This window comes from Nicotiana tabacum, chromosome 4 (assembly GCF_000715075.1).
Source record: "Nicotiana tabacum cultivar K326 chromosome 4, ASM71507v2, whole genome shotgun sequence".
Lineage (NCBI taxonomy): Eukaryota > Viridiplantae > Streptophyta > Magnoliopsida > Solanales > Solanaceae > Nicotiana > Nicotiana tabacum.
In genome coordinates, this window is record NC_134083.1 from 10,438,323 (window position 1) to 10,510,411 (window position 72,089).

The window sequence follows — 72,089 nt, forward strand, 5'->3', positions numbered from 1 at the left end:
ATCAACTGGCTGGTTGAATCAACATGTGATATCATAAAATATTGAATGCGGAAGATAAACTAACACATGCTGATATACTGAAAGTCTAAATGATATAAATCAAATGCGAAATCACTAATATAAGTCTGAAACATATATGTAGCAACATTGCTTAACCTTAAATGCATGTGACTCTGTCTAACTGTTACTCTAGTCTATGAAGCCTCTAATGAAGCACTGAAAACACTGACTATCTGAAAATACTGAAGACTGTAAGGTAATGATAATGCCCCGAGAGAACTGGGGATCACCAAATAGCTGGTACGAGAATCTTAGCGCTGTGAATCGTCTACTTGTAAATCATTACCTGCATCGTGAGATGCATGCCCCGGGCAAAAAGGGATGTCAGTATATTTGAATTGCACTGGTATGTAAAGCAACTGAAAGAAAGAATTATAAATACTAAAACTGAAACTAAGCTGATGACTGAGAATTGATAATTGATAACTGAAATGATAACTATTGAAATTGAAACTAAAATGATAGCTGATAGCTGATAGCTGATAACTGATAACTGAAATGATAATGATAATTAATAACTGATAACTAAAATGATAATGATAACTAGTAACTGATAACTGAACTGATAACTGATAACTAGTAACTGATAACTCAACTGATAACTGATAACTGAACTTAACAAAGGAAGTAAGGATATGAATACTCCCTCTTCTGAATGATGAACTACATGTTTATCTGAATAAATAAACTGCAGCCTCAAACCCAATATATATGTACACAAACTGCGGCCTCGGGCCCAAGTATACGTATACATAACTACAGCCTCAGGTCCAAAGATGCATAAAACATAAACTACGGCCTCAGGCCCAAAGATGCATAAAGTATTAACTGCGGCCTCAGGCCCAAATACAGGGGTTCAACATTTAGGGATTTAAAATCTGGAACTGAGAATCATACTGCAATACATGATACTGAAATACTAAATCATATTGAGTTACATGATACTCGAATGTTGAATAGAACTAGACTGAGACATGTATTCATGAACTATTTATGAAAACTGAAACTTCAACTGTTTATGACATGCAGAGTAATCTAGACTGAGACTCATAGGCATCAAACCCAAGTCTATATTGATTCTGCACTGATTTCACAACGTACAGAATGAAAGTCATGAACGAGTTACGAAGCTAGAGAATAGACGTTCTGCAACTAATCAAGGAACTAGGCTTAACTATATTTTTGAGGCAATTAGTAACGTGGTAAAAGAAACATAGTGTAGGGAGAATCATTAACATTCCCAAACATAGAGAGTTAGCCTCACATACCTTAACTTCCTGCTCTTGAGCATAATACAACATTCGCCAACCCTTTCAACTTTAATCTATATCAATACAAGTCAAAGGGATTCCAAATTAGCAACAATAGTCATGTTTTGGTCACTTAGGCATTTTATCAAACACTTGGTGGCATAAAGCTTCATAGCCCTTATTAATGGTGTTTCTACACCCAACAAGCCATTCTCTTGCTCCTAGATAAATTCTATAATCTCAAACTTCTTATAATCAAAATCATTCTTCTTCACCAAAGATAAACAACACCCTTAACCAATAATCAACAATCAACAAACCAAACCTATAACTTTTCATGCTTTTCTATCAAACCCATCAACTCATATCTCATGAACATAGAGTCTATAATCATAAATCAATGGTATAATCAATTAGAGGGTGAAGACATTACCTTTTTGAAATTCAATCCTCTTGAATTCGAGTTTTAGGATTTCTTCTCTCAACAATGATGCCCCAATCGAATAACTAATGATTTGGAGGGTTTACCCATGTTAATAAGGTGTTGGGGAATTGAAATTAACTTAGAATCACCATTAGAACTTACCTTAGATGGTAGAGGGACCTTTGAGGAGTTAGGTTCTTGAGAGCTTCCCTTTCTGGAGCAAGTTTTTGTGTTTTGGGGGTGTGAGGGACGAAGTAGGGCTTTAAAATGACCCCCAGGTGCGCCCCCCGCGCACCTGACCACGCAAAATGGCAGTAGCACTGCCTCAAGTGCGCGGCCGCGCACGTGACTCACCGGGCGCGCACCTGGGCGTGCATATTGCATACTTCTCTGTAAAATGCACATAACATTTTACACAAAGATCTGTTCAGGCTTCACAATATGTCGTTGGAAAGATATTTCAAAGGTCTACAACTTTCATCTTTTGAATTTTCCCAAATTCCTTACACACTTTCACTAAATCCTGCTAGAAGACGGACATTTTATAAACTTAGTCGATTTTTTCGAATCTTATGCACCTCACTCTCCATCTTGATTCCGAAACAACTATTTTCACCCATACTCATCCCGCTAGGACTTCATATGTCTAAAATATTAAATTAATACCCATTTAACATATCCACACCTAGTCCGAATGTACGGTGTGTTACATTATCTCCCCATTGGGATCATTCGTCCTCGAATGATTGTCCAGATTGTAACTTCTGCTAACTCCGGACCTTAAACGTGTCTGGTGGAAACATGAACTTTTATTAACACTTGCATACTAAAATGAATGAATACATGACTACTGAATTATTGAGATACTAAACTGAGTGACTACTGCATTGACTGAATATTGGTCTGCCATGGATACGTGAATACTGAACTAACATAGATATATGAATATTGAACTGGCATGAATATTTGAGTAATTTGAGTACTAAGATGGTATGAATATCTGAGTATTGAACTAACATGAGTATCTGAGTACTGAACTGACATGAGTAACTAAGTACTAAAAACTTGAATGCTATAGCATGATACGTGAAATAGTGGCTGTATAGCCGCAAATTCTGAAGGTAGCTCTAACTCATAAGCTAATTGACTGATCCTTCGCGAGATTCTATATGGCCCAGTATAGCAGGGACTAAGCTTCCCCTTCTTCCTAAATCTCATAACGCCTTTCATAGGCGAAACTTTCTGAAATACCCAATCATCAACTTGAAACTCTAGGTCTCTATGCCGCACGTTCGAATAGGACTTTTGGTGGCTTTGAGCCGTCTTCAAACGCTCTTGAATCAACTTAACTTTATCCATAGTTTGATAGACAAAATTTGGTCCCAACAACTCCTCTTCACCAACTTTGAACCAACTAATTGGCGATCTACACCTTCGCCCATACAGAGTCTCGCACGATGCCATCTTGATACTAGAATGATAGGTGTTATTTTTAGAAAACTCAATGAGAGGTATGTGATCATCCCATACTTAATTATCTTTTTAAGATACTTCCTGAAAACACTTATAGAATTATTGTGAGCTAAGTCTATATTCCGAAGATTAGAGTCTCATGCGATGGCACTACCCTCGTGATGCATAACTGGGCTAAGTGAATCAAATTGTACCTCTACTAGCTTTGCTAAAATTGCTAATTCAATGTATCTACTCAAAACTTACTTACTATTCTTTTACTAACCACATGCTAGCATCATATTTTCTTGTTCTTCTTTGAATAACTAAAGTGAAGCATAAGGTTATTCCTAACTTTCCTTACCATCCAACCCTATTCTACGATCACATACTATCCCTTTTTTTTTCTAAACTATGTACATGGATCACACTTAGGGAATTCTCATCTGTCTTAAATGAAATTGGAATATCTAACCCCCAAACTTTCTATACACTTCAAAATCACTTCAGACTATAAACCTCCGGCCTAAACACATAGTCACATCATTTGAAGGGAAATCTGTCATATCTTTTATCTCACAATAATAGCCACTTCTTATACAAATTCACTAACATAGTACTTTCTAGTTCTGATTTGAATAAATCTAAACAACTTAAAATCATTTCTTGAAAATCAATATCGGTTGCTCTTGGTTCTCATTTCGTATATCATGTCTTCTTAGTCATATACATGAGTCGTACGAAAAATACAACTCTGATAATAACAATCGTTCCTGACTCCTAGGTATTTTTCCCTTAGGCTCTTTTCTGTCCAAAACTATAGTGACCAATGTTAGGGTCTGACATCTGAACTATCATCATCCAACTTGTGGCTCCATTTCAAAGAATTAAATGAAGTTTTCCTAGGAGGTAAAACACATACGAATACACTACCATGCACAAACGTATCCTTCAAAGTATACCGTCATCTGATAAATCACTTCTTGCACCATCCGGTGACTATTGGTCTTAATCCAGACCTAAAATATGCGAAGCGTTTGCTATAATCACTGCTACTTACATTTCTTTTAGTACCCATAGGCATCACTGTATACTCACCAGTCACCAGAATTTTAATACACTGAAAATTGGAGATCTGGTAACTGAATAATTGATAACTGGCATACTGAATAACCATAAACTTGCTAATTGAAAGACTGTATAACTGGTAACTGAGGTAAACTGATGACCATAAAACGTAATAACTGCTTTCGTACTTTCTAGTAAGGTTATGCTCTGATATGTACTACTATCTATTGCGTCCCACTTCCAACATCCTCTCAAGTCTCATTTGTTACTTACGTGTACTCCATAATTATACCCTAATAGGAAATCGTCCTCTCTAGAACCTTGGATTTTTCTTGCCCGTTGCTTAGGTATTCGATACGTTTGGAATTCGATAGGAAGAGAAGGTTACCTATTGCTCTACGCTTCATGGCACGATCTAGAGTAGAAAGAAATGAGACAATCCTGGATGTCTTGGTAGTTAACCGTTTATATGAGTGGCCGGCACACATATATAAAGGAAACTCCATTGGACACAGCTTCATAGACTCCCTAGGACTCTTGAACCTAGTGCTATGATACCAAGCTTTGTCACGTCCCGAACCTGGGCCTCGATGTAGCACGGTACCCGGTGCCTGACTACATGTGATCGAGCAAACCAACTGGCTGGCTGAATCAACATGTAATATCATAACATACTGAATACAGAAGATAAACTAACACATGCTGATATACTGAAAGTCTAAATGATATAAATCAAATGCGGAATCACTAATATAAGTTTGAAACATATATGTAGCAACATTGCTTAACCTTAAATACATGTGACTATGTCTAACTGTTACTCTAGTCTATGAAGCCTCTAATGAAGCACTGAAAACACTGATTGTCTGAAAATACTGAAGACTGTAAGGTAATGATAATGCCTCGAAAGAATTGGGGATCACCAAATAGCTGGTACGAGAATCCTAGTGCTCTGAATCGTCAACCTCTAAATCATTACCTGCATTGTGAGATGCAGGTCTCGGGCAAAAGGGGACGTCAGTACATTTGAATTGCACTGGTATGTAAAGCACTGAAAGAAAGAATTATAAATACTAAAACTGAAACTAAGCTGATGACTAAGAAATGACAATTGATAACTGAAATGATAACTATTGAAACTGAAACTATAATGATAACTGATAGCTCATAACTGATAACTGATAACTGATAACTGAAATGATAATGATAACTAATAACTGATAACTAAATTGATAATGATAACTAGTAACTGATAACTGAACTGATAACTGATAACTGAACTTAACAAATGAAGTAAGGATATGAATACTCCCTATTCTAAATAATGAACCACCTATTTATCTGAATAAATAAACTGCGGTCTCAAGCCCAATATATATGTGCACAAACTGCGGTCTCGGGCTCAAGTATACATATACATAACTGCGACCTCAGGCCCAAAGATGCATAAAGCATTAACTGCGGCCTCAGGCCCAAATACAGGGGTTCAACATTCAGGGATTTAAAATCAGGAACTGAGAATCATACTGCAATACATGATACTGAAATACTGAATCATATTGAGTTACATGATACTCGAATGCTTAATAGAATTAGACTGATACATGTATTCATGAACTGCTTATGAAAACTGAAACTTCAACTGTTTATGACATGCTGAGTAATATAGACTGAGACTCATGGGCATCAAACCCAAGTCTATATTGATTACGCACTGATTTCACAACGTTCAAAATGAAAGTCATGAATGAGTTACGAAGCTAGAGAATAGAAATTCTGCAACTATTCAAGGAACTAGGCTTAACTATATTTCTGAGGCAATTAGTAACGTGGTAAAAGAAACATAGTGTAGGGAGAATCATTAACATTCCCAAACATAGAGAGTTAGCCTCACATACCTTAACTTCCTGCTCTTGAGCATAATACAACATTCGCCAACCCTTTCAACTTTAATCTATATCAATACAAGTCAAAGGGATTCCAAATTAGCAACAATAGTCATGTTTTGGTCACTTAGGCATTTTATCAAATACTTGGTGGCATAAAACTTCATAGCCCTTATTAATGGTGTTTCTACACCCAACAAGCCATTATCTTACTCCTAGATAAATTCTATAATCTCAAATTTCTTATAATCAAAATCATTCTTCTTCACTAAAGATAAACAACACCCTTAACCAATAATCAACAATCAACAAACCAAACCTATAACTTTTCATGCTTTTCTATCAAACCCATCAACTCATATCTCATGAACATATAGTCTATAATCATTAATCCAATGGTATAATCAATTAGAGGGTGAAGACATTACCTTTTTGAAGTTCAATCCTCTTGAATTCGAGTTTTAGGGTTTCTTCTCTCAACAATGATGCCCCAATCGAATAACTAAAGATTTGAAGGGATTACCCATGTTAATAAGGTATTGGGAAATAGAAATTAACTTAGAATCACCATTAGAACTTACCTTAGATGGTGGAGGGACCTTTGAGGAGTTAGGTTCTTGAGAGCTTCACTTTCTGGAGCAAGTATTCGTGTTTTGGGGGTGTGAGGGATGAAGTAGGGCTTTAAAATGACCCCCTAGGTGCGCCCCCCACGCACCTGAAGGCCTACCGCGCACCTGACCGCGCAAAATGGCAGTAGCACTGCTTCAAGTGCATGGCCGCGCATGTGACCCTCACATATATCCGTTCAGACCACACAATATATCGTTGGAAAGCTATTTCAAAGGGCTATAATTTTCATCTTTTGAGTTTTCCTAAATTCCTTACAAATTGTCACTAAATCCTGCTGGAAGGCGGACCTTTTGTAAACTTAATCCATTTTGTCGAATCTTATGCACCTCACTCTCCATCTTGATTCTGAAACAACTATTTTCACCCATACTCATCCCGCTAGGACTTCATATGTCTAAAATATCAAATTAATACCCATTTAACATATCCACACCTAGTCTGAATGTACGGGGTGTTACAAAAACTAACAAGTTCAATTAAACATCACAATTCAGAACCAATCAAAAACTAAGTAATTACAACAAGTTCAAAAATGTTGATTCTAATTCAAAACAAGTTCTATTAGTCTAGTTCAAGTATATCAAAGTATTGGTCAAGGGGTATTTTCTACAACATCACCATCATCTGATGAACTTTCATTTACAAGACGGTAAGAACGATTTTATGGAGGACAGGAAGAACGATCATGTGGAGGACGGACAAAACGATCACGGGGAGGACAGGAGGAACGCTTACGTAGATATCGAGCCTTTGGCGATGACTCACGAGAACAGGGATCTCCCTATTAAGTGTCTCGCCATGTGAGAAAGTCCCTATTCCTTGCATTCTATACATGTAGCGATGGAATTTTTTCTCATGAAGCCCGTATACCTTGCCCTTTTTTGGACCGCCAACAACCTCCAACTATATTCTTTTAGCATCCTCGTCCGAAGGCTGGGTTGGCTCGCCCGATTCACCACCTGGATGATTACGAATAAAGTCCTCTACATTATTTTAGTAGCGACCCTACGTTATTGTAAATTAAATTAGTATATAAAATATCTTATAAAAGTAAAGTATAACACTTAAGGAAAATTGAAAGCTTACATATGTAGTCTCTGCTTGGTCCTCGTCCCGCCTATCTGCATCCCTCTCTTTCTTCTTCTTTAAAATATGCGTCTCCTTGAATAGCTCATCATGGTGTATTGGACCCCCGCCCATACTTCTTTTCCTGAAAATAAATTAATTTAATTAATAAATAGAATTGATATACCTATAAAAGTAAAGACGTAATAATTTAAGCAATTACCAATCTTCTTCTTATTGTCCCGATGCTGATAGCACCCCTAGTGTGCAAGGAGCCTCCCTTCTCAGATGAGCGAGCTTTCTTCCCTAGTTCGCTCTTATGTAAGAATTGCTCAGTCTGCCATTGCCTTAACAAATCATCCCATAAATACTGCAGACACTAGTCATGCCTCTTGTTCTTCTTTCTACCATCCGAGAAATGATCTGCCAATCTCTTGCAGGCTTTAAGATAAAATTTTGCAGTCACTTCCTCGCTATAGCGGTCTTCCCATACACACTTACTCTGTATTTCAAAAGTTAAATATTAGATGAAAATATCATAAATATAAATTATTAAATTGCTTAAAAGAATATTTATACCTTAAACTAATCAAAAATTTGCTCCTTCAGCGAGTAGGGGAAATCACTCTAAGTCGCACAGGGGCCATCATAAAGCTTTTTGATCTCATTGGTGATTATTTCGTAGTCTGCTTACTCGGCCTGAACCTGCAATTTAACAATAAAAACACATAAAAAAATTAGTAAAAACAGTATAAAACAATAAACGCAAAAATATCAAATAACTCTTATCTGTTACCCTCAGGGACTATGATGATCCTGCTATAGCGATCATAATTCACTACCTCTGGATCATCATCTTCAGCCTATGTATCAGAGGCATCTGTAGACGGTGTAGACGGGGGCTCAGAGTTACGGTCTGGCAGGCGAAGTCCTGAAATGGATGAAGTCGATGATGAAGATGGATGCGATCCCTGTGACTGCGACATAGCTGGATGCGATCCATATGGCTGTGGTATGTAGGGATGCGATCCACATGGATGTGATGCAGATGGTTGCGATCCACGTGGTTGTGAGGCAGCTGGACTGATTGTCGGACGTATAGTCCTATGGCCCTATTGTGGAAGACCCGGTGTCTGGATGAAGGTATAGGCCTCGTGATGTTGTGGCAGTTCAGTATAGACGTATGGTGGAGGATAAGACATAGGCATCTATGAAAAGGGTGAAAATGAGGGAGTAGTAATATTCCCAAATTCTACCCTCATCTTTCCCTTCCTAGTCTTTTCTCGACCCCGAGAACTAGTAAGGTCATTGTTACCTTGACCCTTGCCTACCATCTACATAATATAATACATATTTAGATTGAAACTTATAAGAAACTAGTTATAACACGAGAGTGCTTTAAAAATCAACTTTTTAATCCACGTCGACGTATTGTTCCTCATCCTCACTTGTTTCAATTTCATCAGTTGATTGTTCGTCCTTATTTTATATAATTGTTACTTCATTTATATCAATTTCTTCGAATATGCGTTCAGGATGTTCTAAATCATTTTTGAACTGATCATCCACTATTTGGTGAACACTGGGGATATCGTTTTGATACGCAACATCTAACACATTCTCAACTTTCACCCTACCTATAGGCTTAGTTTTGATTAAAATCCACCAATCAGACTTATTCCGCCGCAATAGATAAGGAGCATAATACACTTGCCTAACATTATGTGCAATTATGAAAGGATCATAGCGATCATACTCCCTCGTATGATTAACCTCAATTATGTTGTATTTAGAAGTACATTATCAGGATAAACTTAGAAACTGTTTGAACCACGTATCAAAACTCGTATATACAACATCATGGATAAATTGACCCACGAAGTGATTGTGACACATCAAAAAACTTTAGTAGTTTCATCTATATGTAATCACTGTAAATTTTACATTTTGATTACTAATAAATCAATACTTACTTAAGATATGGTTGAATTTCAGAACAATTTAACAACACATGCATTGTAGCTGACTTGTACTCTATATCACTCAAACTTCTCTTTCTAACGTCATTAGAACATCGCCCTGGTTGATTGAAGATGAACATTGGTGGATATAATGGATCATTCACACATTCGACAATGTGCCTATTGGGCCTATTCCTAGAACGTGGCACGTTACACTCAAAATAATAAGAACAAAAATGTGCAGTTTCCATTGCAAGATAGGCTTCGCATATAGATTCTTCAATCCTATTCCTCTGCTTAACAAATTATTTGCATTTGCCAATTGTCCTACATAATGTCATGTTATCCAAGAACATTCAAATAAAATAGAATATTATATCAAACTTATTGTCACGACCCAAAACTCAACATGTCGTGATAGCGCATATCATGATAATAGGCAAACCGACAACTCACATATACCAACACTTTCAAATTCAAAATATACTAAAACAAGTTTAAATAAATGAAAATTTCATAAAACCGGATGAAACGACACAACTCGATACAAAAATTCCCAAAACCTGGGTGTCACTGAGTACATGAGTATCTATATAAATACATAATCTGATACACTGTCTAAGAAAAGTAGAACTGAATAAGTAAAATTGAGGGATAGGAGAGGAGATTCAAGGCCGGCAGACGCCAAGGCAGCTACCTCGGTAATCTCCGAATGGCTGAAAACTCTAAGATCAACAATCATTGTGCCCCAAAACACCTGGATCTGCACACGAAGTGCAGGGTGTAGCGTGAGTACAACTAACTCAGTAAGTAACAAGTCTAACTTTTGGGCTGAAAGCAGTGACAGGCTTCATAGGTACAGTCCAGTGACTGAAATGAGAAATAATATATATCGATATCTACATGTCAGTTATGTATGCCAACTGTAATACAAAACAGTGATGAAATCATATGCATCCTCTCAGAGTATCAATCACTCAGACCTCCCATTCGCTCCATCCTCACAGTCACTCCATCAACACATCCACTCAATCCTCCCAATCACTCAACACTCGCTCTCGACACTCGTATCGCACTCAATAGGTACATGCGCTCACTGCAAGTGTGCAGACTCCGGAGGGGCAGATCCAGCCCAAGCGCTATAACAAGCCAATCATGGCATGAATCAATAAAGCATGTTGCGACGTGCAGCCCAATCTCATGAATATCCTCACAATTAGGCCCTCGCCCTCACTCAGTCATCAATCTCTCCAGTCTCTCGGGCTTACAAGAATCATGATAATCAACCCAAACAATGATGATATGATGTATCAATAAAAGGCAACAGAGACTGAGATATAATATACAAATAATAGTTGTGACTGAGTACGTAATTGCAAATTAAGCAAATAATTCAACACGCAACACGACCTCTGTAGGTCCAAACAATACCAACTTGTAGCCTAAGCATGATTTCTAACATGACTCGCAGCTCAATTTCTTTAACACGTGGAGAATATACGGATAACAACAAGATTATTCAACTATACAGTTCCACAGAATCGACCAAGTCACAATTTCGTCACCTAGCGTGTGCGTCACCTCAATACCAATCACATAACATATAATTCGGGGTTTCATACCTTCAGAACTAAGATTAAAAGTGTTACTTACCTCAAACCGTGCAAATCTCTACTCCAACAAGCCCTTGCCTCGCGAACCGGCCTCCGAATGCCTCCAATATAGCCACAAATAATTCGATACAACCAACTCAAGCTATATGAATCAATTCTATATGAAAATGCTAAATTATTAATCAAAAGTCAAAAAGTCAACCCCCAGGGCCACGTCTCGGAATCCGATAAAAGTTAAAAAAATTCGGAAGCCCATTCCACCACAAGTCCAACCATACCAAATTTATCAAATTCCAACACCAAACCGTCACTCAAATCCCCAAATTTAACTCTCCAAATCCATAGCCTAAAACTCCCAAAATTCCACCTCAAAAGCACACAAACTAGGTGGGAAATTCAATAGGGAAAAATATTATTGAATAAAAATGATCACAAGTGACTTACCTCAAGAAACCCCTTGAAATCCCTCCCAAAAATCGCCTTAGCCCGAGCTTGAAATGTCCAAAATGACAGAAAATCACGAAACTCTCGATTTAATATTATGTCCAGAGGTCTTCGCTTCTGCGGAGAACTTACCCGCACCTACGGTCTCGCAAGTGTGAAAAACCTTCGCTTCTGCGATGACCACTTGAACCCCGACCATGCACACCTAAGGCCAATCCCCCGCATCTGCGGGTGCGCTTATGCGAGGCCTCGTCCCTTTTTTCGGAGATTGCTGCCACATGCCCCTTCGCACCCGCGACCTTATTCCGCATCTGCAATCGTGCAGGTGCGGCCCAAATCATCGCACCTGCGATCACTGCCCAGCTCCCTAGCAGGCCGATTCTGCGCTCACCATGTCGCTTTTGTGGTCGCGCACCTGCGACCAAATTCCTTGTAGGTGTGATTGCACCAGACCTGGTGCACTTCAACAATCCTTCAATTCCAAACTTCGATTCGTTAATCATCTGAACTCCACCCGAGGCCCCGGTACCTCAACAAAACATATTAACAAGTCCTAAAATATGATACGAACTTAGTCGATGCCTCAAATTATATCAACCAATATCAAAAACACGAATCGCACCTCAATTCAAGCCTAACGAAAACTAAGAAATTCCAACTTCTACAATTGATGCTGAAACATATCAAATCACGTCCAATTGACCTCAAATTTTTCACACAACTCATAAATGACACAACGGATCTATTCCAAATCCCCGAACCAAAATCCGAGCCCGGTAACCACAAAGTTAAATCTCGCTCAAACTTCTCAATTTTCAAAATTTTTAATTTTCCAACTTTCGCCATTTCTAGATTAAATCAACTATGGACCTCCAAATCACTATCCGGACACATTCCTAAGTCCAAAATCACCCAACGGAGCTATCAGAACAATCAAAAATCTATTTCGGGGCCATTTACACATAAGTCAACATCTAGTCAATATTTTCAACTTAAGCTTCTAATCTTGAGACTAAGTGTCTCATCTCATTCCGAAACATCTCCGGAACCGAACCAACTATCCCGACAAGTCACGTAACAATAATTTAGCATAAAATTAGTAGTAAATGGATGAACGGGGTTACAACACTAAAAAATGATCGGCCGGGTCATTACATCCTCCCCCTCTTAAACAAACATTCGTCCTCGAACGGGTCTAGAAACATACCTGTAGTCTCAAATAGGCGTGGATATCTGCTTCGCATCTGTCGCTCGGTCTCCCAAGTAGCCTCCTCAACTGGCTGACCTTTCCACTGCACCTTAACTGAAGCTATATTCTTTGACCTCAACTTTCGAATCTGCTGATCCAAAATGGCCACCGGCTCAACATCATAAGTCAAATCACCATCCAACAGAACCGTGCTGAATTCCAAAACATGAGGCGGATTGCCGATATACTTTCAGAGCATGGAAACATGAAACACTTGGTGTACACTCGACAGACTAGGCGGCAATGCAAGCTTGTAAGCCACATCTCCAATCCTCTAAAGCACCTCGAACGGCCTAATATACCGAGGGCTCAGCTTGCCCTTCTTTTCGAACCTCATAACACCCTTCATGGGTGAAACCTTGAGCAGTACCTTCTCCGTAACCATGTAAGCAACATTGCGAACCTTCCGATCGGCATAACTCTTCTGCCTAGACTGTGCCGTGCGAAGACGATCCTAAATTAACTTAACCTTGTCCAAAAAGAAGTAAAAAAATTTTAATCTCTTTTTCTTCTCTCACTAATTAGACAACAGATCTAAAGAGAATTACAATTCTTATTTGGAGTAGAACAAAAAAAGTGATAGTGGTTCGTCAAAGTATGTTCTCCTCTCTTGACATACTTTGTTTTATACTTGAGCTTATTAGCTTTGGCGAATCTTTGGCAGACCGTTGAAGAGATTTGCAGTCCCAAGGGAATTGATTCTCAGAATTGGATCTGTTGCGATTCATTCCAAGATTAGATATAGGGCTTCCATAGACGATGCTGACTACCGGTCATTTGTTTATTCGAGAAGAGTTTTATCATAAATTCTCCTTAAGTTGATTCTTGATTTATGGGATTGATGGCCTTCCCTTATTGACGCATATCCTCAGCAATCAGGGCAGCGAGAGATCTTGATTCTTCCTTTATTGACGCATATCTTCATCAATCAGGGCAACGGAAAATCTTAGACCTTCAATCATTATCGCTTCAATCATTAGCTTTCCTTACTTGCCTCTATTGATAGATCTTTGCCTTGATTCTTTTGCTTCTTCCTTTCTCGACTTTTTCCATACTTGAATAATAGATTTTCATGAGTCCTTCGTTTTATCTCTCGTGATCCTGCACCATAGCAATATGTTATTTTTTATCATTGAAACTTATATTTAACAATCTCTTCCTTTTTGATGATGACAAAATAATATATAAAAGCAGTTTACTTTCCTGTTATAGTTGATGCTTCTTTTGCTATAGTCGACTTCTTAGTTGACTTCCATGACATAGTAGTCGACTCCCCCTCAAAAAGTGCCAATGTTTGTCGTGCACTTTTAACCTCATATACTGCAGTCGACTCCCCCTTAAAAAATGCTGCTATTTGTCCTACACTATAATTTAACCGTTTCTCCCTTTTTTTGGCATCAGCAAAGAGGGGAAATACACATATATAACAATAAAATAATGAAGACAAAGGCAAGAAATTTAGGCAAATATAGGCAGTTATAGACATGCAGAGTTAACAAAAAAATCCAACGACTAGTTAACCAGTCCAAAGCAACAAAAAGAATATTGTTTGAAACATCCATAACTAACGACACAAGAAGTAAGTGATAGTGTTGCAAATCGCCTCCTTCAGACGATCAAAGTTGGAATTTGCTAAAATGACACCCCATCAATCCTGTCATGTACTTCCTTGAAGGCTTTGACTGCATTTTGTGCTAACTTGAGAATTTTGACCCTTATCTTTGAAACATCGGACCCTGTCTCTTTGGAGATGGCATGAATGTCTCCAACAGGTGATTGAGTTGCATCAAGAAGATCCTTGATGAAGGTCAGCTAGTTGTTAATGGCAGTGAATTTTTCTACAAGATCAGGATCACTTACACTATGGTGGGAACCAAAGGCTTTGACCTTTGAATCAGGCTGAACATTCTTGATTTCTCCCTCATGTTTCGTCACCGAGGAACCCTTAACACACACATACACCATATTGGCAAAGGCTCTATAGTTTTAGGACTTGGTGACAGAGACAAGGGGTATTCTTAGATAGAGATGTTGTGGGCATCCAAAAGATGGGTGATAACCACACCATATGATAGACTGGTGGGGTCATCAGCACTTTCAACCACAAAATTTATAACCCAAGAGGACAGTTTGATTTTAAGCTTGGTTACTTGACAGTAGACAACAAAAGTGTCTTGTTGAGAGAAAGTGGAGAATGAACCAGTGCGAGGAAGAGGAGTCGTTACAACAATGTGGGCCAGAACTTGGGTTTCAAAGCTAACACCACTGGGACCTAACTGGTTAGGGAGGGAATCAGAGGGACACTCAGCTATACAACGCTTGGCTTGATCAAAAGTAATTTCAAAGTCTTCAAGTGAGGTATTTTTGAAAAATATGGGGAAATCAAAATACTTACACTAAAAAAATTGAGTCAAACATGGCACAATCAATAACAATGTGTTTTCCTAGAACCGGGGATTCTAACTTATCAGGCTTGCTAAAGTGGAGATTGACATAAAACATCCTCATTAGAGGTTCATAGACTTAGGAGGGGGTAAAGAGAGGAAATTTTGACCATCCTTGAGAATCGAACAGATCTTTTACCTTACAATTGAGGGCCTCCATGTCGTCAAGATCGATTACTCTGCCATGGGAAATGGGCTTCTCTTTGAGGGCAATGAAGAAATCTCTATTTGGGGTATCCCAGAAATTGAGGTCTGACTCGAGATAACTCGAGAGGTCTACCTTGGATTTCTTGGGGGTAAAAGATTCAAGGGGTCTTCCATGGGTCTTTTATATTTAAAAAATATATTTATATTTTTTTTAAATTACACACTGACCGAAATCGGTAGGTATATTGGTCAAACATTTCACTACAATGGTCAGACTTGCTTATCACTTTTTTTTTAATTACCGACCGATTTAGGTCGGTATATAATTTTAAAAAAATATAAAATATTTTTTTGGTAGTTTTCGTCCGCTTTAGACGGTATTTTGGTCGCTTTTATTGACCGACCAATGTTGGTCGGTATGCTTCAGTCGAATTTTCCTGAATTTCTAGTAGTGCCACTCCACCACAACCCTTGTTGGCATGAGTTTTTTTTCTTTGATCACCTTGGTAGGAAACACAAAATTTTAATTCTTGAACAATTCTTTAAGGACCCGTTTGTCCATGATTTTATTTTCCCTTTTTTCGATTTTATTTTTAAAAAAAATGTATTTGTTCATGAAGATTTGTAAGATTTTGGAAAATTTTCAAAAATCAAATGGTGATTTTGACCATTTTTTTATTTTTTCGGGAAAAAAAATTCACCACTCATAATACTGCTATATTTTTTAAAAATAAAATACATGTCTAAACATAATTTCAAATTTAAAATAAATACTATTTTTCAACTTAACTTCAAAAACTATTTTTTCCAAAAGTTACCATTTTATGTCGAAATGCATACTATACTAGATCCATTTCCCTCCATTCTACATTGTTATTTTAAAAAACAATCATTAGTACTACTATCAATTAATGAATTGATTACGGGAGTGAACTTACAAGGTGATGCATGTGGTTAAAATCATGGTACCGTTTGAATATTTGCTTTGCGTGTGATTCGATTTTCAGACAAATGATATTCACCTTTTAAGTTACAGCAGTAGAATCAATATTGCAAATTTCAATAGCTAGACAAGATCAGGAGAACAATTGTCTCCTTGTAAGGTCTTGATTTAGCAAATACCAAAAAAGACCAAATAGCTATAGTTTTCACATGTTTGATGGACTAACCACTTCTGTGCCCAAAGGCGACATCTCCAAATGCTTCTTTCTTTGTTTGAAAAAGCACGTGCCATCACATTCAAAACCTCCCTTTGGACGGTCCAAATTTTGATCAGCCTCAGCTTGCATGAGGAAATTTTCAGGTCTATACCAACATAGGAGGAGTTGCTACTTATTGCGCTGTCTACAACTCCCTATCATGTATTATATTATATGCATTGCTTAATTTTAGACTTCCATTATTGTTTCCTTATGTCGAGTGACATTGCAGTTAAGCCGGCCTCTAATATTAGGTTTCAAAACAACAATTAGGAAGTGCAACTTAAAAATATTTGGTCATTTATTGTGACTATCTTTTCTACAAATTTAAATAATCCCCAAAAAATTACGTTATCATCAATTAATTACGTAATGTATCAACACATCCCCTTATGTGAGGGCTGATCTTTTCTTTTTTTATTTTTTTTATATCACCAAACTCGTGAAATATAGAAACCTACATTACAAAGGGCAAAAGGTAATCCGATACATTAAACTCTCGCTAGGCGCGGGATTCGAAAATAGGCCGGATCATAATAAGAATCTATTGTACGCAATCTTACCCTTCATTCTGCAAGAGACTATTTTTACGGCTCAAACCTGTGACCTCCTAATCACATGTCAGTAACATTACCAGATACGGCAAGGCTCTCCTTCAAACATACATTATATCTCAAATTCCATGTACGGTACCAAAGATGGAGAAAAAGGGAGAACGAATCTTTTATCTTTTGCTGCAAAAAGGGATTGTGTATACTCTTATCTTAGTTGAAAGGATATAGTCTCCAAAGTTCCATCGACTAAAACAAACATGAGATACATACGTACTATAGTTATGGTGAGGAGTATAATCTAGAGAGGCATGGATGAGGTGGACCAATGAGAATGGGAATGGCCCCGACATGTCTTGGTAAATAGCAAGACAAGATTATAGGTGTGGGGCAGCTATGGTTTGGGACAATCAAGGCATATGCCCCCGCTAAGAGTGCAAAACCAAAATAGACAGCCTTTTGTTTCCATGTGCCCAAATTTAAGTGCAACCTTCCAAAATGACCCAATTCTCTTCTAGCTAGCTTGCTAATTAAGCTCCTTTTCTTTCTGCCTTTTATCACCTTTCTTCTTTTGATCCCTCATCTCTTCTCAACCAAAATCATTCATATTGTCTTTGAATAAGCAGTTACTATAGTCTTGGAACCAAATTGAACCTTCTTTATTTCTTGCTTTAACTTTCTGTCCATTTTAAATGCCATTTTGTAATTTATTTTAATTGTCATTTTAGTTATTCAAATTCGATTCATTTTTTTTTCAAATATTAATGATTAGTACTCCCTACAAATTCGATTCAGAAAAACACATTATTTTTTCCCCTAATATTAATGATTAGCACTCCCTTCGTCTCAAAATATATGTGATATTATTTGACTGGACACAGAGTTTAAAAAGAGATGATAAGTTTTGAAAACACGTTATAGACATTTATTTGAGAATAAATTATCTCACTAAGGGTAAAACGAGAAATTTAAAATTAAATTATTTATAAATATGAAAAGATTTTATTCTATTTTGGACAAACTAAAATTGAAAAATGCATCGCATAAAATGGAAAAAAAGGGAGTACAATTTTCTAATAGATAAATGATAATTTAATCAAACAACCCTTATAATTAATGTTTTGATGGGTACACCAAAATCTAAAACCACATTTAAAATGGACCAGGGAAAATCCTTTTCTTTACCTATGAGGCTTATGGCAGTATGGCGCTATGGATTTCGTGGGGATGGGGACGAGAAAAGAGTTTGCTGCCTAAAAAGTAAAAAAAGAAGGTCATAATATTCTATTCTATTAAAAGAGACACTGTAGCCAAGACAATATCACTGGAATTATTGAAGATCAATCCTCGTGAAACTCTTGTATCCACATGAATGGTCCCGCATTTGACTATATTGGGATTACTTCATCACTTCATGATCCTTCATTTAACCCCACATCAAATTTAAAAATAAGTTCAGAAACAACTGAAAGAGAGTTGTAGAATATAGCAGTTGCTTTTGCCTGCATAAGTGCAAATGATCTCTTTTTAATAATTGTGATATTTCTAGTTTATGGTTACTTGAACGCATAGGCTAATTCTGAATTTAAAGTTTATGGGGTCTGAATTTGTCATAGAACTTATAGATCGTCTTAGTTACTAGGTTCGCAATTAAATATTTATATATATATATTTAATAAATTTTCAAATATAAATAAAATATTTAAATAAAAGTGATTGTGTTCAGTACCCATACACTATAAGGTAGCTCCGCCTCTGCTTGAACATTGCCAACTTTTCTAAGAACACGGGTTAAAAACCTTGTGGAGTATTGTTAATTAGGTTGGTAAAGAATTTATTCAAGGGATTATTGTGATTGGCGAATAGGTGGGGATAAGTTAGGTCTAAAGTCATAATTAATAGTTGAATGAATGACATGAAACGAAAATGATTGAAAGACATATATGTGAGTTCCAGTTAATTTACACTTCATATATATCCTTTTTGACTCATTTTTTGAGGGGTGTATAGGATGCATGATAATACCAACAAGTTCGTAGTAGAGTGACAAGTATTTCTTTATTTTTAATTAAAAATTTTGAATTCAAGATTTGAATATGATATCATTTTAATTAGGAAACGATTAAAGCCTCAAATTATTTTTACTTTTCGAATTCGAATTTAGTTGGATCCCAATAGGAATGCTGAACCGGTGTAACCAAAAACAAATAAACAAAAAATAGCATGATCATCATGAAGGTTGTCGCTACATTGAGATCACTAGCACGCAAAAGGATGAAGAATCACATGATTCTTTCTGAATTTGCGGAAACCCCTATTGGAACTAGGGTCAATGCATGTCTCTTGCAAACCTTGCTTAAATTAGGCATTACATGCAAATATGAATCATTATATGGTGCTAAATTGCTTATTAATACAAGTTATTCTCCACAATATATTCATGCAAAAACATAGACGTTTTCTCCTTACTCGGTTTTTGGACCATATGTTGCAAAATTGCCACGTTAGGCTCTAAACGCATCCAGCTTCTCAAAAAATACATGTACTTGATCCACTTAAGGAAGTAGGACTATGGGATAAATAGTCGATTCTTTGATTTAATTGCAATGTACGGTCTGTAGAAAAGATTTACGCCATCATTTTATTTAAAACACAATAATTAATTCTTTATACAAATACTAACAACCTTAAAAGAATGATAAACAATCTTCTAATAAATAATCAAAACTTTCTATTATCGGTATAATTTAAATTATTTTTAATTAGGGGAAGAAAGGAAAAAAAAAAGAATAAATAAATATTTTAATTCTCTTTGAGAGATCTTCTGCTGTCTGTAATTAAGTATTTGGGAATGAGCTATAAAACCGGACAACCTCAATAATTCATCTAGTTAGTCTTACATACAAGAGAGACAAAGAACCTCTCTCTCTTTCTCTCAAATATAGGAAAAACTGTATCCAGTTAAATTAAATAAGCAGGAATTTGCTGTTATCAAGCAGTGGTTCACAAAATGGAAGCCAGCTTTCACTGGTTATGTCTTCTCTTCTTCTCGTATGTGTTACTGTTGTTTGCACAGAAAGCGATCGTTCATCTCTGGTGGAAACCAAAAAGAACTCAAAAACATTTCTGGAAACAAGGAATCAGAGGTCCTAAATATCATTTCTTGTTCGGTAACCTCAAAGAGATTGCAAGTTTCACTACTCCATTATTATCTCGCCCTTTGCCTTTCTCTCATGATATTCTTCCTAGAGTTCTCCCCTTTTACCATCATTGGAAGAAAATCTATGGTATTAAATTTCTCTTTTATTCATTTTTATTTGTCCTTAAAGGAACCATTTAATTATATGCTCTACTACAGTCTTGCACTTGTTCTCATCTTTATAGTTTAATTCTACAAACTAATTTTGGTGGTATATATATATATATATCAAAAATAAATTGCAGGTTCAACATTTGTTATATGGTTTGGACCAACAGCTCGTGTGACCATATCTGATCCAGCTCTTATTAGGGATATTTTCGTCCTGAAATCGGAGAGCTTTGAGAAAAATGAGTCACCCCCGCTTGTGAAGAAGCTTGAAGGTGATGGTTTGCTGAGTTTAAAAGGAGAAAAATGGGCTCACCATAGGAAGATTATTACTCCAACCCTCTACATTGAAAATCTAAAGGTTATTCACAGATATATTGCTGTATTTTTTTCAAGTTAGTTGTCACTGTTAAAAAAAAGTTTACGTATAAAAATTTCTAACTCTTTAGTATATTAATTTTAATTGTTCTACATATATATAGCTAATGATTCCGATGATGGGGAAAAGTATGAGGGAGATGTTGGACAAATGGTCAAAAACGTCATCGTCAAAATGCGGTAAGGTAGAAATCGAAGTCTCAAAAATGTTCCAAACATTAGCAGAAGATGTGATTACGCGTATTGTATTCGGAAACAGCTACGAAGATGGAAGAGCCATCTTTGAGTTGCAAGCACAACAAATGGTTTATGCCACTGAAGCTTATCAGAAAGTTTTCATCCCCGGATACAGGTAAATATATGATTATAATAAATATATAACGCGTTATGATTTGGTAGTTAGTGTTTTGTGCAGAATCTTGAAACGTACAATTGTAAAGTGAAAAAAAGAAATTGTTTTATATTGTGTTGTGACAGGTTTTTGCCTACTAAAAAGAATAGAATTTCTTGGAGATTGGATAAAGAGGTTAGAAAATCTTTGATAAAGCTTATTGAAGAAAGGAGAAAAATTTCGGAGGATACTCAGGTTTTATTGTCAGACGAATGTCCGAATGATTTATTGGAAGTAATGATCAAAGCTAGTACGAGTAATGAATATACAAATAGTTCAAACATTACAGTTTATGACATTGTCGAGGAATGCAAGACCATCTTCTTTGCCGGCAAACATACGACGTCAAACTTGCTGACGTGGACTACCATTTTATTGGCCATGCATCCTCAGTGGCAGGAACTGGCACGTGAGGAGGTTTTGTCTGTCTGTGGATCACGTGATACCCCCTCTAAAGACGACCTCGCCAAGCTTAAGACGGTAATTAAGCATACATTAATTAAATTTATTACACCATATATACCTTTTGTTTATTCACCATGATCATGCTTTTTGTTAAAACAATCCAACACTATGGTCTATGCATGTGGTAAAGGTAAACTGGAAACAGACCAACACTTTGTTCTGTCAGATAATTCTTCACTCTCTTTTTGGATAAGCTTTTTATATATTTGTCTTACTAATTAGACCGGATCATCAAGCTTTTTGATTTAATTAAATGTGCATTAAAAGTAGAGATATCTCAAATTTCACTATTTGCTTTAATTTACTAATTTATGCGCCCTTCATATTTTTTCCGTAAGAACTTTCCCGCATAAGGTGTTAACGCTGCTAAGTACTAATCGTACAAAAATGTACATTGTTACCATATATGAAGGTTAAATATTACCTACTATAATAGGTTACTTACATGTGCGTATCTATGATTTTAATTCTATGGGTTCAATATTCAAAATTTTTATCATTGAACACATTATATTTTTAAAGTTATGGGTTTATATATACTATTTATTTCAATTTTAGTGATTTTTACACATGAATTTATGCTCCGCGCCGAAAGCACTGGGAACCCGGTAACTCTATGTTGGATCCGCACCTAATTACTTACCATAATTTTAAGCTACCTAACCATACTTGTTACTGTTAATATTACTGTATTATTTAAGTGACCTAATAGTGGTAAAAAAAATTAGATTTTCCTTGTGGTGCCTAGAATACAAACTTGTGCAACTTTTGGTATGTGTTAGTTTTAGTTTCTTAAGATGTCAACTCTATGTTGTAGTGAACTTTTTTTATGGCATGCAGCTCGGAATGATCTTGAATGAATCCCTGCGGCTATATCCACCTGCAGTGGCAGCAATCAGAAGATCCAAATTCGATACACAATTGGGGAATTTCAAATTACCCAAAGGAACTGAGCTCCTAATACCAATTATAGCAATTCATCACGATCCAACATTATGGGGACAAGACGCGAATGAATTTAATCCAGCAAGATTTGGTCGAGGAGTTGCACAAGCAGCAAAACAACCGATGGCATTTATGCCTTTTGGCTTAGGCGCCCGCCGTTGCATTGGACAAAATTTAGCAGTAATGCAAGCTAAATTAGCAATAGCTATGATCTTGCAACGTTTTTCTTTTCATCTTTCTCCAACTTACCAACATGCTCCTACCATTTTGATGCTCTTATGTCCACAATATGGTGCTCCCATTATCTTCCAAAAGTTGTAGTTGACATACTTATATACATGTTCAGGTTTGTACAAATACAAAATTTTGTGTACATTACAAATCCCCAATCTCCCTCTTCTAAATCTTTGCAAAATTTTGACGATCATCCACTGTTTGTTCAGCAGTGAATAGCCGGACTAATGATATAAGCACATTAACAACTGTTGTGAACACAAATAATTTAGATAATACTTGTGGGCCAGTTATTTGGAAATGTTTTTATAAAACAAAACAATTTGTTTTTCTCAATAAGGGCCTGAGTGGAAGCCCATCGAAAGTGTAGCTTTCCGCTTATTTCGGCTTCAATTCAATCGCTTTAAGGGATTCCAGAAGGGGATTTACAAAAATAGCCAGCCGGTGTACATGGATTATACACTGATTATATATAATTATACAAATATTATAACAGGATTATAATTGTATTTCCTTTAATAGGGCTTTGAAATAATAAAGAATGTTTATCAATTATTAATACCACTTTTTAACAGCAGTAACTCATAATTGTTCAAAATCATTCAACTATCAAACACTGTACATTCTCAAATCAAATTTCTGCTTTTACAATACTGGTATAAAATTCACTCTCAGCTAGATATACTATATATAATGGACAAAATACCAGTGATATATACCAACCCAGACATTACAAATTTCTCTATAATCCAGGACCACAGATATCTTCATATCTTCCATTGCCCCATAGTTGACACAATAGTCAATTACCTGTTTCATCACTATATATATAGTCACTGTTTGACCAAAAAATATTATCCACTAATTATAAACCTTTGGTAAGACTAATTAATTTTATGTGATGATGAGTTAAGCCTAGTTAATAATAATAACTTCTGATCTATAATCGATCTATGTGGATAATATTTGAACATCGTTGAAAAAGAGTTAAATGTGATATGTATTTAATGTTCCAATACCAATAATGGAAAAGGAGCATCAATCTTTCAATAATAATAAATAACACTAAAGTAAATAAGGAGAATGATTCACCCAATTTTGAATGAGGTGGATGATTCCTCCTTCTGACAATGGTGAATGACTGACAAATACAAGAATATCGGGATTTATCTTGGATCTAATGGAAAAGGTGTAGAGTCATCAACCATCCAATCTCTTTTTAAAGGTAGTCTTTGTATCTATCTAGAGAGAGTCTGCTTTCTTCCCCATCCTTTTATCCTGGAATCTCTCTTTCTATTTATAGGGACATACCCCCAATTAACCCTAAAAGTACAAGTATAAAAAATATCCAACGGAATATTCTCTTAAAGGTCCTATTACTGAACTAGTCGTTACCGTTCCTTCTGATACTTGACCTCGGCCATGATTGGCTGCTCGACGATGGTTCCCATTAGTTACTAGTCGACCTCGGCCAAATTACTTTTAGCAACACCACTTCGCGAGTGCTCTTAGGCGAATTTTGACACATTCAGTCACCTCATCCTAAAATTTTAACCCTAAAAAGTGATCAAATCCGTCACTCGGATTCTGTTCTGTCTTCAGCTGGATAAACCTGCAAAGGTAGCATTAAGCCATTAACCTCCGTTATCATTGTTGAGACATAGTGTAATTAAATAATTGAAAGTTTGCTCTCTCTAACAATTTAAGAAGAGATGGTCACATGATTTGACATGTTATCTGCATATGTTTGGCTCATGAATAAGAATTGAGTGCATGCACATGTGAGGTTATACCCCGTTGAGTGTAATAATTATGAAATTCATTCATTGTCAAGATACCTGAGGGCGCTTATCCTCGCTGAAGCTGACAGTCCTGAATTTCAACTCTCCTCTGCTGGTTGTAAGTTCATCAAAGATCTCAGCATCACAAATTTCTATTTTACCTTCTTCAGTTCCAGGAAGAGTTGCCTCCGTTTCCTAATAGTAATATATAAGCTGATATATATATTTCCTTTTAAGACATAAAAGTCCAAAAAAATAAAGCAGAATCAACACTTTTGGAATACCATGAAAGAGAAGCTAAGTGCACGTTGTGGAGCACCAACTATTTCTTCATACTCGGCTGCATCGAGCTCTTGCAAATGACGAGGCTGGAACAATTTGGGAAGCAAATGCTGCCTTATGCTTATGAGGAGAAAGAATGGCAAGGGGAATAGAATGCCAGCTATGGGAATCCAAGTCACTCCAAAGACCACAAGCAAATATACAAGTTGGAATATTGTGAAGATTGCAATGTATCTGAATGGTACTGACTCCACAAAAGATGCATGTACCCCTTCAAGAACCCTACCATTATGATCAACTCAGGTTAGTCACATAATTTGTCATATTCTTAAAGAAAAAAGGGCATATGTTATTGTTTGTGTGCATCTATTTGTGATATAAAATATAACAACCCACAGATGATCACTGACGGTTGAACTCGAAGGGGATTCACTATTAAGTATAAAGAGCAACTTTAGGTATTCAACTGTGAGAGGCACTTTTAGGTTAAAATCCGAGGGCATAAAGCTACGAGACCTCAAGGATTTTGTCAAAGCGAACAATACCTCGACAGTTGGGCCTCAACCGTTACAAGAAGTTACTTTTTTATTTTTGTAAAGGGATAATTATATTTTTGGGCCGCCCTAAAAGATAATAGCTGGCAAATATATAATTTTTGTATATTAAGTATAAATATACATATAATATACATAAATATACATATGATATACAAATTATATACATATAATCGGTGCTAGTTAAAAGAACAAGGATTGATATATTTATTTAAGCACTTCAATCTTCATATATCACAAAAATAACTTACTTAAATCTCCTGCCAGGGGTGATGAAGAGAAGCAAGATTCTTTCCCATAGTTGATTTCCTGGCAAGCTGTCAATAGCCATGTATGCAAAATATCCCCAAAGAACTGAGGTTGGTATCTTTTTTATTACTGGAATAGCACCTACTGACGCTGCTACTAGTAGTGACTGCAGTAGATTGCTCACTCTTTGTTCATTGACTCGAACAGGCAAGTAAGCATCAATATGCTTCTCAGGATCAAACTTGCCAATTGACCTTTCGCCATTTGCATTTTCAATTTCATGTCTCATTATTGCCTCTTTCAAGTGTTTCAATTCTTTAGCTACTGCATTCTGCAATAGGCATGAAAGAATAAGATGTGTCAGTGATCAGTATTCGATGCTAGTATTATTTGAAAAGTGAATAATGGTTAAAAGTTGGATAAAGTGGCTCAGAGTTAGGTTTATCTAACTCAAAAACAATGATGCAATTCTGAGAAGATAGACTTACAACAGGAGGACTATCTATCTCTATGAATACAGCTTGCATGTTGCCATAGATTTCAGAGTTGCTAGCTTTTCTCCTGATACTCTCTTTTGCACTTTCAACCATCTTCTTTCGAATCAGCTGGTTAGCAATATGAACTGTTTAGAAATTTAATGTCGTGGCACTAGAGGCAATATCATAAGAATCATCGACAGATTAACTATATTTACCTGTTTCTTAAGAACAGCCAAACTTTTAGTATGCATAGGGGATTGTGGCAGGACACCATTTGAAGGAGGCAATCCAATCAAACCACATAGCAAAGTCTGCGGAGAAGTATCAGCCCTTGTCATTAGTATTGATTATTGAAACAGCGCAAATGATTAGTAGAAGAAATCCACAGATGATAGGAGGATACCATAAATCCCAAGAGTAAGATATCATAATGATAAGCAGAAGGATTCTTTAAGTTGAACTCCTTTTGTTGTGCCATCTGAGAAGCAACACTGTGATCGAAAAAATAGAGTCCTGCTATCATCACAGCTGGTATTATGGCCGCAAATATGTATGCTGGAGGAACCTTCCCCATATCCTGCAGTTTGAGTTATGAGTTAAAATTTCAAGATATCTCAATACTAATTGAAGGAGTAATAACCTTTCAAAATTATTCACACCTTCATTACAGTCCAGTGATATAAAGATGCAGATTCCCAAGGAAGGGGACTATAGAGAGTTCTAGGAATTCCAGATGGAACTTTGTTTGGCACGATTAATGAGAGAGCTGACCACATAAGAACCATTAAAGGAACTCCATAGTCCGCGATGAAGCTTCTAATCCAGCCTGATTTAATATGAAAAAGATGTGATCATTAGAAACCTATATTTTCATTAAGTGACAACACACTGATACCATGTTAGGATTACAAACCTGTGCCATACCACCATGACCTTGCTTTCCTGCTTTTTAAGGCTGTGTAGAGAAGGCCAAAGGTGAATATGATTCCAAGTAGGCCATTTGTATAAAGCCAAAGGAATTGATTTTTCTCTGAACTTGGGTCATCGGATTTAGGAATGTGGAACTCGCTCACTAATCCCTACAGAGTTACATTTCAAACGCATTCTAATTAAGAATCCATTCTTTTATATGTACCAAGAATCAGAGTCTTAAAAAGAATTTCTGTTTCTGTAGTTAGAGTACCTTAATTGCCTCTTGAATGAAAAGTACGGTGATAAGCATGCCAAAAGTCTCCCCAGCAATCCTTGTAAATTTACTAATGATAGAGCAGGCATTAAATATTGCTAGAAGAAACAACATGAGAGCTGTCCAAACACAAACCCTGCAAAAATTATATCACAGATGTGAGAATCATGATTTTTTCTGCCTATCAAACAAACTTATCTGAAATTTAACATATTAGTATAACATACCATCCAGCCCAAGCCAAGTAAAGGGTCTGTCCCAATTCTTCTCTCCCTTTGGCAAACTTGTAGAGGTAACTATACATAATAATAGTAGGTTCTGCAACTCCTAGTATCATAAGAGGTTGTCCGCCGAGTATTGAATGAATGATTCCACAAATAGCTGTAGAAGCTAAAGTTTCCACAGTGCTCAGGCTCCCATCTAATAATGCATATCAAGTTAGTAGAAAAACTAATAGCATCAGAAATGCATTTGATTGCCTTTAGAAAATTGCTTTCATCAAAAAATTGAAAAGCAAAAGAACCTGTATCTCTGCTCAATTGTTCTCCAAAAGCAATCACGGGAAGAGCTGATGAGAAAAATATGTATGTAGTTGGAGCCAATATCCTGGCATATACACACAGAAGTAGCAGTTAGATTAGAACGTAAAAGCAAGAAACACACAAATTTTTCAACTAAAGAAAAATTATATACCCTATTCCAGAACTAATTCCAGCAATCCAATCTTGTTTGTAGCAAGAAACGCGTCCTCGAATATCCTCTGCAATGCCTTCAAATGGAGTTCCGAAACGACTCTTCATCTCTGCTGAACCAAAACAAATAAAACCGAAAAAAAAGAGTATTTATCAATCAAAATACAGAAAACGTAAAATTTAAAACTGTTACATACTACTAGCAGTTTTCATTATCTTCAGCTTATTCTGTTATCTATACATAATAAAATAAAGACTGCCTTAAATAATGAAATACCTCAGCAGGGATAGGGACTAAAATGAGAAGAAAGCTCTGAAGTTAACCAGAAAAGATTAGTATTAATATATCTAAGGCACGACATGCATTAATCTTGTTCTTCACGAGAGACTTGCTTTTGTTGTTTCTACCCAGAATTTAAATTTGATGGATTCGACGTTTATGTTAGACCCAGAATTTAAATTAAAGGGTTTGACATCTATGTTCTTACTACTTAACACATTGCACTTTGAAATAATGGTTAACGATCTAATATTTGTTGAAACTTTATTATTTTTTTCACATATACCATACTCCATATTCTGTTGATTGCACTCTCGATCCACCACTGGATAGAAATGGGGACAGACAAAAAAATGAATGTTCTTAGAAAAGGAAAATAGCAGAACAAGAAAAATGACTGGACTGAGGGGATGTATCTCAATAATAGTATTGTACTTGGCTTTATATACAAGATTCACATTCATCTATTTTCCAGACATTAAATGGTTTGAAAGAACCGTTACTTACCTGATAATTGTCTCACTTTCCCCAGAAAATGGCCGAAAATTATGCAGAGGAAGTTTTTCCTAGAGATTTTTAGTACTTGTTTCTCAGTAGCTTATAGTATTTGCTCGTTTAGAGAACCAAGTTACTTAGTATATATTATAAGAAAAAGAGGAGCTCTTACCTGCTAGTGGGACATTAAACACCTTGCCAAACCTTGTACTTTTGTGCCATTATGTTTTTGGAACAGAAATTCTCTGAAACAACAAAAGACCACAACAATTGGCTAGCTGGCCATATCTCTGAGAAGAAGACAATTTAATTAGTTTAAAAACAATAATGATATAATGGTGTAATACTCAAAGGTCGGGCATGACGACCTGAGCTAATTTTATGATTAAGATTGTGTTATGTATTTCTTTATTCTAGAACTCTTTCTTGACCAAAAATTTGTAAAATTAATTTCACAGCATAAGATTAATATATGGAACCTTGTAGCATATCAAACAAAATAAGGATTTTTTGTTTACAAGCTCTCGCGTTAGCGCCTCTTATTTCACTTAAGCAAGAAGAGAGAAAGTTAGCTTTGAGAAAAAAAGGCTCCATACACCAAAAATAACCTTCTATACGATGATTGCGAAGAGGCAAAATTATTTTTACAGACGACACTAATTTACTATGCTCGAATTAGACAACAAGTTACATGAGGTATTATCTTATTCGGACGAACCACATAAGGTATACAATTAATACACCTTTTAGAACCAGTTAATCTCAACTCGTGACCGAACCCAGGATATTGGAGTATTATATTTTCAATTTTAATTCGTTCAAAGAAAGATTCTGTGATTTATTTATTTTCGGCCTACGACATAGTAATGACATAAATTGCCGGTGTTTTAAGAAATATTATCGGAACATATGATTGGTTTATAAATCTAGAGCCTTCGACCGTGACACAAATTCCCCATTTTAATATACATATACATATATTCCATGATGATGAAGAAGATCTTGGTTATATCACCATTTATGTTTCATTCATTTGTTATTTATGAGTTGTACTTACCATTCATTTGTAAGTACCTGCGACTAGCACAAACCTACACATTATATGCCACATAATATATGTTCCTATGGGTTCTTAAAAGCAACTCAAAATTGTATTTGTCCCATTCAAATACTTTATAAATTATTTTCTGGCTAGGAATGGAGTATCTCTCACAGCAACTTTTTATCATCCTTTACCTTAGACTAGAAAAACTACAAATTCAGACAAGACTAGAACAAGCAATACCTAACCCCATTTGTTTTGGGGGGAAAGTAATAAGTAGTGAATGTCATTTACTAAAATTTCATCCAATGTAGATAAATTTACCATCGAGTAGTAGTACCTTTTAATTAAAGTTATATGCAACAAATGTGAGTTTTTGTATGTGGACGGATGTTGGTTTCCCAAGTACATTCAAGTATACGTGGCCGTCAAGTAATAAAGTGACTCTAAAGTCGGATGTCACAGAGACTTAGATTAACCGTTAACTAAGCAAACTAAAATCAACTTACTGTCCAAGATGATCAAAAGTTTAACTTTTCTATTACAACTATTATTGCGAAATTCAAACACGTAACCAAGGGATATATAGATTTCAGGGTTGTGGTAGGTTTATCAATCCTAGTGAGTTCGTAATTACACTTGTTAATCCAAATTATCTATGATTGCTAGTTGACGAGATCGTTTATATAATAGCATATTTTCACAATCCTATCCGTCTATCCATAATATATCAACCCTATATTCCTATGGTTTTGAATCTATCATGAACGAATATAGTACGGTATTCGACTAAGCAAGACTGTTAGGTATATTCTTATCCTAACCACGAAATCTTTCCCTGAGCCACGGGTTCAGAAACAAGCTCTCTCTAATTCTACTCTAATCTAAACACGGCTTTCCCAAGCATAGCATAGATAGTAGGGTGAGTTGGTAGCTACAACAATTCACAAGTTAAAACTAGAATTAAAGAAACAACCACAAGATGATAATATGAACTAACAGTAATATAATTAATAAAGTTTAATATTCATGACAACCAAAACTCTAGAACGTGAAGTTTAGCTCCACATATACATGGTAGCAAAACAACAAATCATCATGAAAAAGTAAAGATTACTAAATTTGATGGAAGAAAGATGGAATCTGATGAATTCCGGCCTCCACCGCGGCTCCGTGCTCTCCCTAGGTCTAAAGTATACCCCCTTCAAAAGTGAGTTTAAAGACTATTTATATGGGATAGGGTTAGCATGGGGTAAAATAATACAAGCCCACTTCGAAACAACCTTTTTTAGGTTAGCTCGTTCACTCTCTCGTGCGCACGCGAGAGTGAACGAGCAAAGTTCTTCTCTTTTTCTTTTTCTTCTAGGTCTCTCGTGCACTTCCATGCCTTTTTGCTATACTTCGCTGTTTTTTCCCAAGTTTTTCCTCAATAGCTCGTTCATTCTCTCGTGTGCACGCGAGAGTGAACGAGCAAAGTCCTTCTTTTGTCTTTTAGTCACGAATCAACTTCTTTTGCATACATTTCGTCCAAATTGCTCCTACACATAAGAATGCACGTAATGAGTATAATTCACTACAAAAACTCATGTAACCTACCGTAACCATACAAGTTATGAGATGAAATTACATTGAAAAATATGCATTTTTGGCCATTTATCAATACCCTTCACTTATACTTTGCTCGTCCTCGAGCAACTTTCTACACTTTACAACAACACGACCTTTTTAAACCACTCTCATAACTCATCATACCAAGAATATTTAAAATAGACTAAACACAATAGTGTAACATCCTCGCCTCAAGATTTAACTCACAAGCACCACGCATTTTTCACAACCCGCTCACTTACTCTAACATAGAGGTCAACGACACTACCTTTTCTTCATGAATCAAGTGCCCTCACACAATAAAAGAGAGTAGTTCCACACACATAAAATTTAAGAATAATTAGGAACTCAATATAGAAAAAATTTACTCACTCTCAGAAACATTATTCATATGCCACAAAAGATGAACCATAGGCTTGCCCGTAGTATACTACTCTACTAATCGAGCTCATTCAGTCAAGGATCAATTAGGACTTTATTTGGTTGTAATGTAGGCTGCGGGACGGGTAGGATACATTTAGATATACGAGTGACTACACCTCCCTAAACACTTTAACATTTAAAACCCCACACTTATGGCAAACCATAACTCCACCTTCACATCAATATATATTAACTCCATACTTCTTTAAGCACAATTACATCAAGAGTCACCACTATCAAGGAATATTTTTCACACAATACAATAACTTTTTTTTTCCAGTTCAAGCGGCTCTTACTTTTACAAAATAGTGCACCTTTCTCCTTATTTCATTGGTTCCACTCAAAAGCCAAACCAGCACTCCACACTTTAACTTTTACAAAGTTTATTACAATTCAAGTGCTCATGAGAGGTAAAAAGATTCAAATAGATGGTTAATTCAAATAAATGGGTAAGGCTTGTAATGTGATTGCCAAATAAATAGGATTACATGCTCAAAGGGGTTAACTATGTTACATAATAATTAAGCGGGTAAACTATATATATCTGGCTCAACAAAGAAACACCTATATCACTTCCAAGACTAAACAAAACTACTATTTCGCTTTACAAACATACGAGACAAGTTCTAGGCATCAAATGCAATACACAGAATGACACACAAATCTCACACACACAAGGCACATAAATCACTCAGTATTGGATTCATCAAGACACTCTAGTCAAAGCAGTTAAGCAAATTTAAGATTATACGATTTAAGGTACTTATACAAGAGTCAAAAACTGAGCCTAAGCATCACCAACTAAAGTACTCACTATTCTCAAGGCATAACAAAGTCAAGAGATATTGCTTTAATTCAATTCATAGCACAATGGCTCCTACTCCTAAAAAAATAAAATTAACTACACCTGGTTCAAACAAAACCCTTGGAAAAGAATTGTGGTACAAAGAAAAATCAAGGGGGAATTATTACACTGCCTAACAAAAGAAAATATTTTTATCTTTTTTTTTTTCAACTTAAATCCCTCAAGAAACTTGTCGAATGAGATCCATCATCGGGAGAAGTCCAATTTTTTTACTTTTTTTGTTTTTTTAAGAAGTTAACATATTTCTAACACACTACTACTAATTATCTATAGAAATTCTCCCACCCCACACTTAAAAGAGTGCAGTGTCCCCAATGCACAAATAAAATAAAATACAAATGAGGGTGGACAAGAGACTCCCTGCAAGGCCAAAGGCCGAAGCAATAGCGACTCACGGGGTACTTAGACTTTCCCCATGCATGGTCCTTTGTGTGGGCACCTCACACTTAGTTCTCACCATCTAGCTCGCTTTTGCATTCTTCTAATGGTTTTGCTTCCTATGCTTATAATCATACACAATAAAAACAGACACTACAATAATAATATAATAAAAATAAAAATAAAAGAAATAAGTAAAGCTGGGTTGCCTCCCAATAAGCGTCTGATTTAATGTCGCGGCATGACTTGAAGCACTTTTTGTCTCCATCTCGAACTTATGAATTGAGCTCCCAATTTGGCTTCAAGCTTTTTGCTATGCTCGCGGGGTGGTGGGACAAATGTAATTGGGCCAAGTAACCAATTTCGTATTCTACACTTCTTGGCATTCAGATGAGGTATGTAATTATGTCTCTCCGTCACGATAAATTTCAGAATGTAAGCACCTTGTTCCTCGTCCGTTGGCTCCTCCAAAGACTCGAATGACTCAATTTTTATATCATCATCCAAACACAATGTTAAAAAATGCACGGAATGAGAAAAAATGCGTTCCAACTCTAGAACTGTATCACTATTTACATCCTCATATATACCCACGCTAGAGTCTTCAAATATAACATTATCTACTTCCTCACATGACTCTAAAACACTCTTTTCAACATTGGCATCCTCAAGAAAAGTATGGTCGAATGATTGACTCTCCACTTTTAACTCCTCAATTTGGCGTATAAGCTCCTTTTCAGTTTCACACAACTCAGAACAATTTTGTTGGGCGTTAGACGCAACAACCTTTGCATTCAATTGAGCTTCTAAGTCATGAATAGTAGTGACAAAATTTTCAGTCACTTGCTCCAGTTCAGCTCTTCCTTCTATTAAGTCTTTCATCCCATTTGTTATTTTCTCACGTTGAGCCTCATATATTTCTAATCTTTCAGCTTGTTCCATTAGCCAAGTTTGGCTCAAAATCTCCTCTTCTTTGAAAGTTTCCTCTTCTTGGAACTCACTCTCTTGTCCAATTTTAGGCTCTTCCTGACTATCAGCTAAGTATGCAACTTGTTGATCATTTAATGTTTCAGCCCATTCTTCTACTTTGAAATTCATCCTCTTCATTCTTGCCTTGAGATTTTCAAAGTCTTTTCGGCGTTCAATAGTTTTTTCCAATAATTGCCTCAATAGGTCCATAGTCTAAGCATCATATTCCACATTCTCCACCTTGTTCCTATCAAACTCACAAAAATTATCAGAAATATCATAATAAGGGCTCGAAGAAGGATAAAAAGAATTAGTACAACCATCCCAATGGCCACCTTGACCACCACACATATTACAAATATTCCATTCAAAGGATTGAGATTGTGCACCGAACTCGCTCCCGGAAATATATTGACAATTTTTCCACTAGTGGGGTCCTCCACAATATGGACAAGGATCATCAAAGTAAGAATAACTATCATTCAAACAATTTTTATTCCAAGATGCCATGTAAAATAATTATAATACTAACTAAATAAGAAAATTAAAAACTTGAACAGAAATCAATTAAAAGCTTAACTTAAATAAACAATCAAGAAGTAAGTCCCCGGCAATGGCGCCAAAAACTTGTTGGTTCCCCAAGTACACGCAAGTATACATGGCCGTCAAGTAATAAAGTGACTCGAAAGTCGGATGTCGAACCCATCGAGACTTATATTAACCGTTAACTAAGAAAATTAAAATCAACTTACTGTCCAAGATGATCAAAAGTTTAACTTTTCTATTACAACTACTATTGTAAAATTCAAACACGTAACCAAGGGAGATATAGATTCCAGGGTTATGGCCGGTTTATCAATCCTATTGAGTTCGTAATTATACATGTTAATCCAAATTATCTATGATTGCTAGTTGACCAGATCGTTTATATAATTGAGTTCGTAATTACACTTGTTAATCCAAATTATCTATGATTGCTAGTTGACGAGATCGTTTATATAATAGCATGTTTTCACAATCCTATCCGTCTATCCATAATATATCAACCCTATATTCTTATGTTTTTGAATCTATCATGAACGAATATAGTACGGTATTCGACTAAGCAAGACTGTTAGGTATATTCTTATCCTAACCACGAAATCTTTCCCTGAGCCACGGGTTCAGAAACAAGCTCTTTCTAATTCTACTCTAATCTAAACACGGCTTTTCCAAGCATAACATAAATAGTAGGGTGAGTTGGTAGATACAACAATTCACAAGTTAAAACTAGAATTAAAGAAACAACCACAAGATGATAATATGAACTAACGGTAATATAATTAATAAAGTTTAATATTCATGACAACCAAAACCCTAGAACGTAAAGTTTAACTCCACATATACATGCTAGCAAAACAACAAATCATCATGAAAAAGTAAAGATTACTCTGATGAATTCCGGCCTCCACCGCGACTCCGTGCTCTCCCTAGGTCTAAAGTATGCCCCCTTCAAAAGTGAGTTTAAAGACTATTTATATGGGATAGTGTTAGCATGGGGTAAAATAATACAAGCCCACTTTGAAACAACCTTTTTTAGGTTAGCTCGTTCAATCTCTCGTGCGCACGCGAAAGTGAACGAGCAATGTTTTTCTCTTTTTCTTTTTCTTCTAGGTCTCTCGTGCACTTCCATGCCTTTTTGCTATATTTCGCTATTCTGTTTCCAAGATTTTCCTCAATAGCTCGTTCACTCTCTCGTGTGCACGCGAGAGCAAAGTCTTTCTTTTGTCTTTTGGTCACGAATCAATTTCTTTTGCTCACATTTTGTCTAACTTGCTCCTACACATAAGAATGCACGTAATGAGCATAATTCACTACAAAAACTCATGTAACCTACCGTAGCCACACAAGTTATGAGATGAAAGTACACCGAAAAATATGTATTTTTGGCCATTTATCAACGGATCCTGTCAGAGTTAGCAAACAAAAAAATAATAATAATATCATAATAATAATAATGCTCCAATTTCTTCTGTACATGAGATAGAAGTAGTGTCGAAGCCACATTTAACCAAGGGGTGTCAACATACTTTGGCCTGAAAATTATATTGTATTGTTACATAAAATTTTTTTGTTTTATATATTATCTTATGTGGAATCCCCTTGATTTTTTAGTGTATTTAATTTTTTATATTTTGATACCCCTTGATAAAAATCTTGGCTACGCGCCACTGGACTGAATTTAGAGATGATGAACTATAAGTATTTGTTACTAAGGCTGTATTACAGATCAATTGACGATATCTTTCAAGAGTTGGATGACGATACACTTTCGAGACTCTTAAGGTTTGACACTTGTTCTTAATTTTGCCAACAAAATAGTTGGATAGCTCCAGCAAATTTCATAGAAATTAGACTAATTAGTGGAGGGGAAAATTAGCTCTACACCAATTAGATTCTCTAGTTCTGGTAAGGAAAGCGCAAGCATTTGCTTCCTCTTATTCATGTTGCTTAACAGTATTGAAGGAGACGAGAAAGAGTTATGAAGACAGAGAAATATAATTCAGTTTATTCACTCTTCTTTTTTTGAGTGGATATGAAAAAAAGAAATGCAGAACGCCAGAAGTCGGCAATAATCAACTCAATTTTCTGAATATAGATAAAATAGACTAGTGAAGCATCTTATATCTAAACCAACTATTTGACATCTTTAATTTTAAAATATTGCGTTACCGGTATATTTTGATTTAAACATTAAAATTTTAAATTCAAGAAGAAAATATAATATTGATCAAAGGAATTAGTACTATTTAAAAAGTAATATGCTACCTGTATCAAACAGAAACACTAAATGGGAGGAGATTAAATAGTCAAATTTGGTGAACTCAAATATATTACGGTCAAACATCTCTATAACAACCTCGTTTGTTCCGAATATTTTTGGATGTTATAGCGAAGTGTTGTTATAGAGAACATATATATTATAAATGTAACAATCCGACCGGTTGTTTTGAGCTCTAGCGCGTCGTTCGGCGGTTTGAGATTTTGGGTTGCTTCACTTCATGTATTATGACTTGTACGTGTAGTTGGAATTGAATTTCGAGAAGTTTGGAGTTGATTCAGATGGAAAATTCTCAATTCAGAAGCTTTAAGTTGGAAGAATTGACTAAGGTTTGACTTTTGAGTAAACGACCTCGGAATCGGGATTTGATGGTTCCAATAGGTTCGTATGATAATTTCGAACTTGAGCGTGTGTTCGGATTGAGTATCCGGTGGTCCGGGAGCATTTCAGCGCTTATTAGGGAAAGTAGGCATTTTTGAAAATTTTAGAGTTTCATAAGTTTGGTTTGAAGTGGATTTTGATATTATCGATGTCCGTTTGGGGTTTAAAGCATTGGAATAGGTTCATATAGTGATTTGTGACTAGTTTGGCGTCATTCCAGAATGTTTTGATATGATTCGGACGCGTTCGTCGAAATTTGGAAGTTTAAAGAAGGGTTTTGATCATCAATTTGTATTTTTGATGTTGTTTGGTGTGATTTGAGGTATCGAGCAGGTTCGTTTCATGTTTTGGGTCTAGTTGGTGTGATTGGACGGGGTCCCTGGGAGCTCGGGTGTGTTTCTGACCAAGTTTGGCTAAGTTGCTGCTGCTGGTGTCTGTTGTCTGGTTTTGTTCTTCGCGAACGCGAAGGGATTCACGCGTTCGCGAAGAAGGATTTGTTGGTTGCTGACTTTTGTGCTCCGCGTACCCGACTGGGGCCACACGTTCACGTAAGATGAGGTGGCAAGGCTTCGCGTTCGCGATGGCAGCTTCGTAATTTTGGATCGTTGGATTTGACTAGTTTTGGATCGTTGGATTTGAATTGAGGAGTTAAAGAGGTGTCGGAGCCGGTTATGGAACTTCGGAGCGAGGTAAGTCTCTTGTCTAATCTGGTGAGGGGGAAACTACCCCTCTAGGTGATATAATTGTTATGTGCTACTTGTTGTGGGTGCTACGTACGCACGAGGTGACGAGAGTCCGTACGTGGAGAAAACATATTTATGTTCGGGTAGACTTAGGACTTTATCTTATAATATTTGAATTATTTGTACTCACTCTGCTCGCTTAATTAATTGAAATTATAGTTGAACTTGGTTTAGAAATTACATATATATTAGGCAGAGCCTTATCACCTTGAGTTGTTGGCAAGTTATTTGAGAATCGGTAAAGGTTATACTCACTTATGTTCATATAATGTATCGCAAGCATGTGCCTCGTAATTCAAATTCCTTTCTTTTCTTATGGAGCGGGCCGAACGCCTCAGCAGGATCATGTACCACACTCTTATGGGAGAGGGTCGTTCGCCTCGGCAGTATAATAGATGTATCTATGGTTCGTGTCTCTCGACCCTCGGCAGTGTACTCGTTATGATGTGTGATGACCCAAAAATATCATCTTTAATTTAAACGTTCATTTATGTGTTCTATGAAAAAGTTGAGAGCTTACCTGCTATGAGTTACGTATCACCTGAATAGTTGATGTTAATGACGTTCCTTTTCTAGTAATATATTGCTTATCCTGCCACTGTTAGTATTGTTTTCATGTTGTGTTACGTTGATTGAATTATGTATGTGTTGATAGGATTGGTTTCTGGGATTCTCTGGCATGTGAAAAGGTCCAGTTATAAAGGAAACTCTAGCGAAATATTTGAAAATTTTGGGAGTTAGTAAAAAATTGGGAAATTAAAATGGGTGAAAGAAGCGATAAGTTATGTTATGTGTTTGAGGGCGGACTCTACTTTTCATTTGAGAATTATTAATATTATGGATACCAATTGGTTATGATAATAAGTGTACGAGGCATATTATAAGTGATGTGGTATAACGACTCGACCTGTCGTTTTGAGTATTACAGTCCCGTTCCCCAATTTACTGCTCAATTTATGCTTTACAATTGTTTTATGATTTGCCGGAGTAGTTGGCTCGGGTCCGGAAGGAATTTGGAGTGAAATGAGACACTTAGTCTCATAATTGAAAATTCTAAGTTAGAAAAGTGACCGGATGTAGACTTATGTGTAAATGATCTTGGATTTGAATTTTAATGATTCTAATAGTTTCGTATGGTGATTTTGGACTTAGGAGTGTGTCCGAAAATTATTTGGAGGTCCGTGGTGGAATTAGGCTTGAAATGCCGAAAGTTGAATTTTTGGGAAGTTTGACCGGGGGTTGACTTTTTGATATCGGGGTCGTTCGATTCTGAAAATTTGAATACCTCTGTTATATCATTTATGACCTGTGTGCAAAATTTGAGGTCAATCGGACTTGAATTGATAGGTTCCGGCGTCGTTTGTGGAAACGTAAAATTTTAAAGTTCATTAGGCTTGAATTGGGGTGTGATTTATGGTTTTAGCGTTGTTTGAGGTGATCTAAGGGTTCGACTAAGTTCATATGATGTTATGGGACTTAACGGTATGTTTGGTTGGGGTCCTGGGGGCTTCAGGTGAATTTCGGGAGGTTAACGAATCATTTTTGGACTTGGCATGTTGGCTGAAGACCGCTGGTGTATTTTTCTGGTTTCCTTCTTCGCGATCGTGAGTGGGCCATCGCGTTCGCGAAGAGGAATTTGAGGCAGGCATGATTTGCTCTTCTCGTTCGCGAGAGGGCCCTCGCGTTCGCGAAGAGGAGCTGAGTTATTCATCGCTTTCGCATTTGGGTATCGCGTTCGCGAAGGGAAAACATAGTTGGCATGGATTTTTGCCTTCGCGTTCGCGAAAGAGAGCTCCGTAAAGCATAACGTTCACGAGCAGTGTCTTGCGTTCGCGAAGAGAAAATGTTGGACATCACGATTTTGTGCTTCGCGAACGCGAGAGACCTGTCATGTTCGCGAAGAACAGAGGTCTGGACAGAAAGTTTAAGTTTAGACATTTTTAACGATTTGGAGCTCGGATTGAGGCGAGTTTTGGGAAATTTTCAGAGGAAACAATGGGGTAAGTGTTCTCAACTCAATATTAGTTAAATTACCTGAATCCGTAGTTGTTTTTATCATTTAATTGGTGAATTAAGTTGAAAAAGTTTGAAAACCCTCTTGGATAAATTTGAGAGCCGAATTGTTATCGAAATTTAGTAATTTTGGTATGGTTAGACTCGTGGTTGAATGGGCGTTCATATTTTATAACTTTTGTCGAGTTCCGAGACGTGGGCCCCACGGGCGATTTTCGAGCTAAAATTCAGATTTTTATGGAAAAATTATATTTTCATATGAAATTAATTCCAATAAATTTTATTGACTGAAACGAATTAATTGTGGTTAGATTCGAGGCGTTTGGCGGCAAATTCACGAGGCAAAGGCATACCGGAGTAAAGAATTACACGATTTGAGGTAAGTAACACTTCTAAACTTGGTTCTGAGGGTATGAATCCCCGAATTTTGTATGATATAAATTGTTTGGAGGTGACACTCATGATAGGTGATGAGCATGTGGACGTGCACCATATAAATTGTGTCTTGAATAAATCCTGTGCAGTTGTAAGATTAATGAATCGTTATTATCTGAACATTCTCTACGTGTTAGAGAAATTGAGCTGAGGCTCCAATTAAAAATCATGTTTAGGCTACGTGCCAATATTTTGGGACCCATGGGGTCGTGTTGTTGTTGAATTAATTATTCAAAATATATATTTCACACTCAGTAATAATTGTCCATTGTGAGGATATTTATGGGATTGAGTTGCGCAACGCAACATGCCATAATGGCTTTATACATCACTATTTTATGGATCGGGGTTGCCCGCCTGCAGCAGGCCTTATACGCTTTGTTATTATATGGATCGGGACTGCCCGCCTGCAGTAGGACATATTGGCTTTGTATTACGCTTGGGCTGAAGGAGCCCCTTCGGAGTCTGTACACATCCCTAGTGAGCCTAAATGATCATATATATTCAGGATGGATTTTCCCAGGGCACGGACTTGCCTTACTTATTTGTATTGCAATGAGTTTACCTGGATATGGATCTTGATCGTATTATTTATATTTGGGGATATATTATCCGAGGGATGGATTGGCCTTATACGGTACTGGGTGACTGACTGTCAGTCGATGTGTATTTATATACGGGTTGGAACACCCCTGGGCTGGATTGTCCATAAACAGTACCGAGTGACCGGATAATTTATGACCGGTATTTACATGAGGTTTTTCTACTGAGATATTATATTCTTCATACCATGCAGTATTGATCTATTTCACTTGTACTGAGTTTAACTGTTGAATTTTAAAGCATGCCTACATTTCTGTACCATTATTTTTACTGGATTGTACCTGTGGAACTCATCATTTCTTTTAGCCGAGAGGTTAGTGTTGTTACTTATTGAGTTAGTTATACTCATACTATACTTTGCATCTCGTGTGCAGATCCAGGTGCTCCCGGATACGACGACTGCTAGAATTCAGAGTTATTTCTGTTGGAGATTATCAAGGTAGCTGCTTGACGACCACATACTTGATTCCCTTTCTGTTTAGTTATTGTACTGTTCTATACTTTAGATAGTGATGTTTATCAGTCAGACTTTGTATTCATTTAGATACTCATGTACTCAGTGACACCGGATTTTGGGAGTGTTATATTTGTATTTGTGAGATTTCTTCCGCTAAATTTAATTATTATTCTTCAAATTTAAAATATATGATGGTTTATTGAGATAGGCGCCATCACGACATGTGAGATTTTGGGTCGTGATATATGAGGTCTAAGAAGAGGCCTAAGTCTAAGTCAAGTTGGAAATTTCATAATAGACTAAAGTTCCAAATGAGTACGCACAAGACCAAATTTTGGACAAGAATATCTAAATATATATAAGGAGTTATGTGATGGTAAATCTATTAAATGAAAGGTCTTAGAGTATAGTTTCTAACGCTTTAAACCGTTCGTCATTTAGACACTCCTACAGGAAGTTATGACCAAATTACCAAAGGCTGAAAAAATGTGATTTTATGGTCAGATGTGCGACCGCAGAATTATTATGCGATCGCAAAATCCATTGTGCGACCGTAAAAATGGTTGCAGACCTGTCGAGTGCATCCCAATTTTCGGCATCGATTTTGCGGTCCATTGTGCGACCCGCATACCCATTGTGCGGTCCATTGTGCGACTGCATACCTGAGTTCGGAGCGTCCATTTTTCTATTTTCATAACACGACCCCATTTTGATAAATAGGCTTTGGGGCTTATTTTGGGGTAATTTTCTGATGATTTTAGAGAGAAGTAAGAGTGTTCTAGAGAGAAAAAGAAGCTCAAGTGATTTGTTCATCAAAAATCTTGTTCAAGCTTTGAAATCCAACAAGAAAATATTATAAGATTTTCACCCAAGAGGTAAGGTTCTAACCCCTAGTCTTCAATTTCGAGTTTGGATAAAGATGGGTGATTGTGAGTATGATTCTTGGATGTGAGAGTATTTGTTATACAATCTTGTACCATTAAGGTTGTGGGAAGATTGTTGAGTTCAAATGGGTAAAGATTGGATTGAAAATGGTAGAAATCTTCAAAGACTTTAATAGAGGATTTGAAAGGCAACCCGATGTCGGAATTTGATAATTTTTATATGGTTAAACTCGTATCGGAAACGGGTGTTCGGATTTTATGAGTTTTCCCGGGATTCTAGACATGGGTCCCACTGTCAATTTTTAAAATAAATTTCGTATTTTAATCAAAAAATTTGTAATTTCATTTTGGATTAGTTCCTACGATTCGTGTTGAGTATGTTGAATTGTTTGTGATTAGATTTGAAGCTTTCGGACATGAATTCACGAGGCAAAGGTGTATTGAAATCTTGAAATTGGTTGCGAAGCGAGGTTAGTGTCGTGGTTAACCTTGACTTGAGGGAATAGAACCCTTGAATTATATGTTATGTGAAATTCATATTAACGACGTATATGCGAGGTGATGAGTGTCTATACGTCGTCAAATTAATTGTTTGCATAATTACTTGAAAAATCATAAATCGTTTTAAATCATGAATTAATTATCTTAGTTGTGTATCTCTTTTAGATAGCTTTATTTTCATTCAGACCTTTATTTGTATTATTCTAGTAGCTCGTGCACTTGTGATACCAGTTCTGAGATGGTATTTAGATATAACTATTATTATGGATTATTCACTTTTTTCAGACTTTATTTTCGCATTTGTTTCTTTATTATTAATTAATTTAAAATTGTTTAGAAATGGCTAATATTATTCTACCGTTGGCTTGCCTAACAAGTGAAATATTAGGCACCATCACGGTCCCGAAGGTGGGAATTTCGGGTCATGACAAGTTGGTATCTGATAGGTTACTTAGGTCTCACGAGTCACGAGCAAGCTTAGTAGAGTCTGAAAGATCGGTACAGAGACATCTGTACTTATCTCTCAGAGGCTGTGAAGTTTAGGAACAATATCACTTCCTTCTTATTCTGTCGTACGATTTTATTCTGTCATCGATAATTGAACCATTCTATTCTTATTCTCTCGCAGACGGCGAGAACGCGTAATACAAGGTCCAGGGGTAAAGGTCGAGGTTGAGGTCGCGCTAGAGGGAGAGGTAGAGGCAGAGGCAGAGGTAGAGCTCGGTCTAAAGCTCGAGTAGCAGCACCTGTTGTAGAACCTCAGGTGGATCTTCAGAAGGAGGTTCCAGTTCAGACCGTACCAGTTGGACCAGTTCAAGTTCCGGAAGGATTCCTAGCTACTCCAGTACTTCAGGACGCTCTAGTCCGTTTGCTGAGCCTAATGGAGGGTGTGGCCCAGAATGGTACATTTCCAGTGGCACCAGCCGTCTCACAGGCTGGGGGAGGAGCACAAACTCCTACTACTCCCGCTCCGGAGCAGATGGCTCCTCAGTATCAAGCTCCAGCAGTCCCGCCAATTGGGGTAGTTCAGCCAGTTGTTGTGGCACAAGCCGGAGATAGGCCCGCCATGTCTTCTGAGGCTTTATTGAGACTGGACAAGTTTACTAAGCTCTTTCCAGTTCACTTCAGTAGAACATCTTCTGAGGACCCACAAGATTATCTTGACAACTGCCATGAGGTATTGCGGAACATGGGTATAGTTGAGACCAATGGGGTCGATTTTGTTGTATTTTAGATGACGGGTTCCGCCAAGAGGTGGTGGAGAGATTATATGTTGACCAGACCAGCTGGGTCGCCTGCACTGAGTTGGGAGCAGTTCTCGTGACTATTTTTAGAGAAGTTCCTCCCTATCACATTGAGAGAGGATTACCGCAGGCAATTTGAGCGTCTCCAGCAAGGCAGTATAACTGTTACTCAATACGAGACCAGTTTTGTGGATCTAGCCTGTCATGATCTCCTTTTACTTCCTACTAAAGGGGAATGAGTGAGGAGGTTTATTGATGGACTCACTCACCCTATCAGGCTTCAGATGGCCAAGGAGACCGGAAGTGAGATTTCCTTTCAGGCGGATGCTAATGTTGCTAGGAGTATCAAGACGGTTCTTGCACAGGAGAGAGGGCAGGGGTCTCATAAGAGGTCTCGTCATTCCGATAATTTCAGAGGTTCCTCATCTAGAGACAAGAGTACTTATGGTAAGGATCATCCTCCCAGGACATTTTATTAAGCACTTCAGGCATCTCACGGTGCTTCAGGGAGTCATGGCCCTTATGTTCCTTACCCTGGGCAGCCAACATTTAGTGCACACTTAGCTCCTATCAGTGCACCACCGCTCCAGAGTCACTACATCGGTTGTCTGGCCCATTCGGGTGAGCTTCAGCTTCAGGAGCCATAACAACAGGATAGGTGTTATGAGTGTGGGAACATTGGTCACCTCAGGAGGTATTGTCCTAGGTTGTCGAGCAACAAATCTTAGCAGGATTCTCGTGCCATCATACCGGCATCGGTTGCTCCACCTCCCGCCCGGCCAGCTAGGGGCAGGGGTCAGACAACTAGAGGTGGAGGTCAGGTTGTTAGAGGTGGAGGCCAGCCAGTTAGAGGCCGTCCCAGAGATGTAGCTCCGAGTAGTGGGGTCCAACCCTGATTCAATGCTTTCCCTGCTAGGCATGAGGTCGAGTAATCCAATATCGTAATCACATGTATTGTTCCAGTTTGCCATAGAGATGCTTCAGTTTTATTTGATCTAGGATCTACTTATTCCTATGTGTCCTCCTACTTTTCTTCATATTTGGTTATGCCTCTTGATACTTTGAGTGCTTATGTGCACGTGTCCACACCGGTGGGAGATTCTATCGCTGTAGATCATGTATATCGTTCATGTGTGGTTACTATTGGGAATCTTGAAACTAGCGTGGATCTTCTACTTTTTGATATTGTAGATTTTGATGTCATCTTGGGTATGGATTGGTTGTCACCTTATCATGATATAATGGATTGTCACGCCAAAATAGTGACCTTAGCCATGTCGGGGTTACCACAATTAGAGTGGAAAGGAACTCCTAGTCATTCTACCAGCATGGTTGTTTCTTATATGAAGGTTCAGCGTATGGTCGAGGTTACCACTATTTGGCTTATATTCGCAATCCCAGTGCATATGTTCCTTCTATGGACTCAGTTCCAGTCGTTCGTGAGTTTTCAGATGTATTTCCTGCAAATTTGTCGGGGATGCCACCCGACAGAGATATTGACTTCTATATTGATTTGGCTCAGGGCACCCAGCCCATTTCTATTCCACCATACCGTATGGCCCTGCCAGAACTAAAGGAATTGAATGAGAAGTTACAAGACTTGCTTGACCAGGGATTCATTAGACCTAGCATCTCACCCTAGGGTGCACAAATGTTATTTGTAAAGAAAAAAGATGGTTCAATACGGATATGTATAGATTATCGGCAGTTAAACAAGGCGACTATCAAGAACAAGTATCCATTGCCAAGAATTGATGACTTATTTGATCAGATTCAGTGTGCCAAAGTATTTTCAAAGATCGATTTGAGGTATGGTTACCATCATTTGAAGATTAGGGCATCCGATGTCCCTAAGACATATTTTCAGACTCGGTATTACGAATTCCTAGTGATGTCATTTGGGTTGACAAATGCCCCAACGACATTTATGGATTTGATGAACCGGGTATTCAAACCCTATTTTCATTCATTTGTGGTGGTATTCATTGATGATATCTTGATTTACTCTAGTAGTCGAGAGAAGCATGAGCAATATCTTCAGATTGTGCTTCAGACCTTGAAGAATAATCAGTTATATGCCAAAATTTCAAAATGCAAATTTTGGTTAGACTCAGTTGCCTTTTTGGGGCATGTTGTATCGGCAAAAGGCATAAAAGTGGATCCTAAGAAGATTGAGGCAGTTCAGAATTGGCCTAGACCTACTTCAGCTATAGAGATCCGGAGTTTTCTGGGTCTGATAGGTTATTATCATCGGTTTGTGGAGGGATTTTCATCTATAGAATCTCCATTGACCAAACTTACCCAGAAGGGTGCCACATTCAGATGGTTAGACGAGTGTGAGTTGAGCTTTCAGAAGTTCAGGACTACTTTGACTACGACGCTATTGTTGGTATTACCCACATGTTCAGGATCTTATACGGTGTATTGTGATGCATCTCATGTTGGGCTTGGTGCAGTATTGATGCAGGATGGCAGGGTGATTGCATATGTTTTGTGGAAGTTGAAATTTCACGAGAAGAACTACCCTGTTCATAACTTAGAATTGGAAGCCATTGTTCATACACTGAAGATTTGGAGGCATTACCTTTACGGTGTCTCGTGTGAGGTATTTGTTGATCATCGTAGTCTACAGTATATTTTCAAACAAAAAGATCTCAATTTGAGGTAGAGAAGATGGTTGGAGCTATTGAAGGACTATGATATCACCATTTTATATCACCCTAGAAAGGCCAATGTGGTGGCCGATGCTTTGAGTAGAAAGGCTGTGAGTATGGGCAGCCTTGCGTATATTTCGGTTTGTGAGAGGCCGTTAGCTGCAGATGTTCAGACTTTGGCCAATCAATTCGTGAGGTTAGATGTTTCAGAACCCAGTCGGGTTCCATCCTGCACAGTCACTCGGTCTTCTTTATATGAGCGCATCAGAGAGCGACAGTATGATGATCCTCATTTGTTTTTCCTTAAGGACACGGTGCGGCATGGTGGTGCTAAGCAGGTTGATGCGGGAGATAATGGAGTTCTGCGGATGCAGGGTCATATTTGTGGTCCTAATGTGGATAGGCTTCATGAATTAATTCTTGAAGAGACCTACAGTTCCCGTTATTTTATTCATCCGGGTGCTGCCAAAAATGTATCAAGATTTACGGTAACATTATTGGTGGAGGAGAATGAAAAAGGATTTAGTTGCATATGTAGCTCGGTGTCTGAATTGTCAGCAAGTTAAGTACGAGCATCAAAGACCTAGTGGTTTACTTTAGAATTTAGAAATTCCCGAGTGGAAGTGGGAGTGTATCACTATGGATTTTGTTGTTGGACTCCCACGAACTCAGAGAAAGTTTGACGCAGTATGGGTCATTGTGGACAGGTTGACCAAGTCAGCATATTTCATTCTAGTAGCTATTACCTATTCTTCAGAGCGGTTAGCGGAGAGTTACATCCGCGAGATTGTCCGCCTTCACGGTGTGCCAGTGTCTGTTATTTCTGATCAAGGTACATAGTTCATCTCGCAATTCTGGAGGGCTGTACATCGTGAGTTAGGCACGTAGGTTGAGTTGAGTACATCATTTCATCCACTGACAGACGGACAGTCAGAACATACTATTCATATATTGGAAGATATGTTTTGCGCTTGTGTTATAGACTTTGGAGGTTCTTGGGACCAGTGCTTGCCACTTGCGGAGTTTGCCTATAATAACAACTACTAGTCGAGCATTCGGATGGCTCCATATAAAGAATTATATGGGAGGCGATGTCGTTTGCCAGTTGGCTGGTTTGAACCAGGAGAGGCTCGGTTGTTGGGTACCGATTTGGTACATGATGCCTTGGATAAGGTCAAGATTATTCAGGATCGACTTCGCATAGCTCAGTCTAGGCAAAAGAGTTACTCTGACCGTAAGGTTCACGACGTTGCATTCATGGAAGGAGAAAGAGTATTGCTTCGAGTTTCACCTATGAAAGGTGTAATGAGATTCAGAAAAAAGGCAAAGTTGAGCCCTAGGTATATCAGACCCTTTGAAATTCTTGAAAGGGTGGGTGAAGTAGCCTACAAGCGTGCACTACCACCTATTTTATCAGCAGTTCATCCAATATTCCATGTATCTCTGCTCCGAAAATATCATGGTAATCCATCCCATTTGTTAGACTTCAACTCAGTTCAATTGGACAAAGATTTGACTTATGAGGAGGAGCCAGTAGCTATTCTAGCTCGGCAGGCCCGTCAGTTGAGGTCTAAGATTTATCCTTCAGTTCAGGTACAATGGAGAAGCCAGCCGATTGAGGCAGCTACCTGGGAGTCCGAGTCGGACATACAGAGCAAATATCCACATCTTTTCACCAGCTCAGGTACTTCTCTAATTCCGTTCGAGGACGAACGTTTATTTTACAGGTGGAGAATGTGATGATCCAAAAATATCATCTTTAATTTAAACGTTCATTTCTATGTTCTATAAAAATGTTGAGAGCTTACCTGCTATGAGTTACGTATCACCTAAATAGTTGATGTTAATGTCCTTCCTTTTCTAGTAATATATTGCTTATGATGCCACTGTTAGTATTATTTTCATATTGTGTTACGTTGATTGGATTATGTATGTGTTGTTAGGATTGGTTTCTAGGATTCTCTAGCAGGTGGATAGATCCAGTTACAAAGGAAACTCTAGCGAAATTTTTGGAAATTTTGGGAGTTAGTATCAATTCGGGAAATTGAAATAGGTGAAAGAAGAGATGAGTTATGTTATGTGTTTGGGGGCAGACTCTACTTCTCATTTGAGGACTATTAATATTATGGATATCAATTGGATATGATAATAAATGTACGAGGCATATTATAAGTGATGTGGGGTCTAAGGAGAGGCCTAAGTCTAAGTCAAGTTGGAAAATTTCATAATAGACTAAAGTTCCAAATAAGTACGCACAAGACCAAATTTTGGGTAAGCACACCTAAATATATATAAGGATTTATATGAGGATATATATATATATATATATGAGTCTTAGTTTCTAACGCTTCAAACCGTTTGTCATTTGGACACTCCTACAAGAAGTTATGACCAAATTACCAAGGCTAGAAAAATGTGATTCTACGGTCAGATGTGCGACCGCAGAATCATTATGCGATCGCAAAACCCATTGTGCGACCACAATAATGGTCGCAGACATGTCTAGTGCAGCCTAGTTTTCAACATCGATTTTGCGTTCCATTGTGCGACCCGCATACCCATTGTGCAGTCCATTGTGCGACTGCATACCTGAGTTCTGAGGGTCCATTTTCCTATTTTCATAACTCGACTCCATCTTGATAAATAGAATTTGGGGATTATTTTGGGGTAATTATCTGATGATTTTGGAGAGAAGTGAGAGTGTTTTAGAGAGAGGAAGAAGCTCAAGTGCTTTGTTCATCAAAAACCTTGTTCAAGCTTTGAAATCTAATAAGGAAATATCACAAGAGCTTCACCCAAGAGGTAAGGTTCTAACCCATAGTCATCAATTTCGAGTTTGGATAAAGATGGGTGATTGTAAGTATGATTCTTGGATGTGAGAGTATTAGTTATACATTCTTGTACCATTAAGATTGTGGGAAGATTGTTGAGTTCAAATGGGTAAAGATTGGATTGAAAATGGTAGAAATCTTCAAACACTTTAATTGAGGATTTGAAAGGCAATCCGATGTCGGAATTCGATAATTTCTGTATGGTTAAACTCGTATTGGAACGGGTGTTCGGATTTTGTGAGTTTTTCCGGGATTCAAGACGTGAGTCCCACTGTCAAATTTTAAAATAAATTTCGGATTTTAATCCGAAAAATTTGTAATTTCACATGGAATTTGTTCCTACGATTCGTGTTGAGTATGTTGAATTATTTGTGATTAGATTTGCAGCTTTCGGACACGAATTCGCAAGGCGAAGGTGTATTGGAATCTTGAAATTGGTTGCGAAGCGAGGTTAGTATCGTGGTTAAACTTGACTTGAGGGAATAGAGCCCTTGAATTATTTGTTATGTGAATTTCATGTGAACGAGGTATAGGTGAGGTGACGTGTGTCTATACGTCGTCAAATTAATTGTTTGCATAATTACTTGAAAAATCATAAATCATTTTAAATCATAAATTAATTATTATATTAATTTTGTCTCTCATATTCCTTGCTCAATATTATGCCTTGAATCCATGCTATAATGGCTACATGCTTATTTAATTTATGTGACTTAATTGCTACTTGACATTTAGCATACTAATTATTAAAATGTCTATTTCATCCTTAATTTCCACAATTAATTACTATTTGTCATTACTTGTTTCCTAAATAAATAATAATAATTGTATGCTTTGGTGACTAATAATTCTTATTAAATGTGGTATTTATTGGGGTATTTTTACATTTAATAGTGGTTTAATTATATTGTTGGAGCAGGTTGCACGTCGCAACAGATTTATTTTTAAGTTTATATTGTTGAAGCGGGTTACACGCCGCAACGGAATTTAACTGAAAGATTATATTGTTGGATCGGGTTGCACGCCGCAACAGATTTTATTTTAAGTTTATATTGTTGGATCGGGTTGCACGCTGCAACAGAAATAAATTGAGGGATTATGATTGCTAAATTGACTTCAATTTTTGATATGATTTATCGGTCTTACTTCTATTCCTGCTATTATTATTATTATTATTATTATTATTATAATTATTATTAATGCATGCAGGTTAATGTAAGCGACCTACCTTAGCCTCATCACTACTTCGTCGAGGTTAGGCTCGGCACTTACATAGTACATGGGGTCGGCTGTACTCATACTACACTCTGCACTCCTTGTGCATATACCAGAGTTGATCCTAACGACGCACAATAGACTTGCTTGAATTCAACTATTCGCAGGAGACTTGAGGTATAGCTGCATAGCGTTTGCAGTTCTGAAGTCCCCTTCCACTTTATCATAGCTGTGTATTTCTTTCAGACAACTTTATTTTCATTCAGACCTTTATTTGTATTATTCTAGTAGCTTGTGCACTTGTGATACCAGTTCTGGGATGGTATTTAGACATCGCTATTATTATGGATTATTCACTTTATTTCAGACTTTATTTCCACATTTATTTCTTTATTATTAATTAATTTAAAATTGTTTAGAAATGGCTAATATTATTCTAACGTTGGCTTGCCTAGCAAGTAAAATGTTAGGCGCCATCACAGTCCCGAAGGTGGGAATTTCGGGTCGTGACATGATGGGATCAGGCCGTTCGCCTCGACAGTATCATATTCCTTCTGGGATCGGGCCGTACGACCTCGACATAATCGTGCGTTATATCGCTAGCAATCAGAATGTTCATGAGATTATCCTTCCACTGATGCCTGACACTTTATATGGTAGTTACTTATCTGTTTGATATTGGCACTTAATATTTCCGAGCTATTGGGATAGAATACGAGATCGAGAAATTGATATTATTAGAAGGAATTTTGGAAGATTGTGTTAGTTATAGATTTACCTCACTACTATTGTTATGCTTCTTATCTGTTTTTGATTTTCGATATTGATTTGTTGGACCACTAGTAAGTATCGATGTCGACTCCTCGTCACTACTTCTCCGGGGTTAGGCTAGATACTTACTGGGTACACATTGATTTACGTACTCGTGCTTCATTTCTGGACTAAATGTGCAGGATCTGACAGGTTCATTTGGTGATCATCTTGGCGCGTAGGCGCATCTATTAAGGAGACTTTAGATGAGCTGCATTCCAGGCTACGCATCGTAGTCCACAGAGTCTCCATCATACTATTTATTTTATCTTGTCTTATTTACATTCTAGACAGATATTGTATTATTATTGTATTCATTAGTAAATGCTCATGAACTTGTGATACCAGGTTTTGGGATATACTAGTTGATGCTTACGGTTCTGTATATTATCATCGCCATTCACTTCTCTTATAAACTACAAATTTTGTACATTCCCGTAGATTTAAAAGTGTAAATTTCCCTCCTTATTAAAATTTATGAGTTCAAAAGTAACAAAATGAGTAATTAAATTAATCAATCACCATTGGCTTTCCTGACGGTGGCGTTAGGTGCCGTCACAACCTATAGTGGATTTTGGGACGTGACAGCTTGGTATTAGAGCTCTAGGTTCACTTAGTCTCACAAGTCATGAGCAAGTCTAGTAGAGTGTTGCGGATTGGTACGGAGACGTCTGTACTTATCCTCGAGAGGCTAAAGGGCTGTTAGGAGCACTTTCCTTCTTGATTCCTCTTCGTGCGGTTTGATTCCATTGGAGTTTATGCCTCTATTTCCTTCATACTCAATCTTATGCGACGTGGAGCGTTTGTTATCAAGTGGGTATTGAGGAGTTGTAGTGGTATTGCAGATGTGGTACATGATGTTCCTCTCTACGTATTCGGGAAAGCTATTATCGTCGCCTTGTGGAAGGGTGTTCTGTCGCTTCAGCTCAATATCTGTATTTCCCGTGGTTTCGAGGCTATGCACAGATTATTATGATGTTCATGCGTTGTTATCCCACCGTGTTGGTGTAATGGTAGGGTGCTTGTTTATGTGTTGAGGTAGTGAATGACTCGAAATAAGGATTTCTCAGTGCATGGTTTAGAGGTTTGTCATTTAATTCCAGCGGAGGAAAGGAAATCGGACTATGGATGTTCAAGCTTTGGTTGATGGAGTAACGAGACTTGATATTTTCGAGTGTGGTGAAATTTTCATTTATGACGCGGTGTCGTTGTTCTTGTATGAACGCATTAAGGTTCGCCGGTGTTATGGTCTCCTTTGATTTGCCTTTGGGGAAGGGTGTAGTGAAATAGTGTCTAAGAAGCGGTTATCAGAGATGTCAGTATGTAGCGGCTTCAAAATAGAATTGGTGTTTCGAATGCTAATGGCTCGAGAGAGATGATCTTCGAAGAGGCTTAGAGTTGGTAGCAATGTATTAGTTCAGGAGCTACAAAGATGGATTTTGATTTGATGCAATATTTGGGTAGCGAAAGATGAGGAAGGACATGGTGCGAGGTGTCTCGCGGTGGTTGAATTGCTAGCAGGTCAAGTATGAAAAGAAAAGATTGGGGAATTGCTTAAAGGGGATGGTTTAATCGGAGTGGGAGTGACAGAGTAGCATATGGATTATGTGGCAGGATAGTCACATGCCTTGAGAAAAGTTTAGGTCTACGAATTTTATTTGGGTTGGTGGCTACTGTACTAAGGAAGATTGAATATGGCAGAGAGGAGTTTGCTTGAAATGAAGAGGGGTGTGAAAACTTCATTATGGTTTTTGGGATACAACGTGACTTCGAGTTTGGAATGTATTGTCGGACTTTTAATTGATGTCAATGGGGAATGAACCAACTTGTACAGCCGGTGGACGAGCATGGGCTCATGAGGGTTTACTGATTTTGTGGTAGTTGTACCTAGTGCAGCGTCGTTGGAAGATGTCATTATGGAATTCCACATGTGGTTTATCTCCTCTGAGCAGGTTAGCGGTTGCATGAATTTGATAAAGTTCCTACGAAGAATTCTACTTACTACCCGGCAGAAGGTCGAATATACGATTGTGGCTGACAGTACGAGAAATATGACGGGTTGACAGTACGAGATCATGGTAATTGTGAAGGGAGAATCTTTGTGAATTCTAGACTTATGTGCTTGTAGCTTAAGCTAAGTGGGGGAGCCCACCATCTACAATTGGATCGCGTGGTTGGTGGTTTGTGAGGTTTATGGTTATTAGCACATTGGTGGACTAATTATGACAGAGAAGAGAAAACATTAGGGGTAATTCGAGTAAAGAACTTGATGAATGTGTGCTATATTTCTCCTTATCGGTTCATGTGCAAGTTTTGGGAAGACTCAGAGTTTATGCTTCTTGTTGATGTGATGTACAATGAAAAAAATTCACCCGGATGCTTCTTTGAGGGGGTGTTCATATTCTAGAAGAGTGTTAAAGTTTGGTTATATTTGGACCGGGTCAGAGTGGGTGACTCTTAACAACAATCCTAGTGCGTTCAAGAATTAAAATGTAGTGCCTAAGGATTTCGGGGCTGTTGTGTGGTTAAGGATCGAGTTTGTTTGCAGTGGATTATGAAAGGGATTTGGAGTGTTTTATGTTATCATCAGGTCTACGGTGTTGTATTGGAGGAAATGGGGAAATAGCTTCAGATTCGTGGAAGTTCTTTCAGAACGGGTATACCAGTTGGAGATGCTATTGTGCGCAAATGAGGGTATGGGATGGTTTATGGGTATTGAGACGATACGGTCTCGTGATTCGGGTCACTCGGGATGAGTGTTGATCGAGTTTGTTATGTTTTGAATGGAGTTGTTATTATTTCTAAGGCAAGTTAAGAGTAAATTGGAAGAAGTTGGGCCAGTTAGTAATGGTTTGAATCAGCGTGATTATGGCTATGATCAGTTCCTTCGGTATGTTAAGCTATACAAGTGATTCGTGGATGTACGTGCGGAAGAGTTATGGTGGTTTAGACCACAACTTGAGGTTTGTATTTTTTGCGGTTATAGGAATTCAGTTACATGTTGCCATCGTTCCTCTGAAATATTTTGAGTGAAAGGGGCTCTAGATGATGAAGTATGTATCCTATTGTTGGTTCACGAGTTATGATGAAAGTTTTGTACTCTCATGTAGCGGCATGATATGTGCGGTTAGCGGCATGGGAATTGGAAGTTGAGGATCAAGGTTGCGGTTCAGTGTTGATAAGAATGTCACGAGCTCGGAGGAGGAGGTGGGATTTCAGATGTTTAGAGTAAGCTAACATTATCTTAATGTCACCTGAGAATGGTGTCCTGGGTGAGAGGCATCGTGTATTGCTTTGCGGATTCTTGATTTGCTTTACATAATTAGTATGGTTGGTGGTATGGATGTGCAGACTTTGGTTCCTGGTGCAGAAGGTCGTGGGATTGCACCTCACGGGATAATGGTATAAGCGTGGCATATTAGTCACTTGATGGCTATAAATTGGAACCAAGTATGGAGAATTATGGTACTAGCACTAATGTGAGAGTTTATGCCTGAAAGACATTCTATTCCTTTGGCTGTGGACTGTGTGAGTTTGTTACGGATTTGAAGGTTGTTCTTATGTGTCATGTATATGGTTATTGTAGATCCCTGAAAGGTTATTAGCCAAGTATTGGATGATCAGGATTGACTCGAGGTCCGTTGGTGGGTCTAATATGAATGTGTGCTCTACACCAGGTCGAATGTGTTCATTCAGCACAACGTTGCTTATGGAGGAGTCTTCCGGCGTTGGATGTTATTACCGTTGTTAGCTATTCCATGTAATACTCTATTGCGCCATATGGGTTGTGAGACGACTTGATTGTTCGCACATGTGATGTGATCCTGTGTAGCTTGTGGTGTTATATGAGCAAGCTCTCGAGATACATGTCATTTATTGCACTTTTGGCCGTGCTTGGAATTTTGTAGCGTATGGCGCTATCTGTCTCCCCAGGGTTGTATTATGCACTTGATGCACGTATGATTGATATTCGAGCGTTTTGTAAGTATAAGCATTGCGGCTTGATGGGTGCTTCTATATTAATTGTTATGTGTGGATCGGGTGGCACGCTACCACAGATACATTGTGTGGATCCGGAGGCGCGCCACAACGATGTCATGTTTGAGTCGGGTTGCACGCCGCAACAGTATTATGTTTGGATCGGGTTACATGCCGCAACAGTGAGATGTTGAGTACGGTTACCTATATCTATTCTTGTGTATTTTGTTTCTCATTCTCTGAGAAGGGTTCATAGCGTATGTTCGACCGTTTTAATTGTTACACGGGCTGAGTAGTTATTTTTCGGAGTTCGTTCTTCCTTACGTGTTATATTCAAGTTGTCGCTTGTTAGCGCACTGATGGTGTCATATGAGGTTTTGGTCAGTATTTGAGGTGGCTCACTACCGTAACAACTTGTACTGGGTGAGACGAGATTATTGGACCTCAAATCAGTACAATCAGATTTATATAAGGTATATTAGAGCAAAATGTCACTATTCAGTTCAGAATGAGGCAAAAGTTTTGTATTTGTTGAGCGGAGGACTCCGTGAGTTATTGATTTGACAGGTGATTATGAATTCATGCGCATCCCTTTCATCGTTATAGTATTGTCAGGATTGAGCCGTACTTATATGTGTTATGAGGTATACTATGGATATCAGGTCGGTGAATTTGCAGTTGTAGTGCTTGGAGGAGGTTACCATGGGCAAATGAATTATGCGGTGCATTGTTTGATGTCAGCATGAGTGCATGATCATGTGTAGGTTCAACGTATGCAGATTGATACGGTGTTCGTATGTTAGAATCAAGTCTTGTAGAGAAATTTGGAGGTTGAAATTTGGTCCTAAGGCTTGTTGGCTAAAATGAAAGGGAAGATCTTCAGTCTAACTCGAGCTAATGTGCTCAACTGGGTTGTGGTGGCACGGGTAGGTGCGGAAGGTATTGAACAGTGATTTTGGACAGCTCTGGTGCGGAGGGTGTTGAACAGTGATTTTGGACAGTTCTAGGATGATTCTTGGCACGTTCGAGGACGAACGTATGTTTAAGTGAGGGAGAATGTAACGACCCGACCGGTCGTTTTGAGCTCTATCGCGTCGTTCGACGGTTTGAGGCCTTGGGTTGCTTCACTTCATATATTATGACTTGTACGCATAGTCGGAATTGAATTTCGGGAGGTTTGGAGTTGATTCAGATGGAAAATTCTCAATTCATAAGCTTTAAGTTGGAAGAATTGACTAAGGTTTGACTTTTGAGTAAACGACTTCGGAATCGGGATTTGATGATTCCAATAGGTTCGTATGATGATTTGGAACTTGGGCGTGTGTTCGGGTTGAGTATCCGTGTGTTCCAGGAGCATTTCAGCGCTTATTATGGAAAGTAGGCATTTTTGAAAATTTTAGAGTTTCATAAGTTTGGTTTAAAGTGGATTTTGATGTTATCGATGTCCGTTTGGGGTTCCGAACCTTGAAATAGGTTTGTATCGTGATTTGTGACTTGCACGCAAAATTTGGCTTCATTTTGGATGATATGATTAGGACACGTTCGTCGAAGTTTGGAGGTTTGAAAGTTTAAAGGATTTTGATCGTTGATTCTTAGTTTTGATGTTGTTTGGTGTGATTTGAGGCCTCAAGCAGGTTCGTTTCATGTTTTGGGACTGATTGGTGTGATTGGACGGGGTCCCGGGGGTCTCGGGTGTGTTTCGGGATGGTTTTGGACCAAGTTTGGCTAAGTTACAGCTGTTGGTGTCTGTTGTCTGGTTTTGTACGAGGTATTATCTTATTCGGACGAACCACATAAGGTATGTATACAATTAATACACCTTTTAGAACCAGTCAATCTCAACTCGTGACCGAATCCAGGATATTGGAGTATTATATTTTCAATTTTAATTCGTTCAAAGAAAGATTCATTTATTATTTATGAGTTGTACTTACTTACCATTCATTTGTAAGTACTAAGTACCTGTGATTAGCACAAAGCTACACATTATGCCAGATAATATATATTCCTGTGGGTTCTTAAAAACAACTCAAAATTGTTATACAATTTTGTCCCATTCAAATACTTTAAAATTATTTTCTGGCTCTGAATGGAGTATCTCTCACAGCAACTTTTTCTCCTCCTTTACCTTTGACTAGAAAAACTGCAAATTCAGACAAGAGTAGACCAAGCAATACCGAACCCCATTTGTTTTGGGGGGAAAGTAACAAGTAGTGAATATCATTTACCAGAATTCCATCCAATGTAGAATAATTTACCACCGAGTAGTAGTACCTTTTAATTAAATTTATATCCAACAAATGTGAGTTTTTGTATGTGGAAGGATCCCGTCAGAGTTAGCAAACAAAAATGAAATAAAATAATAATATCATAATAATAATGCTCCAATTTCTGTACATGAGATACAAGTAGTGTCGAGCCATCTTCAAGATGTCAACACCCTTTTATATTGTATTGCTAGATAAAATTTTTTGTTTTATGTATTATCTTACGTTGAATCCCTTTGATTTTTTAGTGTATTTAATTTTATTTTATATTTTGACACCCCTGTATAAAAATCTTGGCTCTGTACGACCGGACTGAAGTTAGAGATGATGAACTATAAGTATTTGTTACTAAGGCTGTATTACAGATCAATTGGCGATATCTTTCAAGAGTTGGATGACGATACACATTCGAGACTCTTAAGGTTTGATACTTGTTCTTAATTTTGCCAACAAAATAGTTGGATAGCTCCAGCAAATTTAATAGAAATTAGACTAATTAGTGGAGGGAAAAATTAGTTCTACACCAATTAGATTCTCTAGTTCTGATAAGGAAAGTGCAAGCATTTGCTTCCTCTTGTTCATGTTGCTTAACAGTATTGAAGGAGACGAGAAAGAGTTATGAAGACAGAGTAATATAATTCAGTTTATTCACTCTTCTTTTTTGAGTGGATATGAAAAAAAGAAATGCAGAACGCCAGAAGTCGGCTATAATCAACTCAATTTTCTGAATATAGATAAAATAGCTAGTGAAGCATCTTATTTCTAAACCAGCCATTTGACATCTTCAATTTTAAAATATTCACTACTAAAAAATAATGTTTTAACGACAGACAAATTATATAGCTAAATAGAAAAATTCATCGCTAATCTCATTTAGCAACGAATTATTAAGAAATTCTGCTAGCTACGAGCGTTTTAGCGACAGATTAACGACGGCATTCGTAGCTAATTCAATTTTTTTTGTAGTGATTGTGTTACCGGTATATTTTGATTTAAACATTAAAATTTTAAATTCAAGAAGAAATTATAATATTGAACAAAGGAATTAGTACTATTTAAAAGTAATATGCTACCTGAATCAAACGTATACACTAAATGGGAGGAGATTAAATAGTCAAAATTTGGTGAACTCAAATATATTATTGCCAAATAAAGAATATTTTAACTAATAATGTGATGGCTATCTATCTTACAGGAAATATAAATTTTCTTTCCGTCGGTGTAGTGCAAGGTGTGCAACCTCTATTTCCTTCCGCCTTTTCATATTGTTTATTTGTTATTTCCGCCAAATTACGTTTGTCTTCTTTCATTCCAAAAACAGAAATGTAAATCAGTTTTTTTTAAAGGAAAAGTGAAGCACCTTTTTTTATTTAGGAGTATAAACGCCCTTTAGATGAGTGACTCCACATTAACTAAACACATTAATTTAGTACGTAAATTGTAAAACGAGAACTTACTTATTCTTCGTGAAGCGGAAGCAAAAACGGATTGAATCTCAGCTAGAATTATTGGTCAGCGGTGGTTGTCACGGTGTGTTGGAGAAACCCCAATTCCACAGTCTAAACCCCTCGTCTGATTTTGGGAGAAGAGAGCGTGGGAACATACTTATTTTCTGTATTATATGTTGTGCACTGTATGTGTACTTTTATAGGGGAATATTAGGGTTAACTAATAACCCTTTTGGGCCTTAAAGCACACCCCTTATGGGTAGACCCAATTTTCCTACATCTCTCACTCACACATAATGGGAGTGCTCATCTAATATGAGAAACATATTCTCATCTCCTTAATCATTCATACAGGGAAGTAGACCGTGCGATTAGCATACTGTGAGAGCTAAGTACTATATATTTGTTAGGAGTATATAGCCTCTCGTTTAGTCAAACCTGCAAGTAGATTATAAAGTATGCAGTACCCTAGATCATCTGAATCACATTTGATATACTCTCAAAATCTCATATACCATTATTTCTTGTATTCACAATCATAACTCATAAGTTATAATTGGTGTACCAGTGAATACAAACAAATGAGGTTCCATCAATGATCTTCCTCTTCTCACGATCCTCTTAACATTAGTATGATTGTTTTTCTAGATATGCTCCGCTATACCGAATCTGTGGACATGGTCTTTTTGAAACACACTAAGATAGCTAACATCACACTAAGTCTCAAGTATCTGATCGGAGTCTCTGAGGGTACAAAATCTTGAGCTATCATAAAAGCTCCGGGTCTTACACAACAATAAGTTGAGAATGGATTTATGTTAACCCAATTGGTCGACATTAGCACACATGGTATGAAACACATGCTACATCATTTTCTCCTTTTTTTCCCAAGGAGCGTATGTCTTTGTCTCATAAGGAATGTTGTACAGATGATATTTAGACACCATAAGTATCTAAATTTGAGTTCCTTGATCTAAAAAATCATATTTAACTCACATCTGGCTCACAAAGTAGACTAAGTGAACGTTTTTCACCCTAATGACCTTATGTCATTGTTTAAGCAACATTCTGATTTTAAGCAAATAACTCTCAAATTATCTTTATGATATTTTGCTTAAAACCATGTCTCATCTCCTCACATCACTAAGATAAGGAGGCGGTTTTCTGTATGAGAAGGCCAAGCTCTTGTCTACCCGACATACTTATATATAAAAAAAGGAATGCACATAACATTCAACAATAAAAATATGTTGTATGTAAATCAACTTTATTGATAATCAAAGAACATCAGTTTGTGAACAATGGAAAATAAATAACAAAATAAAGTATCTCAGAGTCTATGCAAGCCTTGAGACCTAGTGCGTCTCACAAATGCATCTCTAGACAAAGGCTTGCTCAACGGATCTGCTAACATATCTTTTGTAGACACATACTTCACATTCACTACCTTGCGTCTAACCATGTCTCGCGCATAGTTATACTTGATACATATATGCTTGGTTTTACAATGAAACTTAGGGTCCTTGGTGGAGGATATTGCAGGCTCACTGTCACAGTACACTAATAATGGTTCAATATTTTCAGCGATATCCAACAAGTGTTCCAAGAAATTTTTCAACCAAACAACTTCTTGTGCTGCTGATGCGAGAGCCACGTATTCAGCTTCCATTGTAGATAGTGATACACATGATTGTTTCTTACTACTCCATGATATGGCGCCATCACTGAGTAAGAAAACATATCCTGAGGTAGACTTCCTCTAGATCTCCTCCATGGTCAGCATCACTATATCCAACTAATCGCAGATCCTTGTCGCCTTGATAACGAAGGGCATAATCAGCAGTTCCCTTTAGCTATCTCATGATCCTCTTTACTGCTTGCCAATCTTCTAAACCTGGGTCGGTTTGATAGCTACTTACCAAGCTAACTGCTTGACATATATCAGGTCTAGTGCATACTATAATATACGTTAGACTTCCGACTGCGCTCCTATAAGGAACTCAATTCATTCTTTCTGTCTCTTCAAGAGTCTTAGGACACATCTGACTTCCCAAGGTATGGCCTTTACTGATAGGAGTTTCAATTGGGCTACTATTTTGCATAGTGAAACGTTCAAGAACTTTTCTAATGTAATTCTCTTGTGAGAGATACAATAGTTTTTTTGGACGATCTCTTGAAATCATAACTCCAAGAATATATGCAGCTTCACCCATATCTTTCATCTCAAATTGGGATAATAACCATGACTTTATCTCGGTTATAAACTCCTTATTATTTCCAGCTATAAGTATGTCATCTATATATAATGTTAAAACCACAAGCTTATTTCTTGATCTTTTGGTATGAAAACAATGGTCTTCATCCATCATGGTAAAACCATTGTATACAACAACATTCTGAAAGCATATATACCACTGCCTTGAAGATTGTTTGAGGCCATAAATAGACTTCAAAAGTCTACAAACCTTTTGTTCGTGGCCCTTTTCAATAAAACACTCAGGTTGTTCCATATAGATTTCTTTATCTAGTTCTCTATTGAGAAAGACAGTCTTTACATCCATCTGATGTAATTCAAGATCCAAGCTTGCAACAATAGCTAGAACCAAGAGAATTGAGGCAAATCGTACAACATGAGAGAAAGTCTCTTCATAGTTTATTCCTTTCTGCTGTGTATACCCTTTCGCCACCAATCAAGCCTTTTATCTCTCAACTGTGCCATCAGCCTTGAGCTTAATTTTGAGAACCCATTTCTCCCAAATGCTTTGCATCATTTAGGGAGGTCAACTAGTTTCTAAACTTTGTTTACTCTCATAGACTCCAATTAATCTTCCATTGCTTTTGTCCATTTATCCTAAGAATGGCATGAGAGAGCCTCTTTTACATTTTTAGGCTCGTTATTTTCTTGTAAGAGTATCATAAATAGTTTGCCGCCTTCAACATCAAATCCTCGACGGGGAATCTTTTTATGAGAAACACGTCTTATTTGTGATTCATCATTGTTGCCATTTGGATCAATATTTCTCCCACTCAGATCAAGATCATTCATCCTTCTCCCACTTGGAACAAGATCTGTGACCATCTCGCTCCCACTTAGAACAAGATCTATTTGGTCACTTTCACTAAATATAGAAGGATTACTTACATTCGCATCTGATGATGAATGTGGTCTTTGATGAGAAACTAATTCATCATTTGCTAAAATTTTCCCACTAGAATGAAGTGATCCTTGTACTTCTTGACCCATTATCTCAAATAAGGTTAGGTCTTGACCTACCTCTCCCTTCTTAGGGAACTCAACTTTTAAGAATGTGACATCTCGTGATTCAAACTCAGTTACACTCCCACTGTCTTGCTGACCTATAAACACATAACACTTTGAGGTTTCAAAGTATATTATAAAGATGCTTTTCTTTTCCCTCGGGCCCAATTTGCCATATGTGTGAAATGAATAATGTGTATAAGGTATTAATACACTCAGGTCGGGTTATCTTCCAGTCCATAATTCATATGGAATAGTAAAAACTGATTTTGTAGGCACTCGGTTAAGCACAAAGGTGGCAGTAACCAACACATCACCCCGATAACTAATTGGGAGGTTAGCTTATGCCATCATTAACCTAAGCATTTCTAGGAGCGTTCTGTTTCTTCTCTCCGCAATACCATTGTGTTGTGGAGTATTTGGGATAGTCAACTAATGAACTATTCCCTTTTCATCACATAAATTATTAAACTAGGTTGATAAGTATTCACGACCACAGTCAGTTCGAAGAGCTTTTATCTTCTTGTCTAATTGATTTTCCACTAAGCTTATATAACGTTTGAAGCAACTTATTGCTTCTGATTTGTGGGAAATTAAATAGACATAACTGAAACGGGTAAAGTCATCAATAAATGTGATGCAATAACTTGCTCCATGCCTAGCACTGACATTCATAGGCCCACGGATGTCCGAATGGACTAATTGCAAAGGATAATCGACTCTAGTCGCCTGACCAAAAGGTTTTCTTGCAGATTTTTCAGGTAGACAATTTTCACAAGTGGACAATTTCACATGTTCAATGTTGGAAAGCAAACCTTGTTTTGCTAACCTTTGCATTCTTTGTTGGCCAATATGACCAAGTCTAGCATGCCATATGTTTCCATCACTATCATATTTATGTAAAGAAACAAACATAGAAACACTAGCATTATTATTAAATGAATCATAATCTAAATCCATAATAATTAAACCTCTGGTCACATGACCAAAACCAAATAAAGTTCAACCAAAAGTCAACTTGGCAGAATTGCCATGACAAAACAAGTCAAATCCAAGCTTAAGAAAAACTGAAACTGAAATAACATTCCGGCGAATTATTGGTGCAAAGAGAACATCATGTAGTATTAGGTCTCGACCACCATGCATGACTAACTTGCATGTACTGATCCCTTCAACAACAACTTTATTGTTGTTGCCCACATATATCCACTTTGCTCCTCGTGGAACTCGCTGAAATTCAACAAAAGCATTGCGTTTCCAGGCTATGTGGTCCGTTGCTCCTGAGTCTACAATCCACAAAGGATTATATTCATTTAGAAAAACAGAACTAGAAACACAAAGTTCACTAATTCGAGCATCGTGAAATACCTTTCTAGGAGGCTCATAGCAATCTCTGGCATAGTGACTCTTTTTGTCATATTTATAGTGTGAGCACCTAATTTTTGTCTATATTTGAATTTTTATCACCTTTTATTATGTAAATATAAAATTTTAAATATAGTAAAAAATTAGGTGCTCACATATAACATTTCATTTTAGGAACTTTGACACGTTGGGGACGTCTGTTCTCTCCTTTTTCAATCTTTGCCCTTTTTGCATGCTGAGCTGCCTGAGTTTGAGGTGACCCTCTCTTATTTCCCCAGTTTCTTTTCTTGAATCACTCTTGGTTTTGGAGGTTGCATCCATGTGCAACTCAGCTATTGGCTTTGCAGCCTCAAGTCATTCATCCTCTAACTCAAGATACCTCCGGACATCTTCCAAAGTTGTGATTCGCTCATTATGGGTCAAATGCATTTTCATATGATCCCGAGAACTAGGTAAAGTGCGTATGGCAACTTGGATTTATTGTTCATCAGTCAACACATGACCAACATCTTTCAACTCCCTGATCGTATTTGTCATTTGCCTCAGATGTGTTTTCATTGAATGTTCTGGGCGTTTCTTATATGAATCAAATTCGATCGTTAAGGATCGCAGCCTTGTAGTGAAACAAGTGCCAAACATTTTCTCAAAGCATTCCAAAGATCCATACCTCTTTGGTGATCCTTAAACTCCCTTAGGATGTCATCATCCAAGGTGCTCAACAACGTAATGCGAGCAATGAAGTTCTTTTTCTCCCAACTGTCATAGGCTTTACTCTCATGCCTATGTTGAACAGTGTTGCCTTCCTCAGGTTCATTCATGACATTGTTAATGGCCTCCAGAGCCTCTTTCTCCTCTTGCACATACTGGACTTTCAAGCTCCAGGTTTCATAGTTGTCACCATTGAGTTTCAACCCTTTGTTGAGCTCAACAACAATGTTTTTCGAAGCAGTAGTCATTCTTTAACAAAATAAAAATAAATATGAGGATCATGTAAAACAAATAGCGCAAGGCACTATGTTCAACACACATACATATTATGACTACTACACATCAATTGATTAAGTTAATAAACACATATATTAATCATGGAGTCGAGAGTTCACTATGTTCCCAATCATCATCCAAAAATTAAAATATTATGAAAAACCTATTCAATTATCTAGCTAAGCGTCTTTATCATGTTTAAGACAACAAAATTATCTAACATGATTTTATAATTCCATGTGAATCATAAGTTAACAAATAACTTATATTAGCATGCAAATAAAATTAATGTCAAACTAATTAACATTTATTACATGCTATCCAAATTCGCATAAAATTTATTTTAATGTTAAACTAATTAACATATTAAACAAATTAACAAGTATTTCTAATATTAAACTAATTAATATTTATATCATGCGCAACAAATTAACATAAAGCATATGTTAAACTAATTAACAAAAGTTGTGTTAAAACGAATTAACATTCCAAGAACGTTAAAAAAATTAACAAATAAATATAATGTTAAACAATTAACATTTTAAAGCATGTTAAACAAATTAACAAATAAATGTAATGTTAAATAAATTAACAAGCAATTTTAATGTTAGACTAATTAACATTTCAAGCATAAACGAATATAAACACTAAATTATGTTCTGAAAATTAAGTCCATATGACCAATTTTATAATCTGAAATTTATTTAAAAAAATAGAAATAATTTTAAATTTTATTTAGGCCATAGTCCAAAATAAAATGACAAAACTTTTAAAATGGGCCATAAGCCCAAATTCTTAAATCTACTCATTTAAATTGCAGAAATCAGGGTTCTTTTAATTAAGTAACTGAAATGGGCCTTTAGCCCATCTAGAAGATCTGTCTATAAAAAAAAGGAAAAATGCCCAAAAATGACCTTGTGGTATACGAAATGGATCAATTATAATTTTCGTTTAAATTTGAATCCAAAAATGAACCTGCCATTATAAAATGGGTCTAATAATGCCCTTGTGTTATTCAAAATGGATCAATAATGCCCTGGATTTTTTTTATTTTTAAAAATACTTTTAAAAACTGAAAAATATATATTCTGTAAAAACTAGAAAAAGAAAGGAATTTGCAAAATATATATTTTTAAGTCTTTTCAGTTTTTTTAAGGTATTTGTTTTGTAAAAACTGATTTTTTTTTATAAAAAACTAGAAATTTATTAAAAAAAAACCGACATATAACTGTAAATGAATATTTAAAAACCGACTAAACCGACATAATCGTACCGTGCCGAACCGATTTTTAAGTTTTTTTAATAAAACCGTATATTTTTATATAAATCTATAACTGTACCGATAATTATGGTAGATTTTTTATTTTATAAAAATAAACCGAAAAAATATTGAACCGTCAAATTGGAAAAAAAAAGATTTTGCAAAATATTTTTATTTTTTTAAAACTAATGCATATGTAGTCCACTGCTTTAGGAGAGTTCAATAAATTTCCAGTTTTTTAAATTTTTTTTTTCAGTTTTTACAAAACAAATACTTTAAAAAAATTGAAAAGACTTAAAAATATATATTTTGCAAATTCCTTTCTTTTTCTAGTTTTTACAGAATATATATTTTTCAGTTTTTAAAAGCATTTTAAAAAAAAAAATTTCTAGGGCATTATTGATCCATTTTGAATAACACAAGAGCATTATTAGACCCATTTTATAACGGCAGTGTCATTTTTGGATTCAAATTTAAACGGGGGTTATAATTGATCCATTTCGAATGCCACAAGGTCATTTTTGGGCCATTTCCCTAAAAAAAAAATGAGCAGCATATAAGAAATGCAACAAGATGCGCTTTTAGCACAATATTCTAATATTGCCAACTTTAAACAAATTAAGCGAGGTGGCTTTAAAACTTCTAAAGCCTTATATGATAATGCCCATACGTATTCTTTTAATGGTTTATAACATAGAAACCTAGTTTCTCGTCCTTTCTATACTCAGCCGCTACACATGAAGACTCCCTCTTCAGATTTCATTTTTTATTTAATTAACTTAGAAAATTAAAAATTAAAAGAACCCTTGTTCCTTCTCTTTCATCATTGAAAAATTAAAAATTAAAAGAACCCTTGTTCCTTCTCTTTCACCATTGAAAAATTAAAAATTAAAAGAACACTTTTTTGGAAGAAGAGAAACCTTTATTTTTTCTTCTTTTTCTTTTCTTCTCTCTGCCATGGCTATGGAGCACCAAGCTCCATTTTTATTTGATTCTAAACTGAATCTGAAATGGCTTCAAGAGCAGCCACCATCCGTTTGATGGTGGCCGTCGGAGCGGCATGCAACGACAATAGACAGAAAAACGGGGTGGGTCTCCGGGAAGGAAGCCACCAGGCGTGGCATAAAACAAGAGAAACGGATTCTCTTTCTCCTTTTTTTTTTTTTCGTTTTAATCAGTTTCTTAAAAACTGATGTAAACTTGGCAGATTCAAAAGTTTGCAGATCAAAAAGAAAAGTCATTGACTGATTTATTACTTCTAGTAAATCAGTGTTGAAAATTATTTACAAAGTTCATTGAGATAAACTAAAGTACATATTATTTTATCTATTTATCAGATTTGAAAACTAATTTCAAATTAAACTAATAAAATATATATGCAAAGATTGAATAGATTAACCTCTCAATTAAACAGTAAACGTACAAAAACAACAGACACGTAGTTTCTAAATTCATATGGAAATTTCGAACAGTTCTTTAATTTTTCGGACTAGAAAACCAGTCTATTGCTCTGATACCAATGTTGCAAGACTATAAACTAAACACATTAATTTAGCGCGTAAATTGTAAAACGAGAACTTACTTGTTCTTTGTGAAGCGGAAGCGAAAACAAATTAAACCGCAACTGAAATTACTAGCCGGCGGTGATTGTCACAGTGTGTTGGAGAAATTCCAATTCCACACTCTAAATCCCTCGTCTTATTTTGGGAGAAGAGAGCGTGGGAAAATACTGATTTTCTATATTATATGTTGTACACTATATGTGTACTTTTATATGGGAATATTAGGGTTAACTAATAACCCTATTGGGTCTTAAAGCACCCCTTATGGGTGAACCCAATTTTCCTACATCGTGGGTTAAAGAGTTTTTTCAATTAAAGTGTCAAACTTGAGTATGGATTTGTAACGATCCGACCAGTCGTTTTGAGCTCTAGCGCGTCATTCAATGGTTTGAGACCTTGAGCAGCTTCACTTAAGGTATTATGACTTGTGCGCGTGGTCGGAATTTAATTTCGGGAAGTTCAGAGTTGATTTGGTAAGAAAATTCTAATTTCGGAAGCTTTAAGTTGGAGAAATTTACTAAATGGTAATTTTTGATTAAACGACCTCGGAATCGGGATTTGAAGGTTCGAACAGGTTCGCATGATGATTTTGGACTTTGGCGTATATTCAGATCGAGTTTTGGATGATCCGGGAACGTTTTGGCGCCTATTGTGGAAGTTGGCATTTTGGAAGGATTTCATAAATTTGGGTTGGAATGAATTTCAATGCTATCGATGTCCGTTTGGGATTTCTGAGTCTGGGAATAGCTCCGCATGGTTATTCTGGTATTGGGAGCACATTCGGAAGTGGATTTGGAGGTCCGTAGGTCATTTGGCAAAAGTTAAAAATTTGAAGGTTTTGGAGAGTTTGACCGGGAGTGAACTTTTTGATATCGAGATCGGACTACGATTCCGGAAATTGGAGTAGGTCCGTAATATCGATCATGACTTATGTGCAAAATTTGAGGTCAATATAACGTGATTTGATAGGTTTCGGCATCGATTGTAGATGTTTAAAGTTTCAAAGTTCATTAAACTTGAACTGGGGTGCGATTCATGATTTCGATGTTGTTTGATGTGATTTGAGGCCTCGAGAAGGTCCGTGTTATGTTATTGTACTGTTGGTGTGATTGGACGGGGCCTCTGGGGCTTTGAGGTGAGCTTCAAATACTTAACAGATCGATTTTTGGACTAAGGAAAATGCTAAGGCAGCTGGTACCTGGTGTAACCACACCTGCGAGGTTTGGGCCGCAGGTGCGGAGCCGCATAAGCGGCCATGAGGGTCATAGAAGCGGTTCTGGCTGGGGAAGGCTGGGACCGCAGATGCGGTCAAGTTCCGCAGAAGTGGGACCGCACCTGTGCACTAAGAGCCGCAGAAGCGGAGGCGCAGAAGCGCTGCCTGGTTGCAGATGCGGGAAATGCTGGGCTGAGCTTGAACCGCACCTGCGATGGAATTTCCGCAGGTGAGGAGCCGTAGAAGTGGCTATTGCACCGTAGGTGCGAGGATCGCTGGGCAGTGAGGCTTTTAGAAAATGGGGTTTTGGCTCATTCTCACTTCATTTCGTCCATGTGAGCCGATTTTGGAGCACTTTGGGGGTACCATCTTCATCAACTATAATGGGGTAAGTGATTTCTTCACATTGTGGGTTAAATACATGGTTTTTATATGGATTCAAGCATGAAAATATGTAAAAATTTGGGATTTTGAAGAAAAATCTAGAAATTGGTATTTTTGGATTTTGACCACGAATTTGAACATGGAATTGGAAATAAATTATATATTTGAGTTCGTAAGGTTATGGGTAATAGTTATCTTTGATAATTTTTGGAATACGAGCACGTGGCCCGAGAGTTGCTTTATTAATTTTTTGAGCGGAGTTGGAAATTGTTATAAATTGATTAATTATGAGTATTAGAATACCTTTTGATTGGATTGCATCTTAATTTACTAGTTTGGAGCAACGAGCATCGGTTTGAGGTGTTAGAGAGGATTTCGAGTCGGTTATGAAATTTCTTAGCGAGGTAAGTCTCCTATCTAACTTTGTGATAGGAAAATTACCCCTATGCGTTGTATATTGATGTGTACTACTTGTTGTGGGGGGATACGTATGCGCGAGGTGATGAGAGCCCGTACGTAGCTATATTCATGTTATTGTCCGGGTAGGCTTAGGTTCACATCATGTTATAGATGAGCAGTCTCTTGCCTATTAAATTCCTCTGTTTTACATTACTACTTGAGGCTAGACTCGTTATTATAGAGACTTCACGAGTTCATGATTAGTCACCGAATAATTCTACTCCTCTTACGACATGTTTCCGCGATATATATACTTCATTGAAAGGTTTTTGTTAAAGAAATTACAACTCACACGGTTTTTGTTAAAGAAATTACAGCTCACACGTTTATTCGTGAGTGGGGGTCAAGGACCCGTCAAAGCTTCTTATTCTATTGGAATCGAGGTCGTTCGCCTTGACAGGATTATGAATTTCACTCTTATGGGATCTGGTCGTTCACCTCAACAGGAATTGGTATTTCACTTTCATGGGATCGGTCTATTCACCTCAGCAGGATTTATGTACCACACTCTCATGGAAGTGGGTCGTTCGCCTCGGCAGTTTAATTGATGTATCTATGGTTCGCGTCGTTCGTCCCTCGGCAGTGCACAATTTAAATTTTATGTTGAATCGGGTCGTACGCCTCGGCATTTCCTATATCATATCCTCATGGAATCGTGCGTAATATTTGGCAAAAAGCCAGAGTATCTGCAAGTTTTTCCGATTTGGGTTATGAAAATCTATCTAATGAGATCCACTATATTTATATATATGCTCCGGTTAAGGAGAAAATTTCAAATGGATAGCTTGAGTTCCTCGTAAAGAGGGGTATTTGTACCACATGATCTATACTTGTTTATCTCATTTATTTGCTCTGCCTCATATTTACTTACATATTTACTATACATGATATTATTGGACCACTAGTAAGTGTCGATGTCGACCCCTCGTCATTACTACTATGGGGTTAGGCTAGATACTTACTGGGTACACGTTAATTACATACTCATACTACACTTGCTGCACATTTTTGTGCAGGTACATATGTGACTAGTGGATTTGTGAGAGCAGAGACGTGTATGCATGCGGAGACTTACGTGAGCTGCATTCCATATTACGACCCGCAGCCGGCAGAGTCTCCTTCAGAGTATTTATATTTCTCCTATCCAAATAACAAATACAATATAAATTTATAGAAGAGAAATATCACAAAGGACATGGTGGTATCTATGAGTTGGTTAAGGTTAAGAAAATAGAAACATGTACACTGATGTTCGAGAATGGATGATAAACTTAACCCCACAAGGAGGAAGTGAAATGAATATTTGCATAGTGAACTTGTAATATATGATGTTATTCAAATTGAGATCTAAAGGAAACTCAAAAGTTACAAGTACAAGTGAAGGTATAAATCACCCACGTGATGGATGGACCTAAGCAAGACAAATATCTTATTGGTATTCGGATGGGATAAAAGAGTATTATGGAAGGAGTTGGCAACTAGAGAATCAAGGGTCATATGAGGACGAACTATGCTTAGAATCAATTTTATATTAATGAGAAGGTTTTCGAATGGAAGAAATAGAATTTTAATGTATGCAAGAAATGCTCTTTCACGTGCGACTTGGTGTATACATAATAGAAAGAGAATACATATATGCATGATCGTAATATGTGTTGCAATATAGAGTAATCGGTGTTGGAATGATTGAGGTATATATATATATGCAACTGTTTAAAATAATAAATAATTATTTGATGTAATTTTGAAATATACGCAGCCACGTGGGGCTTAGTTTGTTGTTGAACATTGAGGATATATGTGCGGCCGTGTGGGGCCTATACATCATATTATGTAAAGATATTTGGTTGTTGAATTATGTCGAAATTGGT

The 72,089-nt window shown here is 37.0% G+C and overlaps 2 protein-coding genes across 4 annotated transcripts; one reads left to right on the forward strand and one right to left on the reverse strand.

The window, feature by feature from the left end:
• The first annotated feature begins 20,328 nt into the window (after positions 1–20,328).
• On the forward strand, positions 20,329–23,293 carry LOC107806423 (cytochrome P450 734A1). Its single transcript, XM_016630579.2, has 5 exons — positions 20,329–20,730; positions 20,888–21,111; positions 21,233–21,480; positions 21,606–21,999; positions 22,825–23,293. Exons 1-5 carry the CDS (start codon positions 20,454–20,456, stop codon positions 23,248–23,250), a joined length of 1,569 nt encoding a protein of 522 aa, XP_016486065.1. The 5' UTR covers positions 20,329–20,453; the 3' UTR covers positions 23,251–23,293.
• Positions 23,294–24,188: 895 nt separating this feature from the next.
• LOC107806421 (boron transporter 4) lies at positions 24,189–29,464 on the reverse strand. Of its 3 annotated transcripts, none has more exons than XM_016630578.2 (14): positions 29,334–29,464; positions 28,388–28,496; positions 28,218–28,300; positions 27,922–28,114; positions 27,692–27,830; positions 27,422–27,587; positions 27,168–27,334; positions 26,912–27,085; positions 26,724–26,819; positions 26,518–26,634; positions 26,032–26,360; positions 25,229–25,508; positions 25,002–25,139; positions 24,189–24,775 (listed from the first exon to the last, which is right to left on the reverse strand). In XM_016630578.2, the coding sequence occupies exons 2-14, from the start codon at positions 28,492–28,494 to the stop codon at positions 24,740–24,742; spliced, it is 2,025 nt and encodes a 674-aa protein (XP_016486064.2). In that variant the 5' UTR covers positions 28,495–28,496; positions 29,334–29,464; the 3' UTR covers positions 24,189–24,739. The 3 variants fall into 3 exon arrangements, with proteins under 3 accessions (XP_016486064.2, XP_016486062.2, XP_016486063.2); XM_016630576.2 differs by having other exon boundaries at positions 29,174–29,353; XM_016630577.2 differs by having other exon boundaries at positions 28,388–28,499; positions 29,174–29,353.
• Positions 29,465–72,089: the final 42,625 nt, after the last annotated feature.

Coding starts and splice junctions, on each gene's coding strand:
- LOC107806423 (XM_016630579.2), top strand. CDS start 20,454: ATGGAAGCCAGCTTTCACTGGTTATGTCTTCTCTTCTTCTCGTATGTG. Junction 20,731..20,887: donor TCATTGGAAGAAAATCTATG/GTATTAAATTTC, acceptor AATAAATTGCAG/GTTCAACATTTGTTATATGG. Junction 21,112..21,232: donor TCTACATTGAAAATCTAAAG/GTTATTCACAGA, acceptor ACATATATATAG/CTAATGATTCCGATGATGGG.
- LOC107806421 (XM_016630578.2), bottom strand. CDS start 28,494: ATGAAGAGTCGTTTCGGAACTCCATTTGAAGGCATTGCAGAGGATATT. Junction 28,301..28,387: donor GGAATTAGTTCTGGAATAGG/GTATATAATTTT, acceptor TGTATATGCCAG/GATATTGGCTCCAACTACAT. Junction 25,509..26,031: donor ACCCCTGGCAGGAGATTTAA/GTAAGTTATTTT, acceptor TCATAATGGTAG/GGTTCTTGAAGGGGTACATG.